Genomic DNA, 72,089 nt, shown 5'->3' on the forward strand with positions numbered 1-72,089 from the left:
ATTGCAAAAGTTTCAAGAATAATTTAAAGATTTTTGTGCAACATAGAAAGTGCAAGTTGTCTGCAGAAACTAATTCAACAATAGTTTAATAGTGGTAATAAAAGTGCTTAGGTAAAGAGACATTTCTCCAGTTCCTGTAGGCTTAAAGAGGAGGGAAAACCCTCAGGCAAAAGACCTTCTCACATCTGACAGTAACATCCTGGATGGCCTGGAAGCTCAGACAAGCACTTGGCGGGAAAAGAATAAATACAGAGCAAAATCTCACAATCTGTTTCTGTTTAGTTTATAAACTGCGACCGAGTCTGGCAGCTTTCGTGCCTTGTGGGACTTGAAGTCCAGAGGGGAGAAGCAATCAGGGTAGTTGAAGCTTCGAAGCCGGCGGCCTCTGCAGGTCTGAACAGTAAGGACTACAATTCCCGACACACACCGCGAGGCCGCGCCGTAATTACCGGCAACCAACCGGACCGGAGCAGGATTAGCTCCATCCCCCGGCTCGGGAGGACTGCCTCCACCAATGGCAGAGCTCTCAGTGCTGAGCCTGCGGGTTAGGTTGTGAGGCTCCGGCGGGGGCGGGGAGGAGCCGAGGGGGTTCTGAACGAGCTCGGCGGCTGGGTGGGTCGGGGCGTTCGGCGCGCCCTTCATTGAAGCGGCGGTGGCCGGGCTGGGCGCCGGGAGTGGGAAGCGACGGCGCGGCTGGAAAATGCCAGTCCATTCCCGAGGGGATAAGAAGGAGACGAACCATCACGATGAGATGGAGGTGGACTACGCCGAAAACGAGGGGAGCAGCTCCGAGGACGAAGACACCGAGAGCTCGTCGGTCTCTGAGGATGGAGATAGCTCAGGTACGAGACCCAGCGGGCTGGGACCCCGAGTCCTCGCGCCAGGATAGCGAAAGGCCGCTCTCCACACGCCGGCAGCTGCGTCCTGCTGGGAGAGCGGGGCGGGGAGAGAGGGAAGGGGCGGAGACTGGCTCCCGGCCCTCCGTGGCACCCAAACTGTTCGCGGGGCGCTGCCCAGCTCCTGGCCGGTCCCAGTTGGCGGGGCGGAGCGGAGCAGGGCGCGGGCCTGGACTCGTCCAGCTCACGGACGCTGCTCGGTTCTGTTCTCGATCCGCCCCGCCCTTGGGACCTCTGGGTAGTGCCTCGGGCTATCCGGAGAGGAAAATGTCCCGCATCTTATCTGGGAGACGCTGGAAATGCCTCCTCTCCCCACATGCCGACTTCTTATATTGCACCTTTGCAGCCCTTCTCAGCGTGTGTGGGTTGTCAGGAGCCGAGGGTACTCGCTCTTGGCTGGTTTAGAATTTATTAATGTCAGCTTCCAAGTCAGCGTGTCAGTCAGTAGTTGACATTCGTCCTCTTTCGGGGGACTGACGTGGGAGCTGGGTCATCTGCATCATTTCTGTGAACTTTTCAAGACTGAGAAGAAGAGCCCAACATCAGGATTGATTGGAGATCTTCATATGCTTATAAATAACTAGCTGATTTTTGGCAGCTTTGAAGTTCTCCAAATCTTTTCTTCCCTGCAGTCTTTTCTAACTTTGTGCTGTTTCAGATTTTTTTGTTTATTTGTTTTTGTTTTCTGTTTTGAAGGGAGTGGCATGGGGTAGAGTGGAGGGGGGCAGGTTAACACCATACATCAATTTTTGCAAAATTTTAGGAACGGTTATTTTAAAAAGAAATGAAATTCATGATTACATGGGTTCTTTTCCTTCTATCTATACGACGAAGACGAGACTTATTCTTTGCTTTGGCCTGATTTTGGCCATGTGAAGCAAGGATTGATGACAGGTTAACGACAGCCTATCATCACCGTGACACTCTCCTTTTTTAGGCTTCCCTTTCAAAGAAAAGTCCATGGAAGTATGTAATTTCAGTCAATAAATCAGCCACCCCGAATAAGTGTTTCTGAGTGACTTCCTTTTGCAGTATTGGGTTCTACTCAGTGGACGGTATAAATAGTTATGATCTGACCACAATTAAAGAGCTGTCATAGGTCACCACTTGAATCAATTGCCAAATGAACGCTTCTTTATAAACAATACTGTAGAAATTCAGAGGTAGAGGAAATCTTTTCAGTACAGGGTGGTCAGCAAAAGCTAGTGGGATTACCTAAATTATCTTGAAGAATGGGCGGAATTTGGATTGGAGTGGTAACGTTCAGGTGTTTCTGTAGAAGAAGGAATATAAGAAAAAGTGCAAGGCCAGAGCTTAAGCCTTATTTAAGAGTGAGAAAACCAGTTTGGTTGGGAGAAGGATTTGAGCTAGAAAAGGAAAAGATATAGGTGTGAAAGACTTCAGAAAAAGCAGAAAGTGGGATTGATGACTACAAGTTTAGGAGTCAATGTAAGAAGAAAAATCCAAATACAAGGAGAATGGTGGTAGTTTGAATAGAAATAGAAAAAAAAAAAAAAGATTGAGATGAAGATAGAAGATAAAGTATTACAGACATGTTGTTTTTGAGGTCCTGATGGTATATTTGAGTCAGAGTGCCCAACTGACAGGTGGTAATGTGGCATTGGAACCTGCCTGGGATGGGAAGCATAATTTGGAACTCATCTGCTTAGTCATGAAAATAGGTGAGATTTCAAAAGTGAAGAATACAGAGAACATCTCTACTATATGTGAGTACGTTTTCTGCATCTGTAAAACATTTTATCTTCACATGTTCTTTGTTTTTGTTTTTATGGGAGTCAGGATCTCTCAAAATGACATCTATTTACTAAAATTCTGCCTCTCTAATTTTTATGTTGATTCTTGTGGGCTTTTGTTTTTTAACTGTTTTTTGTTCTATCCCCCCAAATAATGGACACATTAATTTATGGAGAATATGATAATAATTTGAAGCACAAGTCAGATTTTTTAAGTACAAAGAAATTAATTTTCCAGTTGCATGTTGTTTTTCATCTCTTTTCTACCATTTATCTTGCATGTTTAACTCCCACAGGTTTATTCCTCTCCAACCTTGGTACTGGGCCAGTCTTAAGGCTACAGAAAAACTCCATCCAGAGATATTGGGGAGTGAGTCATCTTGAGGGACCACATTTTAAAGAGTCAAGGAATAAGCTCTTAAGAGCCAGAAATAATTTTAATCTGTTTCAGAAAAAAAAAAAAAAATCATACTCTCTTGCTGTAGAAAGTAACTGAACATAATTTAATTTTTTCTCATAGTTTGACTTTTATTTGATGATGATCAATACGAATATCATTTTGTGCTTAAGTTATTCTGATGTTGTCAACTATATGTGATGTATTGATAAAAACAGACAATGTGAAATATAGGAGAGAGCTGGTAGCTATCAGTTGTTTTCCTTGAAAAGTTTGCTTGTTTTCCTCTTTCCTCTTTCTCACTGACTGACAGAAATTTGGGGAGAGGGAACAGTGGTAGCCTAGGAGTAGGAAACCAAGATACTCTGTGGTAAACATAATGAGATTAATTTTCTTTTTTTATTTGACTTGCAAATTATCTATGTGAGCATTCCATAAGTGGAATTCCATAAGTGGAATTCCATAAGTATTCTTGAGCAATATTAACCTTTAAAGGACATAATCATTTTGGTGCTTAAGTTCTGGTGAGTTGGTGGAAAACAAGTTGAAAGTGGATTAATTACTTTATAGTCATAGTTTAAGGTCAACCTTTCTCTTTTTGGCTGTGCTACAGCATGTGGGAACTTAGTTTCTTGATCAGTGATCGAACCTGTGCCCCTTACAAGTGGGGGCACAGTCTTAACCACTGGACCACTGCCCATCAGCCCTTTAATAAAATGATTTAAGAGTGAATAAAGAGGTTTCCTTGGTGGCTCAGTGATAAAGAATCTGCCTGCCAATGCAGGAGACACGTTTGATCCCTGATCTGGGAAGATCCCACATGCTATGAAGCAACTGAGCCTACCTACGCACCACAACTATCGAGACTGTGCTCTAGAGCCCAGGAACCGTAACTACGTAGCTGTAGCCTGAGTGCTGCACCTCTTGAAGGGCGGGCGCCATGGAGCCTGTGCTCTGAAACAAGAGAAGCTGCCACAATAAAAAGCCCATGTGCCTCAACTAGAGAGTAGCCTCCAGTCATTGCAACTAGAGAAAGGCCCACACAGCAACAAAGACCCAGCACAGCCAAAATAAATAAATAAAATTATTTTAAAAAACAGATAAAATTAAGAAGGTCCAGCGATTGTTTTACTGATGTTTTCATCAGTAAATGGCTGTTTACTGATGACTCAGTCGGTAAAGAATCTGCCTGCAGTGCAGGTAGACCCGGATTGGATCCCTGTGTTCGATAGATCCCCTGGAGAAGGAAATGGTAACCCACTCCAGTATCCTTGCCTGGAGAATCCCATGGACATAGGGGCCTGGTGGGCTGCAGTCCATGGGGTCTCAAAGAGTCGGGCACAACTGAGCGACTAACACTACACTATTACACTAGCGACTGTTTTAACCTTTATCTGTATTTTACATTAAATCTACAGTGGAAATTATTTTTGATAAATATTTAAGTCCTAATGTAGTTTTTCTGTGTGTTTTTTTTTTTTTCTTTAACCATTTGAATTAGCGTTCAGATGTATTTGGAACATAACATTAGTTTTATCTTTGATATTTGCATTTTATTAACAGAAATGGATGATGAAGACTGTGAAAGAAGAAGAATGGAATGTTTAGATGAAATGTCCAATCTTGAAAAACAGTTTACCGATCTCAAGGATCAGTAAGTAGTAACTTCTGAAGGTCACTGTCACTGGATCTCAACCTTGTCACATGTATACTAGCATGAGAGAAATTATATTCATTCTATTTTCCTTTTTGTTTTTTATGGGACTGACAGCCCTGAAAAAGGCTTCAACTATTGTTTTCCTGTTGAAGGCCTCATTAACTAATCAAGGGTTTTGAGGCTGGTTTTGGGGGGGATTTAATAAGATTTTTATGTGGGTATTGGTTATGAAAGTGTTTTCCTTGGATTGCTGCACCCTTGGTTCTAATATGCTTCATTCATTCCTTTGTTAAATAACTGGATAAAGATAACATTTTTAAAAAAATTTGAGAATAAGAGTTATTTCCCATAGATGGCATGGTGATTTTTATTTATATCTTAACATTGGATAATGTATACATTGCATGTTTTCACATGCATTGTTTAGTTTGCTTCTCTATAAGGTTGGAAGATAGTTTTCTCTCTCATTTACTCTTGAGAAGATTGATGCTCACAGAGGTTTAGTGATTTGTTCATAGTTTATCAGAAGGTGATAAATTAAGCTAGGCTTTGCCTCTTAGGTGCTATCATGTTCCTTCCACTAAGGCACATTACTTTGGAGGAATCATAGTGGAATCACAGGCCCTGAATCCAGGCTTTCTTGACAGATTTTAAAAATATAATAATAGATTCTTTATTATCTACTGTAAAGATTGAATGAGCAGTATATAAAATTCTCAGCCATTTGTCTGGCATGTAGTTGTGTGTTTATAGATACTGTTTTTTCCCCCTCTTTATAATGCCAGAACTCTTATGTAAAGTTGGTAATGCACGAAGGGGCTCCAGTGACTGGAGAGAATAGAATAGATGCAGATTTTAAAGACATCTTAAAGGTGAACATTCAGTTTGGAACTTGCCGGCAAGGTCATGGGGCATACTTTAGGAAACGTAGATGAAAGGGAGAAACCTTTGAGACCATAGATAGCTTAACTTATTCAGAAGCTGCCTCTTCAGTTTATGGATTCTTTGTGATTTTGCTGCTTATTCTCTTTTTCCTACTTCTTCCCTAGAGAGGCCCAAAGAAGAGATGAAAGCCCATTTAATATCTGGAATTGCCAGCCTGAAATAAGACAGATTTCGTTACCAGACGAATCCTGCTGTTTATGCCATTTCTGGTGTTAACTTTCATTGGTATTAGTGATGAATATATAGATAATGTTCTATGCTAGTGTGACAAATTGATATAAGCAATCCAAAATAATCCATAGTATAAAATTTTACCTTTAAAAAGCATGATACTTTCTAATGCTAAAGATTTACATTATTAATTTGAAGTTAAAATTAGTTTGGATTCCCAGGAATCCATTATTTGGGCAACACAGAGACTTCATTCAGTTCATTTGGGGTCATTCTGGCAAAGAGGAAGCAAATTTGTATTTTAGCATAAGAAATCCATGAACGAGTGATTCTTAAACAGTTATTGAGCTTTTATAGAGCCTTTTTTGGTTATCCAAGAAATTAAAATTGTTGTAAAGCTCTAGTATAATATATTACATAGGAGAAGTTTGCATCTAGTGAGTCATTTGGTCTAATCTTGTTCCCCTTGGGGCAGGCAGTTGCCTTGGTTTTTGCTTTCTCATGGCTCACCATGATCACCAGCCAGTTCCCCCTATCAGCATTATTCATTTCTGAAAGTATTAAAAGTAGACTCATTAACACTATTTAATAGGATTCTTTCTCAAGGAATTGGTATCTGTAAATGTTTTTGAAAAAAAGATCTCGGCACAAGGTTTATAATTATTTTTTTGTCTTGCCCTGTTGTTTTGTTTTTTATTTTTGTCTTCTCATACTGTGTATCTCTTTAAGCTGTCTCAAATCCTCTTTGGAAGAGGTGAGAGATATATTAATAATAATAATGAATATCCTGCTTTTGCCTGTTCTAGCACTATAGGGCACATATAGCACTCCTTTCCTAAGGCAGAAAATCCACAATTTGCAGTTTGTAAAGTGGTGGAAGGTGAGTTCTTCCACCTTCTTAAAAAGAAAGAGGGACTTGTCCCACCCAAGTGTCCATTCATTGCAGTGTTCAGCATCCAACAAACATTAATTAGCTTCTATTCTGTGAATAGTATTGTGGTTGCTGCTGCCGGACTCATGATCCTTGCCTTTGATGAGTTTATACTTGATTCCAAGGTTGTAGAAATTATACTGATTTTGAGGAACCTATTCTTTTAAAAGTGAGTTAATTGAATACTGTTAATTCATATATCCTCTTCATTCAGGATGTTCACCTATACAGGATACCTTATTATCCATATTTTGTATGAGTTTGATGTTTTTCAGGTGCAGTCATGTTTTGTATTAGTTTTTTAGCATTTTGTCTGAAGTTGTATTTATAATTTCAAAAACTATTAGTATCGTGTTATACTTTTTGGATTTCATACATTGTATGTTGAGTTTTAGAAAAATTTAACTCAGACATGATAATGTATTATTTTGGAAGTTGATTCAAATAATTTTTCCTTTCTGGTTTAAAAAAAAGAATATTAACTAGTATGAACACTCAAACTTGCTTTATTCCTTTAAAATCATTATATAAATTGCTATGCTAAATATAATGATCAATAATAGACAATATTAGTTGTCTTAGTTGGTATTTTCAAGAGGAAAGAGTGGAATATTACATGAACGCCAAGTATCATCATGTTTTCAATAGTCAACTGCTATTTATACAAACAACTATAAGCATAATCAGTGGTTTCTTCTGGGAGTTACTATATGCCATCCTTGTGATGTATTGTGACATAGTCACTTATGATGCAGTAATAAATGGCAAAAATTTTTTTTACATAATGATCTTAAATTGTTAATCTGCTTTGAAATTTTAGGATACCTTTGAAATGCTACAAAACCAGGGTTAGAAGTGCTTCTCACAAAGAATGACAGTTTCAACATTTTCTTGTTAAAAAAAACGTTCTATCCTGAAGGACTATTGGTAAAAATAAACATTGAGTTGCCTCATATACCATCTTTGATAATCAAGCTGAAGGTATTGATGTGACAGCTGTTACATTAGGCCTGTTTGCATGTAGACTCGTAAAAAGAGCAACGGGGATTCTTTGCCCCGCTTTTCACTTCCCCATCTGCCAAGCAACTCATGTTGTTACAGCTTCTTCATTCGCAGTCTAGATGAGCTGAATATGCCAGGTCTTAAGTTCCCTAGCCTTTGGTTTTACTCTGCTGCTGCTTTGTTCTCTTCAAAATTAGTAGGCTGAATATTGTTATACTGACTTCTTTTCAGGAGATTTGGAGAGGAGACAGGGAATTATTTATTTTTGACAGCTAGTAATGCCTGTATCTAAATTAGTCAAAATGATTTGTTCCTTTTAAACTCAGTGTTTATTTGACCTTTTCTCTTAGAATTGATTTATTCTGCAGTTAAAAACATCTGCAGTGTCCAGAGGTAGTTATTTTGGTTGTATTTTTTTGATTTGTAAATTCACCATTAAAAAGTGATATATCTAAAAAATAGAAAAACATTTCTTTGTGATGATTTGCATTTAAGTCAAATGATGTAACTGTGTTCTTGTCACCTGAGATCAAGGAAAAAATACATTTGGTAGGCTATCAGAATATGAATGATATTAAGAGATAATGTATAGAAATGATAAATTGTTAGCCTTTGCTGGGCTTTTAAAATTAATATATTAATTTTTGCTTTGTTAAGACTTTATAAAGAACGATTAAGTCAGGTGGATGCAAAACTACAAGAAGTCATAGCTGGAAAAGCACCAGAATATTTGGAACCACTGGCAACTTTACAAGAAAATATGCAAATTCGTACAAAGGTAGCAGGTAGGAAAGTGAAACATCTTTTCCATATAGTAGAATATGAATTCTTCAATAGATTTAAAAGGTGTTTGTCAAATGAGTGGTTGTTGTTAATAGAAGTACAAATGTATTTCATTGAACAGAACATTATACTATCAATCAGCCCACAGTTATTTTAATTTATTAAATGCCTCCTGCTTTTCTCTGCTGCTGTGGAGGGTTAAAAAAAAAAAGCCCTCAAATTGGTCACAGTGTTGTTGAAAAGGTATTTCCACATGTGAAACAATTAGAAACCAGGATATTTTCATTAAGAGATACTGTTACTACCATAGTTTATTTTTCTATTAATGTTCAATTTAAGTCCTCTTAGTATTTTTCATCTTTAAGAGTGATAAAGAGTTCTTATTTATAAAAACATTAAAAAAAATTTGATCAGGATGTTACAGAACAGGAAATTAACCTTCAAACCTGTAGTTCAGTTATAAGTTTTTATTTTGAAAAGTTTGATGATGCATTTGTGATTATGAATAAATGGACACGTATTTTATTTGTATGGTTAAATTTCAGTCTTCTGTTTGTAACTGGGATCTGGCCTCAGAATTGTGTCCTACCATGCCTAACAAAGGATATATCTATTTGAAGATCATTTAATGATTTTTCATAGTCAAACTGAAAACTGAAATTTACTGGAGATGCTGATTGTTTTCTTTTTGGGGAACAATAATTGATCCTCATACACCTGTTATATCTTAATAATACCTACGGCATTGTTGATAATAGGTTCTTCTTATACTGAATCCTCCTTAAACCAAATTTTAGTCTTGAGTGCTTAAGTATATAGATAATGTGATGCTTAATCTGCTATCTTTGCATATTGACTTAGCACATCCTTAAAAGTAAACATGTCCTTACTTTTCTTTGACATTTGAAAAGAACTAAGTGGACTTCCTAATGTTTTGAAAATATTACTTGAGTCAGTTATTCACTTTGCTACTAGGTGGCCTTCTGTACTTTTTGATTGTACAAAGAGTAGTGCGTGTGATTGTGTTGCTGACGGCATAGTTCCAGATATCTGTTCCTTGCCTTTATTGTACAAGAAAGAGTATTGCAGTTCTAGAGGCAGCTATGGCATAGAGTTAAGTATGTACATCTAGACCTCTTTGCCATTTTTGTGATGGCGTATTTGCATGGCCTATTTTATGTGGTTGTCTCGGTACCTCTAAGTTAAACTCTCTTGAACATCTATTCTCTAGGTAAAGCTCTGTCAGGAGCACTCAAACATGGTGTTAATTTATAAATTTCATTATATTAGTTTATACATTTAGTCTTCTTGGAAGCTTCGGACTCTGAATATAAGTAATAGTTAAAAAATAGTGGTTTCCATGGTTATGGTATCCAGTTGTTAGTTTGAGTATATATGATTGAGAAACCAGAGTTTTTTGACTCTATTTCCCTTATGAATCCTTAGACATTGTTTTTCATAGGTGAAGAGTTTTATTTTTGTTTTAATCATTCTCTAACAAGCATTTAGAAATATTTTTTAGAAAAATGGGTAAGAACTAAAATTTGCAGTGTAGTTTCTCTCTAGCTCTTAGTTTTGTAGTCTTCTTTGACATATATTTTGACTGAGCCTTGTTATTTCTAGTTTTTAAAGGTAAAGTTAGACCCTCCAATTTCTTCTTGATTTATTTTATAAAATAGGACAGAATTCTTACAGGGAAGTGATAATGAAACTCCTTATTGCTAACATAATCAGAGTAATTGTGTTTGGTTGCAGGAATCTATAGAGAGCTCTGCTTAGAATCTGTAAAGAACAAATATGAATGTGAAATTCAAGCTTCTCGCCAGCATTGTGAGGTACTGTTATTTTGCTTAATTTTTAAGCTGATTTCAGTTCTTCAAGTCTTCTTCTGAGTGCAGCAGTTAAAAAAGTAAAATAAATGAAACAAAATTGAATAGTACTTTAGTTCAGCCCACTTATGCAATTTTTTTTTAATACAGTTTGACTGGAAGCTATATTGGAAATAGGACACAAAGAAAGAATCATACAAAAGAACTAAGTGATATAATTTTAGAAGTTTTGCAGCTGTCGCCTTAAAAAGACTTTGAAAAAAAAAAAAAAAAAAAAGACTTTGTAATGATTATGTCATCTGGCATCACCAAAAGTAGTATAATTAGGATAATGTTAAAGAGGCAAAAAATGTATAACCGGTAGTTGTATTAATTTCTCAATTTTTTGATCTGTCTCCACATCTTAGGGCAAAATTCTCTATGGGGGAAAAATGGATTCTCTAGCACTGGAAAACATAGTGTTGATTTTGCAGATTACTTTTCATAAGACCTAGACAAGATCATAAATAACTAGTGAAAATAAGAATAAGTTCTATGATGATTCTTATCTTAATGTACCATATCTTTATAAACCATTAAAGTACTGGGAGTAGATAGATATAAAAATGATGGAGCTTGTGTCATTTTCTTGGTTATAACTGAGATGAAACATCTTTTGATGTTTACTGGCTGTTTGGGTTTTCTTTTCTAAGAAGTACCTATACATATCTTTTACCTTTATGTTGAGCTTTTAGTCTTTTCCTCATTGACTGTAGAGAGTCTTCATATATTCTGGATACAAATGCACTGCTGGTTATAAGCTTTGCAAATATTTTTACCCAGGCAATGGGGAATCTTTTTCACTCTTTTTAATGACCTTTTAAACAAAATTTCACATTTTAATGTGGTTGAATTTATCATCTTTCCTTTATAATACTGTATATGTTTCTTGTGTTTTCCCCACTTTGAGTAAAACGATATGTTTTCTTTTAAAATTTGAAATTTTGCTTTTTGTTGCTAAACTATCTTTAATTCATTTTTGTGTGATTAAAGTATGGATCTAATTTTACTTCTTTGCTTATGGATAAGTGATCTCACTGTTTATTACATACTTCATTGTTTCCCCACTAATCAGCAATTCCATCTCTTTTTTATACCAAATATCCATGTGTGTGCTGGCTTGTTTTTAGCGTTTTTTCCATCTATTCCTGTGGTGTGTTTAGCTCCTCTTGCATCAGTATCACAATTTCTCTTTTTGCAGCTTTCATTCTAGTAAGTTGATGACTCAATAGCCTAATAATTTTACCTTGCTCTTTTCCTTCTTACAGTTGTTATTATTATTAATTTTACTTGTTGTTTAGTAACAGCTTTTTTAAAATTACCTTTTTTACTTTTTATTTTCTGCTGCTGCATAAAAAAGTGAGTTTTATATATTGATACTATATCCAACCATGTTACCCTTTCTTAATTTAGAGTGTGAATAATATAAATAAATCATCATATAAGTAATAATGTGATTTGTGAGTAATGCTGCAGTGAAAGTGATGTATATATTCTTTGCACCCTTGGTGAAATTTAGTTGACCATACATGCATGGGTTTATTTTCAAGGCTCTCTATTTCTATTCCATTGGTCTAAGTTTTATTCTGGTACCATATTGTTATAATTACTGTAGTTTTATAATATGTTTTAAAATTAGGATGTGTGAGGCCTCCTCACATTTGTTCTTCTTCCTCAAAATTGTTTTGGCTACTTGGGGTCCTTTGTATTTCCATATGAATTTTAGGATTGTTTTTTTATTGCTGTTAAAAAGTCATTGGAATTTTGATAGAGGTTACATTGATTTTTTTTAATTGCTTTGGGTAGTATGGACATATTAACAATAATAAGTCTTCCAACCCATGAACATGGGCTTTCTTTCCACTTATTTTTGTGTTTTCCTTAATTTCTTTCATCAGTGTTTTATATTGTCAGTATACAAATCTTTCACTTTAGTTTATTCCTAAGTATTTTATTATTTTAGATACTCTTGTAAATGAGATATTTAATTTCCAATATCTCCTTAATTCTATCAGTTTTTACTTTATATATGTGTGTGTATATATATATATAGAGAGAGAGAGGACTTCCCTGGTGGCTCAGACAGTAAAGCGTCTGTCTACAATGCAGGAGACCCGAGTTCGAGCCTGGGGTTGGGAAGATCCCCTGGAGCAGGAAAAGGCAATCCACTCCAGTACTATTGCCTGAAAAATCCCATGGACAGAGGAGCCTGGTAGGCTACAGTCTATGGGGTCACAAAGAGTCGAACATGACTGAGAGACAGAGAGGGAGAGGGAGAGAAAGAGAGTCTGTATTAGCACACACATATTAAAATTTTTGTATTATTAATGAGTGTAACATTTTATCCTTTTTTTACACCCTTTTGTCTCTGTAACAGTGATTTTTGCCTTAAAGTCTATTTTGTCTTGACAGTTAAAGCAGGTACCCTAGTTTTATTTGGCTTGGCATCTGCCTGATAAGAGGTTTTTTCATTCTTTATTTTTTTTCATCTCTTCACTTTTTTCTGGCCTTGTATTTTAGGTGTATTACTTATAAATAACATATACCTTGATTTAAAATAAAACTATTCTAACAATTTTTGTCTTTTAACTGATAAATTTAGTCCAATTATTTTGGTATTTAAGTCCAACCTATTCTGTGTTTTTAATTTGTTCTTCTCTATCCTTTTTTAAAATTCTCTCCTGACCTTTTTTTGGTAAGTATGTGTGATTTATTGAGTTTTAAAATTACATCAGAAATTTATATCCTCTATTTCTATTTTATTGATTACCTCCACATTTTCCATTTCTATATTTTAAAGATTATCTTAAATTTTCAGTATATATACCTCCATTAGTAGAATCTAAATACCAATCAATAGCTCTGTTCTCCTCGATAAAATTCCTATATAAAGGACCTTAGAACTCTAACTGCAGTTACTCCCTCCCAAATTACAAGTTATAGTTCACAATTTCTCACCTTTCATACTTTAGATGAGATGTTACTTTGATCTCATAGATTTAGTTGTGTTTAAGTTTATACATATTTTATTAATACTAGTTACTTGTTCACTGTTTTTTAATTATTAAATTAATTAATTTGTCTGTATCAGATCTTAGTTGTGGCATGCGGAATCTTCACTGCTGCATGAAGGATCTTTGTGGTGCGCAGGCACTAGAGAGCGTAGGATCAGTAGTTGCCACATGCAGGCTTAGTTGCCTGGAGGCACATGGGATCTTAGTTTCCCAACCAGGGATTGAACCCGTATCCCCTGCATTGGAAGGTGGATTCTTAACCATTGGACCACCAGTGCAGCCCCTTGTTCATTATTTTTGAGTTGCAACCCTTCCCTGCAGGTTTATGTTTTGCTTTTTGAAGAATATCCTAGGCACTCCTTCCCTGAAAGTCTTTTAGTTCAGTTTTTATTTGTTCAAAATAGCTTTATTTGTAAACGTTGTGGAATAACAGTTTAGGGGGTTATAACACTCTAGGATGACAGTTATTTCCTGTTAATATTTTTAGGACCTTGCTTTCCACAGTCTGTGCTAGAAGCCTACAGTCATTTGTAGATATTTTTTCCCTTTCCCTCACTGGCTGCAAAGGCTCTTCTCTTTGTTCTTCAATTTCTGTACCGTGTGTCTCCACAGGATTATTTTTCTCTCTTGACTTGGATTTGTTGTGACTTTTGCATCTCAGAATTTGTTTTCCATTAATTCTCTTTATGTTTTTTTTTTTTTTGTTTGGCCACGAGGCATGTGGGATCTTAGCTCCCTGACCAGGGATCAAACCTGCACCGCCTGCATTGCCAGGCGAAGTCTTAACCACTGGACCGGCAGGGAAGTCCCTCCATTAATTCCAAAAATTTCTCAGCTGTTAACTTTTCTGGTATTGCCTCTCTTCCATTGTCTTTACTTCTGTCTTCTGGAACTCTAATAAGTCATATGTAAGTCCTCATTCTGTCTTTCATACTGCTTAATAGTTAATTCATATTTTTATTCAGTAAGTCATTATCAGACATTCTTCAAAGCCTAATTCTGCTGTTTCTTATTTCTGCCAAACCTCACAGTTTGTTTGCTTATTTCATGATTCTGGAGGCTTTATTGGTAGGAATTCTGTGAGCCTTGGACAGAAGACGTGGCTCTTCAGGTTGTGTGTATGTGTGTGTGTGTGCATATGCTCAGTCACGTCTGACTCTTTGCAACCCTGTGGACAGTAGCCCTCCAGGCTGCTCTGTCCAGGATTCTCCAGGCAAGAATACTGGAGTGGGTTGCCATTTCCTCCTCCAGGGGATCTTCCCAACCCAGGGATCGAACCCTGTCTCTTGCATCTTCTGCATTGGCAGGCAGGTTCTTTACCACAGTGCCGCCTGGGAAGCCCCCTTTAAATAGTATCTGCTTTTTTTTCTGCTGAATTTTTTTAGCCAGGTATCCTTATCTGCCACCAGCACATGACTGCTTTAGTTTTTTGGCTTGGGATTTTCTGTGTTTAAATCTCAGATATGTAGAAATCAGACCTGAGATGATATATGTTTAGGGAAAACTTTTTTCTCCGCTTATGCTCTGTGCTGAATTTTCCTCAGGTGGATCGTTTTAAGTCAGCCTTTTCATAAAATGTAGTAACCCTTCAGAACCATACAGGGATCTCAGCTACCTCCAAGACCTTTCTCTTTTAACCAAACAGTCACTAAAAACCATGCCTCCTCTGTTCAGTAACCAACAAATACCCTCAAGGAAACCACAGTTTCAGTATCAGGTTAGCGTGCTGGTTTCTAGCTCCTTGTTTATGTTTGGTCCTTGGGGATATATCTTATTTTCTTGAGAGATTAGCTATATTTTTAAAAAGATTTTGTGGTATTCTATCTAGAATGTCTAGATGTGTTGGGAGTTTTATTTAGTTTTGTTTTTTGTGAATATCTAGTGCACTACATTGCCATAGATAAAAGTCAACAAGATACATTTAAGTAATGTTTTTTCTTAGGCAATTGTAGTGATATTCTCTCTCTTCCATCGTGTTTCAGCTTTAGAAAGTCCTCACTTCTTCACAGAGATGCTGAATAGTTACCTCAATTTCTTCTGGTTTAGTTATGGTTTGATATTTTAAATGTTTAATATATAATTACTATTATAATTAATCTGTTTAATTATATAACTAATTTGAAAATACTCGTCAGTAGTTCAGGGACATTTTTAGATAGGAAATAGAAGGTGAATAGGAGCTTTAAATATTTAGAGTGTTATGTGTTTTGTATTCACTTTCATTTTAATGCTTACAACAATTTTATAGAATAGGAATTGTCTTGATTGTTATGAATGGGTTAACAAAGACTCAGAGAGGTTAAATAATTTGCTTGGGAGTCACACAGTTAATAAGCAGCAGAACAAGGATTGAAACCCTTGTTTTTCTAGTTATTTATGTGGTTTAGTGTTAAATCTGAACTTTCTCATACAAGGCTTTGTATCTGCTTATTCCTTAGTTCTTCATTTGACTTATTTATTAATAATGGAAACAACCCCTGGGACGAGGGAAGTGGGAAGAAGGAAGACACACTGCTAGTTGTCAGAATAAAAGATTGATTATCAGCAGATAGAAAAGAGGGGCCAGGGCCAGAGACTAGACAGGTTCACGCAGGTATGCACACAGAGAGTATTCCAAAAACCACAGAGGCAATCAAGGCAGCAGATGGTTTGTGTCAAATTAAGGAAGAAAATCATATTTATAGAATACTGTAATGTGCCTGAAACACTAAGATGGGTAGAGATGCTTTATTTAGGTTATCTCATTTAAGCCTCCCCATAGAGCTGAAAATGAGTTTTAAGATGTGATGGCAGGTGGTAGCAAGGTTTCAGCCAGGCCCTTAGGGTTCAGGGTTAGCATTCCTATTTTTAAAAATTGGTGAGAGCTCTTTAGAGCTCTGATTTTTTTTGGTTTTCAATTCATTTGATTATTTTCTTTCTGATTATAACATTAATAAGTGTTTGATGAGAAAACTTGAGAAATAAGTCTAAAGAAGAGAATAAAAGCAACCATAAATTACTAAGCAGAAGTAATTACTGTTAATAAGTGTGCATGCATTCTCAGTTGCTCAGTCATATCCAACTTTTTGTGACCCCATGAACTGTAGCCCACCAGGTTCCTCTGTCCATGGGATTTCCCAGGCAAGAATACTGGAGTGGGTTGTCATTTCCTTCTTCAGGGGATCTTCCCAACCCAGGGATTAAACCTGAATCTCCTGCATACAGGCAGATTCTTTATCACTGAGCCACCTGGGAAGCCCTAATTGTGCGTATGTTTGTATAATTGTTTTTCACATAGATGGCGTGACTCTATGTATACTATTTGTATTCTAACTTTTTTATAAGCAGCATTTCATAAGCATATCTTTATTGCTCTAAATACTTTTTTTTTTAAAGGGTCATTTTGTGTTTTTTGTTTATTTTTAAAAATTAGAAGATGGTTCTTATAAGGCGCTAGCCTGCCATCTTCTTGATCAGCTGGCCCCCCCCAAAAAGGTCTCTTTCTTGCCTCAGCCCCTTATCTCTCAGATTCATTGGCCTGTTGTGCAGTGAGCAGATCAAGCATGGACTCAGTATCAATTTGGCTTAGCCAGCCAGGATCCTGCTGCTTGTGGCTAGCTGATCCTAATCAAGGAATATTGGGGCAAGACCCTAGCAGCTGCTGGGACCATTTGTCCAGAGGTTCTTTCCTTCAAGATTCCCTGCAGTGGCCTGGCTGCCCCCAGTGCTTGGCAGTTGAGAAAAGGAACAGACAAACTTCTACTAGTTGACAGACTGGGATTTTGTTTGTAGGGTTTCATTAACGACAAACCCAGCCCTGCGTGAGATAGGTCTATAATCTCTTCAGAAACTTGACATCTTCCAACTCAGTTCAAAATTGAGTGAGCATCCAGGAAACCACTGGCTCATTCACTGCTCTGATGAACCCGGAACCCAGAACAATACAGAGTTATGCACTTAAAGCTCAGAAAAGGATGCAGAACAGTACGTGTAAGATCAGGCCACGCTCCTTAGCACTTTAAGAGTTCAAGCCATGAGCCTTTGGAGTGGGAGCACTGGCTCCAAGACCCTAGGCTACTAGAGACCTAACCCTAGGTGGAATCAAATAGAACTCACACAAAGGAAACCTCTGGAATACAAGACCCTGCATCACCCAACCACCAGTAGCACCCTGTGCAGGACACCTCATCTAAACAACAAACAAAACAAAAAATACAAACCAAATCATCAGCAGACAGGAGTACTGCCTCATCTAGCCTTGCCCATCCGAGGAAAAACAAACAAATAAACACACAGCACAAATCTCACCCTGTATGAAGCTTACACAAACCACTGGGACCAACCTTAGGTGGGCAGAAACCAAAAGGAAGGAAGAATTCAACCTTGAAGCCTGGAAAAAGAAGACCTCAAGCACAGTAAGTTAAAAAAGAAAAAATGAAAAGGCAGAGAAATACCACACAAACGAAGGAACAAACTAGAAACAAAGAAGTCCAAATAAATGAAGAGGAAATAGGCAAACTACCTGAAAAAGAGTTCAGAATAATGATAGTAAAGATGATCAAAAACCTTGAAAACAAGATGGAGAAAATGCAAGAATCAATTAACAAAGACCTAGAAGAATTAAAGAATAAACATGCAGAGACAAACAACAAAATTACTGAAATTAAAAATACTCTATAAGAAATTCAGTTCAGTTCAGTTCAGTCGCTCAGTCGTGTCCGACTCTTTGTGACCCCATGAATCACAGCACGCCAGGCCTCCCTGTCCATAACCGTCTCCTGGAATTCACTCAAATGCAATGTCCGTCGAGTTGGTGATGCCATCCAGCCATCTCATCCTCTGTCGTCCCCTTCTCCTCCTGCCCCCAATCCCTCCCAGCATCAGAGTCTTTTCCAATGAGTCAACTCTTCGCATGAGGTGGCAAAAGTACTGGAGTTTGAGCTTTAACATCATTCCTTCCAAAGAAATCCCAGGGCTGATCTCCTTCAGAATGGACTGGTTGGATCTCCTTGCAGTCCAAGGGACTCTCGAGAGTCTTCTCCAACACCACAGTTCAAAAGCATCAATTCTTCGGCACTCAGCTTTCTTCATAGTCCAACTCTCACATCCATACATGACCACTGGAAAAGCTATAGCCTTGACTAGACAAACCTTTGTTGGCAAAGTAATGTCTCTGCTTTTCAATGTGCTGTCTAGGTTGGTCATAACTTTTCTTCAAAGAATTAGTAGCAGAATATCTGAAGCAGAAGAACGAATCAGTGAGCTGGAAGATAAAATGGTGGAAATAACTTCAGAAGAGCAGAATAAAGTAAAAAGAATGAAAAGAACTGAGGATAGTCTCAGAGACCTCTGGGACCATATCAAATGCACCAACATTTGAATTATAGAGGTCCCAGAAGAAGAAGACAAAAAGAAAGGGTATGAGAAAATTTTTGAACAGATTACAGTTGAAAATTTCCCCAACATGGAAAAGGAAATAGTCAATCAAGTTTAAGAGGCACAAAGAGTCCCATACAGGATAAACCCAAGGAGAAACACGCTAAGACACATACTGATCAAACCAACAAAGACTAAACACAAAGAAAGAATATTGAAAGCAGCAAGGGAGAAGCAACAAGTAACATACAAGGGAAACCCTATATGCTTAACAGCTGATCTTTCAGCAGAAACTCTGTAGGCCAGAAGGGAATGGCAAGATATATTTAAAGTACTGAAAGGGAAAAATCTACAACCAAGATTACTGTACCCAACAAGGATCTCATTCAGAATTGATGGAGGAATAAAATGCTTTTCAGACAAGAAAAAGTTAAGGGAATTCAGTACCACCAAACCAGCTTTACAACAAATATTAAAGGGACTTATATAGTCAAGAAATACAAGAGAAGAAAAATGACCTACAAAATCAACCCCAAACAATTAAGAAAATGGCAATAGGAACATTTATATCAATAATTACTTTAAATGTAAATGAATTAAATGCTCCAACCAAAACACACAGACTGGCTGAATGGATACAAAAACAAGACTGGTATATATGCTGTCTACAAGAAACCCACTTCAGATCTCAAGACACATATAGACTGAAAGTGAGAGGATGAAAAAGTATATTACATGCAAATGGAAAGCAAAGCTGGATTAGCAATCCTCATGTCAGACAAAATAGACCTTAGAATAAAGAAGACTACAAGAGTTAAGGAAGGACACTACATAATGATCAAAGAATCAATTCAAGAGAAAGATATAACAATTATAAATATCTATGCACCCAACATAGGAGCACCACAATGCTATGACGCTAAATATCAGTTACAAGAAAAAAACTGTAAGAAACACAAACACATGGAGATTAAACAACATGTTTCTAAATAAACAACAGATTACTGAAGAAATCAAAAGGGAAATCAAAAAATTTCTAGAAACAAATGACAAAACACAACTCAAAACCTATGGGATGCAGCAAAAGCCATTCTAAGAGGGAAGTTTATAGCAATACAATCCTACCTTAATAAACAAGAAGAACATTGAATAGACAATCTAACTTTACACCTAAAACAACTGGAAAAAGAAGTACAAACCCCAAATTAGTAGAAGCAAAGAAATCATAAAGATCCAAGCAGAAATAAATGAAAAAGAAATGAAAGAAACAGTAGTAAAGATTAATAAAACTAAAAGCTGGTTCTTTGAGAAGATAAACAAAATTGACAAACCTTTAGCCAGACTAATCAAGAAAAAAAGAAGAATCAAATCAACAAAATTAAAAATGAAAAAGGAAACATTACAACAAACAGTAGAGAAATACAAAGGATTATAAGAGAGTATTATGAGCAACTATATGGCACTAAAATGGATAACCTGGAAGAAATGGATGGATTCTTAAAAAAATTCAATTTTCCAAGACTGAACCAGAAAGAAATTATGAACAACCCAATTACAAGCACTGAAATTGAAACTGTGATCAAAAATCTCCCAAAAAACAAAAGCCCAGGACCAGATGGCTTCATGGGAGAATTCTGTCAAACATTTAGAGAAGAACTAATGCCTATCCTTCTAAAATTCTTTAAAAAAATTGCAGAGGAAAGAACACTTCCGAACTCATTCTACAAGGCCACCATCACCTGATACCAAAACCAGACAAAGACAACACGAAAAAAAGAAAACTACAGGCCAATATCACTGATGAACATAGATGCAAAAATCCTCAACAAAATTTTAGCAAACAGAATTCAGCAACACATCAAAAAGCTTATATACTATGATCAAGTTGGGTTTATTCCAGGGATGCAAGAATTCTTCAATATATGAAAATCAATCAATATGATACACCATATAAACAATTTGAAAGATAAAAACCATATGATCATCTCAATAGATGCAGAAAAAGCCTTTGACAAAACTCAGCACCCATTTATGATTAAAACTCTTCAGAGTGGGCACAGAAGGAACCTACCTCAACATAGTAAAAGCCATATATGATAAGCCTACAGCAAACATTATTCTCAATGGTGAAAAACTGAAAGCATTCCCCCTGAGATCAGGAACAAGATAAGGGTGTCCACTTTCTCAACTATTATTCAACATAGTTCTGGAAGTCCTAGCTACAGAAATCAGAGAAGAAAATATGGGGAGGGAGGAGGGTTCAGGATGGGGAACACATGTATACCTGTGGCGGATTCGTTTTGATGTACGGCAAAACCAATACAATATTGTAAAGTTAAAAAATAAAATAAAAAAAATAAAGAAGTAAACCTCTGACTGTTTGGAGATGACATGATACTGTACATAGATAGCCCTAAAGATAGTATCAGAAAATTACTAGAGCTAATCAGTGAATTTCTCAGAGTTGCAGGATACAAAATCAATATGCCAAAATCACTGGCATTTCTGTATACTAGCAATGAAAATCAGAGAAATTAAAGAATCAATCCCATTCACCATTGCAACAAAAAGAATTAAATATCTAGGAATAAACTTACTTAAGGAGACAAAAGAACTGTACACAGATAATTATAAGACACTAATGAAAGAAATCAAAGATGACATAAACAGATGGAGAGATATTCCATGTTCCTGCATAGGAAGAATCAATATTATCAAAGTGACTATACTACCAAATGCAATCTACAGATTCAGTGTGGATCCCTATCAAATTACCAGTAGCATTTTTCACAGAACTAGAACAAAAAATTTCACAATTCAAATGGAAACACAACAGACCCTGAATAGCCAAAGCAGTCTTGAGAAAGAAGAATGGAGCTGGACGAATCAACCTTTCTGACTTCAGATTATACTACAAAGCTCCAGTCATCAAGATAGTATGGTACTGGCACAAAAACAGAAATATAGACCAATGGAACAAGATAGAAAACCCAGAAAAAAACCCATGAACCTATGGGTACCTTATTTTTGACAAAGGAGGCAAGAATATACAATGGGGCAAAGACAGCCTCTTTGATAAATGGTGCTGGGAAAACTGGATAGCTGCATGCAAAAGAGTGAAATTAGAACACTTCTTAACACCATATACAAAGATAAACTCAAAATGGATTAAAGACCTAAATGTAAGACAAGAAACTATAAAACTTTTAGAAGAAAACATAGGTAGAAAACTCTACATAAAGCAAGATCCTCTATGACCCACCTCCTAGAGTAATGGAAATAAAACAAAAGTAAACAAGTGGGACCTAATTAAACTTAAAAGCTTTTGCATAGCAAAGGAAATTATAAGCAAGGTGAAAAGACAACCCTCAGAATGGGAGAAAATAATAGCAAATGAAACAACGGACAAAGGATTAATTTCCAAAATATACAAGCAGCTTGTACAACTCAATGCCAGAAAAACAAACAACCCAATCATGAAGTGGGAAAAAGGCCTAAACAGTCATTTCTCCAAAGAAGACATACAGACACATGAAAAGATGCTCAACATCGCTTATTATTCAGTTCAGTTCAGTTCAGTTCAGTTGCTCAGTCGTGTCCGACTCTTTGCAACCCCATGAATCGCAGCACGCCAGGCCTCCCTGTCCATCACCAACTCCCGGAGTTCACTCAGACTCACGTCCATCGAGTCAGTGATACCATTCAGCCATCTCATCCTCTGTCGTCCTCTTCTCCTCCTGCCCCCAGTCCCTCCCAGCATCAGAGTCTTTTCCAATGAGTCAGCTCTTCGCATGAGGTGGCCAAAGTACTGGAGTTTCAGCTTTAGCATCATTCCTTCCAAAGAAATCCCAGGGCTGATCTCCTTCAGAATGGACTGGTTGGATCTCCTTGCAGTCCAAGGGACTCTCAAGAGTCTTCTCCACCACCACAGTTCAAAAGCATCAATTCTCTGGTGCTCAGCTTTCTTCACAGTCCAACTCTCGCATCCATACATGACCACTGAAAAAGCTATAGCCTTGACTAGACGGACCTTTGTTGGCAAAGTAATGTCTCTTCTTTTGAATATGCTATGTAGGTTGGTCATAACTTTTCTTCCAAGGAGTAAGCATCTTTTAATTTCATGGCTGCAGTCACCATCTGCAGTGATTTTGGAGCCCCCCAAAATAAAGTCTGACACTGTTTCCACTGTTTCCCCATCTATTTCCCATGAAGTGATGGGACCAGATGCCATGATCTTCGTTTTCTGAATGTTGAGCTTTAAGCCAACTTTTTCACTCTCCTTTTTCACCTTCATCAAGAGGCTTTTGAGTTCCTCTTCACTTTCTGCCATAAGGGTGGTGTCATCTGCATATCTGAGGCTATTGATATTTCTCCTGGCAATCTTGATACCAGCTTGTGCTTCTTCCAGCCCAGCATTTCTCATGATGTACTCTGCATATAAGTTAAATAAGCAGGGTGACAATATACAGCCTTGACGTACTCCTTTTCCTATTTGGAACCAGTCTGTTGTTCCATGTCCAGTTCTAAGTGTTGCTTCCTGACCTGCATACAAATTTCTCAAGAGGCAGATCAGGTGTTCTGGCATTCCCATCTCTTTCAGAATTTTCCACAGTTTCTTGTGATCCACACAGTCAAAGGCTTATTATTAGAGAAATGCAAATCAAAACTGCAATGAGGTACTACCTCACACTGGTCAGAATGGCTGCTATCAAATAGTCTACAAACAATAAATGCTGGAGAGGGTGTGGAGAAAAGGGAATGCTCTTGCACTGTTGGTGGGAATGTAGATTGATGCAGCCACTATGGAAGACGGTATGGACATTCCTTAAAAAACTAGGAATAAAATCAGAATAAAACCAACATATGACCCAGCAATCCCACTCCTAGGCATATCCAAAACTGAAATAGACACATGTATGCCATTGTTTATAGCAGTACATTTGTAATAGGTAGAACATGGAAGCAACCAAGATGTCCATTGACAGATGAATGGAAAAAGAAGTCGTGGTACATACACACAATGGAATATTACTAAGCCATAAAAAGGAATGCATGTGAGTCACTTCTGATGAGGTGGATGAACCAAGAACCTATTATATAGAGTGAAGTGAGTCAGAGAGAGGAAGATAAATATTGTATTCTAATGCATATATGGAATCTAGAAAAATAGTACTGAAGAATTTATTTACAGAGCAGCAGTGGAGAAACAGAGAATGGACTTATGGACATTGGGAGAGGGCAGGAGAGGGTGAGATGTATGAAGAGAGTAACATGGAAACTTACATTACTATATGTAAAATAGTTAGCCAACAGGATTTTGCTGTATGGCTCAGGAAACTCAAACAGTGGCTCTGTATTAACCTAGAGGGATGGGGTGGGGAGGGAGATGGGAGGGAGGTTCAAAAGGGAGGGGATATATGTATACCTGTGGCTGACTCATGTTGAGGTTTGACAGAAAATAGTAAAATTCTGTAAAGCAATTATCCATCAATAAAAAAATTTTTTTTTTCTTCTAGTTTTATGAAGATGTAATTGACGTATAGCACTGTGTAAGTTTAAAGTGTGCATCATAGTGATTTAATTTATAAGCATCATGATATCATAAGTTTAATGGGCAGCCATCATCTCATATAGATACAAAATTAAAAAATAGAAAAATAAATTTTTCCTTGTGATGAAAACTTTTAGGATTTACTCTTAACAACTTTTGTATATAACACACAGTGGTGTTAATTAATCATGTTGTACTTGTTTATTTTATAACTGGAAGTTTGTATCTTTGGATGGCCTTCAACCAGATTCCCCCTCCCTAAATACTTTTAAAAATCTGCTTTTACTGGGTAATGTGTGTACATATTTCTGAAAGCACAGGCTTGTAATGCAAAACAGCGGTCTCACTCCCATCTCTGTGTTCTACATGCAAGCAGCAATTGTCTATGTAAATCTTTTATCTACTGCTTCTGGAGTTTAGCCTCATTTCTAAATAATACCAGTTTTGGATAGTACCTTTTGAAAGCTGAGGATTCCATAATAGTTCCCCTTATCTCATTCTTCTGATATTGTTATGTCATAATTTTTGTTTTTGTCGTAACAATAATTATTTTTTACTGATCCCAGAGTTATGCTTTGCTTAAACGTCCCTTCTTGTACAACTGTGTTTTTTTAACCTTGGAATTAATTGCTTCATTTATTGTTTGTTAGTTTTCTCTTGTTTATCAGTTCTCCCCAGAGACTCGAGCAGATTTATGAAAACCCCCAGTGCCATTTTCCACATGGTCAGATGCATCAGGTAATCCGTGAGACCCATTTCCTTCCGGAGTTCTTCATCCTGGGAGCAAGTCTTCCATCCCTGGACCCCGTTCCTTTCTGCTCCATCTTTCAGATACTTTCTATGCCAGCTGCATCTCTGTCTTCATGGGTATCTCTTCACAAGTAAAGTAATTCCCTTTACTTCTTTCCCTGCTAGTCTTGCTTTCTTTTTTCAGTTTTGTTGAGTAGCTTCTTGGGAAAAAGTGTATAGAAGTTAGTTGTTTGAGACTTCTTGTATTGGTTATCTATTGCTTTATAATAAATTACTCCAAAATTTAGTCACTTGAAACAGTAATAAGCATTTTATTTTTCAGTCTTTATGGTCAGGAACTTGGGAGCAAATTAGCTGGGTGGTTCTGGCTCAGGGAATCACATGAAATTGCAGTGAAGAGGTCAGCCAGGGAAGCAGCTATTTGAAGGCTTGACTGGGACTGCAGGAACTGCTTCTACGGTGACTGACTTAAAGACTGGCAGGTTGTTGCTGGTTGTTAGTTGGAAGCCTTATTCCCATAGGCCTCTCCACAGGCTTACTGAGGGCCCCCATGACCTTGTGACTAGCTTCTCTGGGAGTGAATGGTTTACAAGAGCAAGATAGAAGTGACAGTGTTTTTAATAACCTAGATTTCTGCCACATTCTGTTCCTTACAGATGAGTCATTAAGTCCTGCCCACTTTCAGGGAGACAGGAATTAGGGTCCAGCTTTTGAAGGGAGGCATGTCAAAGATTTATTGGACATGTTTTAAAACCCTTAACATCTTTCATGTCCAGAACCATCTTTTAACTCACCCTTCAGAGTATGGAATTCTAGATGTAAGTAATGATGTTTCCTCAGAATTTTGAAGGCATTTTTCCATTGTCTTCTAGCCTCTAGTATTGCTTTGAGAAGCCTGTTACCATTGTGAATCTTGATCCTCTGTACATGACCTGTTTTCTTCCTGAATAGCTGTAAGATGTTTTCTTTATCCTTGATGCTATGGAACAGCAAGGTGATATGTGCTTCTCTTTTCATTCATGTGAATACTCAGAGGAACATTTATATCAGGAAACATATCTTTTGCTCTGAGAAGTTTCTTACATTGTTTCTTCTCCATTATTTTCTGTTTTCTCATTTTGGAACTCTTCCTGGTTAGCTGCTGAACCCCCAAGATTGATCTTTGAATTTTTTTATATTTCATATATATATTATATTATTACATAGTATTTAGATCTTATATATTATATTTTTATTGTAGTTCCCTCCACCTTTTCCCTTCATTCTTATTTTATTCTTTTTAAGAGTGTATTCAACTTTCTTTTCCAATCCTTTTACTAAATATTTTATTTCCATTCTGTATTTAATTTCCAAAAGCCCTTATGTCCTCTGATTACCCATTTTTTATACTTTTTCCAACTCCTATTCTCCTACACTCATGGGTGTAATCTCATCCTTTTATGGGTATTAAATGCAGTTGTTTTAAACTTTTTTTTTCCGTATCTTGACTTGTTCCTGTTTGTTTATACTTCTTTTTTGTTCATTTGTCTCTCTGTGTTTCATTTTGATGCTTTTCACAAATAACTAGCCACCTTTGGCCATCATTCATATCTAGGAGTGAGTCAATATAATCTGCCTGGGTGCAGAGCTTGTCAGCTGCTGAGCTCTAGAAGTTTTCTTCTCACTGGTGAGCCTTTCTCTCTTTAGGGCTTCCCATGTATTTTCCCCTATCCAGACCCTTCTTCATTTCTTTGTAGATTTGGAAGTATGACTCAGACTTTTCGAATATTCGCCCCTCTCAACTTCTTTCTTTACAGAGTGCCTGTGTGTGTATAGTGTACATAATGCAGATCTTAGGGTTCTGTCTCAGTTTAGTTATGTTCGGAGGTTATGGCATGGCATTGTGCTCCTTCCTTTGTTTGATAACTGTAAGTGTTTGTTGATTTATTTTGTACTTGTTTTCTGTTTACTTCATTATGTCTTTGGGAAGAGAGAGTTTATGATCTGGATTCATTTGTAATTTTACTGTAGCTTTTTGAATTTTCCCCTACTTTTTGAATTCTGAATGTTTGTTATCTGCAGAGTAGTAGTATGGATGTACAATAATTTCTGTAGCCAATACTCTGTTATTGGATTTTACTTTGTTCCTGGTTTTATGCATTACAAGTATTGCTGTTGTGGACATCCTTTTCCATGGAACATTGGCCAAGGTTGTTATTTCTTTAGAATGGAATCCTCAGCGTAATTACTAGATCAAAGGATGTAGTCAGTGAAGTCCTTAAAACTTATTTGTAAGTTACTTTCTAAATTGTTGAGTTGGTTTATAGTCTCTGTATCAGTTGGCATTGTATATTTATTTTAAATTAATTTATTAATTTTAATTGGAGGCTAATTACTTTACAGTATTGTGGTGGTTTTGCCATACATTGACATGAATCAGCTATGGGTATACCTGTGTCCCCCATCCTGAATCCCCCACCCACCTCCCTCCCCATCCCATCCCTCTGGGTTGTCCCAGTGCACCGGCTTTGAGTGCCCTGTTTCATGCATTGAACTTGGACTTGTGGTCTGTTTCACATATGGTAATATACATGTTTCAGTGCTATTCTCTCAAATCATCCCACCCTCATCTTCTCCCACAGAGTCCAAAAGTCTGTTCTGTGTATCTGTGTCTCTTTTTCTGTCTCACATATAGGGTTATTGTTACTATCTTTCTAAATTCCATATATATGTGTTAATATACTGTATTGGTGTTTTTCTTTCTGACTTACTTCACTCTGTATAATTGGCTCCAGTTTCATCCACCTCATTAGAACTGATTCAAATGCGTTGATTTTAATAGCTGAGTAATATTCCATTGTGTATATGTACCACACCTTTCTTATCCATTCATGTGCTGAGGGACATCTAGGTTGCTTCCATGTCCTGGCTATTATAAACAGTGCTGTGATGAACATTGGGGTACACGTGTCTCTTTCAGTTCTGGTGTCCTCAGTGTGTATGCCCAGCAGTGGGATTGCTGAGTCATATGGCAGTTCTATTTTCAGTTTTTTAAGGAATCTCCACACTGTTCTCCATAGTGGCTGTATTAGTTTGCATTCCCACCAACAGTGTAAGAGGGTTCCCTTTTCCATACACCCTCTCCAGCATTTATTGTTTGTAGACATTTTGATAGCAGCCATTCTGACCGACGTGAGATGTTACCTCATTGTGGTTTTGATTTGCATTTCTCTGATAACGAGTGATGTTGAGCATCTTTTCATGTGTTTGTTAGCCATCTGTATGTCTTCTTTAGAGAAATGTCTGTTTAGTTCTTTGGCCCATTTTTTGATTGGGTCATTTATTTTTCTGGTAGGCATTGTTTATTATAATTGAAAAGAATAAAACAACTTTGCCAAGTGAAGAATAGTATTACATACTGTACATTTTAATTTGTACTTGTATTTGTCTCTCTGTCTCTTCTTTTGGCTGTTTTTGGTAGTGAGTATAGACAGTATTTCAGAGAAGGCGATGGCACCCCACTCCAGTACTCTTGCCTGGAAAATCCCATGGATGGAGGAGCCTGGTAGGCTGTGGTCCATGGGGTTGCTAAGAGTCGGACACGACTGAGCGACTTCCCTTTCACTTTTCACTTTCATGCACTGGAGAAGGAAATGGCAACCCACTCCAGTGTTCTTGCCTGGAGAATCCCAGGGATGGGGGAGCCTGGTGGGCTGCCGTCTATGGGGTCGCAGAGTCAGACATGACTGAAGGGACTTAGCAGTAGCAGCAGCATGGACAGTATTTAGATTTTTCTTACTGATTTATCCATGCTTGTTTAATTTCATCTGATGGTTTTAAGGCTTTGTCATGTTGCAGATATTTTTTATTGCTTTCTTCTTACCTTTGTTTGCTTTTTAATGTATCTTTAATTTCTGTGTTCACAAATAGTTTTTCAAAACATAACTTGTCCTTTGGATTTTTATGCTTTGAAAAGCTTTCTTCATCCCAATATCATTCACTATCTTTCCTTACTTTCTTTAAGTTTCATTTTGTAAATTTAACTGTTTAGTCCATTAATTGTTTTGTATAACTTAAGGCAAAGAACCTCATGTTATAGAATTTTTTCTCTGTATCAGTTCAGTTCAGTCACTCAGTTGTGTCCGACTCTTTGTGACTCCATGGACTGCAGCGTGCCAGGCTTCCCTGTCCCTCACCAACTCCCAGTGCTTGCTCAAACTCATGTCCATCGAGTTGGTGATGCCATCCAACCATCTCATCCTCTATTGTCCCCTTCTCCTGCCTTCAATCTTGCCCAGCATCAGGGTCTTTTCCAGTGAGTCAGCTCTTTGCATCAGGTGGCCAAAATATTGGAGTTTCAGCTTCAACATCAGTCCTTCCTGAAAATCCTGAAAATATTCAGGACTGATTTCCTTTAGGATGGACTGGTTGGATCTCCAAGGGACTCTCAAGAGTCTTCTCCAACACCACAGTTCAAAAACATCAATTCTTCGGTGCTCACTTTTCTTATGGTCCAGCTCTCACATCCATACATGACTACTGGAAAAACTATAGCTTTGACTATATGGACCTTTGTTGGCAAAGTAATGTCTCTGCTTTTTAATAAGCTGTCTAGGTTGGTCATAACTTTTCTTCCAAGGAGCAAGCGTCCTTTAATTTTATGGCTGCAGTCACCAGCAGTGATTTTTGAGCCCTGAAAAGTAAAGTCTCTCACTGTTTCGTTGTTTTACCATCTATTTGCCATGAAGTGATGGGGCTGGATGCCATGATCTTAGTTTTCTGAATGTTGAGTTTTAAGCCAACTTTTTTTCTCTGTACAGTTAAACTCATTTTTCTCTTGTCATTTATTGTCATCTGGTTTTCAAATAATTTGAAGTCACCTTTTTTGTAACATTTCCCACAACCGGAGTCTGTTTCTTGGCTTTTAAATCCTATTCTGCTTATCTTTTTATTCCAATGCAGCATACTTAAAAAAAAAAAAAAGACTGTAGCCTTTTAATATGTTTTGTTCTTTCTCTGGTAATGCTAGTCCTTGAAAATCTCCCAAGACGCTATCCAGGTCCAAAACTGTGAGATGCCTTAATCAGGGAACTGCCAACAGGCAGTTGATTCTGAACCCAGGCCAGAGGGAGACCAGTGCAAACGTGGAACCTTGGAGCCACTTTGCTGGCATTCCCTAACACGTCCCTGATGAGAAGGAATATGGTCTCAGTTGGTGAAAGGGGTCAGTGAGCAGGTTCGCTAAGTATACGTGTGAAGATTGGAGGGGTGTGGGATTTTGAAGTCAAATATGTAGTTATAATTAATAATACTTTAAAAAAGCTAAATTACCTATTGAGTATAGAAGCCTCTACAGGCACCAAAGCAAGGGAGTTTGAATGTCTCTTTCTTTTCCGATGTCTTTTTACCTGCTTCATTTATGACTTTCTTTCCTTATGGAAGGCTGTTGAGGGGCTGGGGATAAGGGAGAGAAGAACAAGGAATAATGAGGACAGAGTCAAGGCAATTCTATTTGTGTAATTTAAAGTATACCTGTAATATTTTTTAGAGATGCCTTCAAAACTTCAAACATTTCAGTCCCATTGTACCTTTTTTTTTCAATTGTAAACAATGACTGGTAGGTTTATTTCAGAATTTCTGCTTGGCCTAGGGCAAATATATCAATGGAATACAAAGAGAATTCACCAGTTAAAAGTCCATATTCTTTTTTTAATGGTAATTTTTACAAAACATTTTTTCATTGAAATATTTTTAAAAGCAAAGGCTTTATTACTCCTGCTTAGCTTTCAGAGTCCTCTTTGGTTGGAGAATCTGGCTCTATTCTTAGCCATCACACGATCTTGACTGTAGCTGTAGCCTGTTCTCCCTTCTTATCTGCTATGTAACAGTTCCCAGTTCTTGTAGTACAATGTAGATAATGCTAGACTATTCCATAAAATTTTACCAAAAGTGGAGGAGAAAGTAAAAGGAAGTAAGCATAGAGAGTAATATGTAATGAGATAATTTTTCAAAGGGGATCTAGTTTTAGCTTTCTTCAGCTCTGCTTTCTCTCTACCTCCAGGATTGCTTCAAATTTACAAAAACCATCTTTTCTCTACCACTTGGGAGAACCTTCAAGCATATGTAGACTCTAAATTTCAAACCCAAAAGAGAAGACTTCATGATTGACACTGGGAATGCTGAAAATGGGCATGGCTTATGCCTTCCACAAGAAATCATAACTAACTGTATTCTAGTAGCTACTATCCCACTCCACTACTCTTGCCTGGAAAATCTCATGGCTGGAGGAGCCTGGTAGGCTGCAGTCCATGGGGTCGCTAAGAGTCGGACACGACTGAGCAACTTCACTTTCACTTTTCACTTTCATGCTTTGGAGAAGGAAATGGCAACCCGCCGCAGTGTTCTTCCCTGGAGAATCCCAGGGACGGCGGAGCCTGATGGGCTGCCGTCTATGGGGTCGCACAGAGTCGGACACGACTGAAGCGACTTAGCAGCAGCAGCAGCAGTAGCTACTATGAGACAGTTATATCTAGCTATATCCCAATAGGCTATTGTCTTTACTAGAGATACACATGTGGTAGGTGGGTGGCAATCTGTCACAGCCTTTTATATGATAAGTCTATGTGATTTTATTTGTCATATAAAATTATAGTGGGAAATGGCAACCCACTCCAGTATTCTTGCCTAGAATATTCCATGAACAGAGGAGCCTGATGGACTACAGTCCATGGGGTCGCAAAGAGTTGGACACTACTGAGTGCACATGTGCACATGTGCGCGCACGCACACATACACACACACACACACGCATGCACACACACACATTGCTCATTCTCACACTGATGCTCATCCTCTGGCTTTTAAAATAAAGGATACAGTATTTTATAATAAAAACTATGGGATAGAACAAATGGACCCAGATTCTAGTCTGATTTACTAGTAAATTGTCTTGTCTCTTAGCCAGTGGCTCAGTCTTTCTATATAATTGGGATATAATTATATATCCCAAGATTGGGATATAATTAGTCTGTAATATTATGATTTTATCTTTAATTGAATTGTTTGAAATAATTATAAAATTTATACTTGAATTTTTCTCTTGATGATATATTAGTCTCTTTTAATATGATTGACGTATTAGTGAGGAATTGTTCTGATACGAGAAAAAATAGTTTGTTTTACAATGATACATTTTACAGGACAGGCTCTCCATTGTGCTGACAGGGGACCTGCCTGTATTTAAAAGGGGCTACAGGAGCTCACTATGAGTTTTTTATGAAGTAAATATTTGCCTCTTTATCACATACAGATTTAGATATTCTTAAACAATTTAATTGTATGTAGTTCTCTGTATACTTAGATTCCGTAGTTTCTAGTTTTAGTTCATTCATATATTTGACATTTCATCATTAAAACTTTTAAGTTGAATTTAAACAAAAGCACCATATGTTAAAATACTTCTAACAGTGAGTTATTTGGTACTGTTAGTTAAATATGGAACAGTTTTTTCCTTCCTACTTATGTGTGATCTATTTTTTTTTTCAGAGTGAAAAGCTTTTGTTATACGATACAGTACAGAGTGAGTTAGAGGAGAAGATACGAAGGCTTGAAGAGGACCGGCACAGCATTGATATTACCTCAGGTGAGGGGAATGCTGTGATGTCATGTTTAAGTGACACTAAGCCTTTGGTTTACTGAGGTGTCTCCTCACATCTAGTCTCCTATACAGATGGTACATAAATGAAGCGTAGATCTTCACGACCCAGGTAATCACGATGATGTGATCACTCATCTAGAGCCAGACATCCTGGAATGTGAAGTCAAGTGGGTCTTAGAAAGCATCACTACAAACAAAGCTAGAGGAGGTGATGGAATTCCAGTTGAGCTCTTTCAAATCCTGAAAGATGATGCTGTGAAAGTGCTGCACTCAATATGCCAGCAAGTTTGGAAAACTCAGCAGTGGCCACAGGACTGGAAAAGGTCCATTTTCATTCCAATCCCAAAGAAAGGAAATGCCAAAGAATGCTCAAACTACAGCACAATTGCACTCATCTCACATGCTAATAAAGTAATGCTCAAAATTCTCCAAGCCAGGCTTCAGCAATACGTGAACCGTGAACTTCCTGATGTTCAAGCTGGTTTTAGAAAAGGCAGAGGAACCAGAGATCAAATTGCCAACATCTGCTGGATCATGGAAAAAGCAAGAGAGTTCCAGAAAAACATCTATTTCTGCTTTATTGACTATGACAAAGCCTTTGACTGTGTGGATCACAATAAACTGTGGAAAATTCTGAAAGAGATGGGAATACCAGACCACCTGACCTGCCTCTTGAGAAATCTGTATGCAGGTCAGGAAGCAACACTTAGAACTGGACATGGAACAACAGACTGGTTCCAAATAGGAAAAGGAGTACGTCAAGGCTGTATATTGTCACCCTGCTTATTTAACTTATATGCAGAGTACATCATGAGAAACGCTGGACTGGAAGAAACACTAGCTGGAATCAAGAGTGCCAGGAGAAATATCAATAACCTCAGATATGCAGATGACACCACCCTTATGGCAGAAAGTGAAGAGGAACTCAAAAGCCTCTTGATGAAAGTGAAAGTGGAGAGTGAAAAAGTTGGCTTAAAGCTCAACATTCAGAAAACGAAGATCATGGCATCTGGTCCCATCACTTCATGGGAAATAGATGGGGAAACAGTGGAAACAGTGTCAGACTTTATTTTTCTGGGCTCCAAAATCACTGCAGATGGTGACTGCAGCCATGAAATTAAAAGACGCTTACTCCTTGGAAGGAAAGCTACGACCAACCTAGATAGCATATTCAAAAGCAGAGACATTACTTTGTCAACAAAGGTCCATCTAGTCAAGGCTATGATTTTTCCTGTGGTCACATATAGATGTGAGATTTGGACTGTGAAGAAGGCTGAATGCCGAAGAATTGATGCTTTTGAACTGTGGTGGTGGAGAACACTCTTGAGAGTCCCTTGGACTGCAAGGAGATCCAACCAGTCCATTTTGAAGGAGATCAGCCCTGGGATTTCTTTGGAAGGAATGATGCTAAAGCTGAAACTCCAGTACTTTGGCCACCTCATGCGAAGAGCTGACTCATTGGAAAAGACTCTGATTCTGGGAGGGACTGGGGGCAGGAGGAGAAGGGGACGATGGAGGATGAGATGGCTGGATGGCATCACTGACTCGATGGACATGAGTCTGAGTGAACTCCGGGAGTTGGTGATGGACAGGGAGGCCTGGCGTGCTGCGATTTATGGGCTCGCAAAGAGTCGGACATGACTGAGCGACTGAACGGAACTGAACTGAACGAGAGGGCAAGGAGGAAGACTGCTAAAGAATTTGCTGTGATTGTTGCTTTAATTTGGACTCGTACTTCAGAAAGATATAGAAAATGAAGCACATGAAAAGGAATAAAATAGAAGTGTGACTGGAACAACAGGCATAAGAATAATGTACTGTAAGAATAGTTAAGCATATTATTACAACATAAGAGTAGTATTGGAAGACAGCTACAGTATATATTCTTTGCTCTAAGTCTTGAAAGATTGTCATGTGGAAGAAGGAGTAGAAGTCTTTTCTCTTGGTTGTGCACAAACTAGGACACAAAGATGGATATTATAAGGAGGCAGGTTTTTGTCTCAAAAAAAGGAAATACTTATTAATAATTAGATTAGGCCAAAGTGAAATTGGCTTTTTCAGGGAAGGTCTTTCTACACCTTGCAAGATTTACTGGGTTATCCTATGGTTCTTGAACGTGTATTGTGTTACTTGTTATAAATTCTGTTTCTCCAGTATAGAATAGGTAGAGCAGACGAGCTGAGCTCTCCTGCCATTGTTCGACTCGTCGGCTGACCATGGGTGACAGTTTTAGCTTTTCTAAGTCAGTCTCTTTGTATAATTGAAGTCATGAGACTGTCTGCCTGAGAGGTAGCTTCAAAGATTAGTTGAGACCATTCACGTGATGAATATTTAAGTGCCTGACATATATGTTCATCAGTTACTAGGCATTAAGTGCCAAATTGAATTTTGCTCTAATGAAAGAAGAGGAAAATTCATAAATATATAGCTGCTCATTAAATTATATATAGTCATATATATTACAGTATATACCCATATTTATAGCATATAAACATAGCCACCAATGCAGTTTTGCTACTATGAAATTAGTCTTTTTTTTCCTTTGATCTCAAGAAATCAGATAATACTTAATTTTTATTTACTTGCCAGAGCTGTGGAACGATGAGCTTCAGTCAAGAAAAAAGAGGAAGGATCCTTTCAGTCCTGACAAAAAGAAGCCAGTTGTTGTGTCAGATATCCTTTTTCAAATTTTCTGGGTTTTTAAATTTTTTTTTTAGTTGTTTTAATGTACGTTTTTGCACTGTGCATATCTTTGTAGTTTTTATTAGTATGCTTTATCTTTATTTGCATGATCCTGTAATAAGAACAGATGATTTTTTAAAAATGATTGAAAGCAGAAGGGTATAGTTTAGATTAAGGGAGGTAGAGTGGATAAGAAATTTAGCCATGATCTCAACACTGAAAATTAATATGGGTTTGTAGATCACAAGGGCTTTGAAATGAAGCAGCTGTTTATTATATAGCATGATTGCTAAATTCTCAATTGTACTTTTTGACATTTTTAATGTCTCTGAAACTGGTATGTTTTTAAATTAAATTAATATATACATTCAATCTTGGCATTCCCGATGGTACCCTCCCTTGGCTCCTGCTTTCCCCCTCGCCCACCTCAAAACAATGATTAGGTTGTTGGTGTATCTTACTGTCAGAGACACCATAGGATTAAGAGAATATGGTTATAACATCTGAAGTACTAGAACATACTTATGCTGGTACTAAGTTTTTTGAAAAACAATTTGGAGTCAGAATTCAGCATGCTGATGGTTTCTGTCTGAAGTCATTGTTCCAGTTTCTGAAAAACAGAAATTTGGAAGTATAGTTTAAAATTGAAATTCTTACAGCTAAACTGACCTTGACTTTTCAACGTCCGTATATAGTTTATATGTTACAAGATCTTGATATTCTTGAAGACTGGACAACAATAAGGAAGGTATGTTTAAAGAGCAATGGAATTCAAGTATATTTTTTGTAGTCTACTTTTTAAGAGTATATATTTTTCACTAATACATCAAAATATTATTGTAAATATGCTTTACTTTGCAACAGTCTCTCTAGGCAGTCATTACTAATACAGATAACTGTGGATTGCAAGAGTATTTTATGAGAGGCATGTTAGCAGTTTGATTGTATTTTTTCCTGTGATAATGTAATTAACAGTTTATGCAAAAGTATGCAAAAGTATTTAGGTTGCCCCAAAATAGTAATGGATTACCATTCTGTGCCTAGTTCTTAGCCTGGTACTGGCTCACAGAAGGCATTCAGGTGTATTTGTTGAATGAATGAGAGTGAGTGAATATTTGAACCTTTATTGTACATTTTTGCATTTTGTCATTAAACATTGAAATGTTAGAAGATTTTCTGTGCTTGTTTGAAAGTGGAGACTTGTTTTCCTATTAAAATTTTCCATTCTCAAAAGCTTCTTAGTTGAGAATTTAGAGTAGGTATTGATAACACCTCTAGAAGAAATTTTTATTCTTTTTATATTCCCATGGTTTTAGACATTACCAACTTATTGAAGCAGATGATATTTCACTGTTTGTTATTAAGCTTGTAAGTATTGTATATTAAATGGATATTGAAATATACTTTGATTTTGAACTCAGACATCTTTCTTCTTCTTCTTTTAATTAAGGCAATGGCTACACTTGGTCCACATAGAGTGAAAACAGAACGTAAGTCATTTTGTCTGAGTTCAAATCTTCTCTTTGGAGACTTTTTAAGTCATCTACACACTAAACCACTCCCCCCTCACTGGTTTCATTTCATCAGTGAACACTATATGCAGAACTGTGAAAAATTCTTCTGGAGTCTTTGCCTCATGTAAAAGTTTCAAGATTTATGAATGGAATGTATTTCTTTAGTGCTTCAACTGCATTACAATTGCTAATTATGGATCAGTAATCTTAAAAGTATTTATTTAGTGTTTTTTAATGGGCTCAATAATTCTATAGGGGAGGTGTCTGGAGTCCGTGGATGGCCTTCAGAGAGCCTGTGAATAGGAATTGTGGAATTTCAATTCCACAAGCCTCTAGAATTGTGCGCAAAATTACTTCTGTACCTATATTTTCTATGAGAGAGATTAGAATGCTGGCAGTAGGGTTCGTCAAAAATCCTGAAATCACTGCTGAAGTAGTGATGGACATTACTGTCTAGAATAATTTCTCTGTTTCTACGTTCTTTCACTGTATAGATTTGAGCCATGGATTCCTTTAAGAGTCTGGCTACACTGTTGAGTGGGTCTCCTCCCCAGCCCCTGTTATCTTTAGCATGTGTATTCTTTGTTTTCTTCATGGCACTTACCACAATTTGTAATTTTTTGATTGTTTACATGTTTACCTGTCTCCTGAGAGAATCGTAAGCTCCACAAAGGTCAGAAATCTGTCTGTTTCAGTCACAGTGCTCAGAAAACATTTGTTGAATGAATGAATGAGTGAATACTTACTGAAAACCTTTTACATACCAGGTACTTTTTGAGGTCAGTGAATGCAGTGGTGCAAGAGTTGAATCTCCTGGAACTTCCTTGAGGGAGGCAGAATGATAATGTATATGTAAATAGATAACTAACTAGATAATGACAAATTGTAATAATTGCTATGAAGGAAATATAAAGCTGTGGTGAAGATTAACTGAGGAGTGGGTAGAGTAGTTGGGGAAGACCTTTCTGAGGTGGTGACATTTGAATGATGCAGAGGAGTATATTTCTATTCCATGGTGTGCTTTTGACAGTGTGCTTCCATAAAGAATGGTTTGTTTTTTTTTTTCTGCATGAGTTTATCTGATGAATCTCAAACCATTTCTAGAATTTCAAAATGAAAATTCTACTGAGTACATTTGCTTTTTAGAATCAAAGGCCTGGAAAATTCTTGGAATATATGTTAAACTTTGCTTTTTTGAAATGTCAGTTGAGACAATAAAAAGTGTCAGGCGAGACAATATGAAAAAATATAATTTTCAGTGGAAATATGATAACTCAGATTTTAAATCTTATTTAAAATTGGCACTAGTAAAGCAAAATGCATCTTTTCTCCTAACACTTGTCTAGTTATTGATTTATTATATATTGTTAGTGTGTGTGTTAGTCATTCAATTGTGTCTGACTCTTTGCACCCCATGGACTGTAGCCCTCCAGGCTCCTCTTTCCATTAAATTTCTCCAGGCAAGAATACTGGGTTGCTATTCCCTTCTCCAGGGAATCTTCCCCACCCAGGGATTGAACCTGAGTCTCCCGCTTTGCAGACAGATTCTTTACCGTCTGAGCCATCAGGGAATTTTCAGTGGAAATATGACAACTCAGATTTTAAATCTTACTTAAAATTGGCATTAATAGTGGATAATATATCTGCTCTCTTGCACTTGTCTAGTTAATTAATTTATTATATATTTTTTAGCTCTATTAAAAACAGTGAATTATGTAAAAAATGTAGGAAATGAAATTCTCTTTGTTTTTATTAGATATAGGTTTCTTATCTAAAAAAATATTTTTAGTGTATTTTCACATATATGGGTGGATTGGTATTAATGCTTAAGTGTTCTGCACTTTTGTTCTTCTGACAATGTCTTATTAATATAACAGTTTTTGAACTGATCCCTTTAGCACCTGTGAAACTGGAAAAACACCTGCACAGTGCTAGATCCGAAGAGGGAAGGTTATACTATGACGGTGAATGGTATATACGTGGACAGACAATATGTATTGACAAAAAAGATGAATGTCCTACAAGGTAAAAAGCCTTTATTGTTTCACTGCTGCTCAGTATGAGAGTGTACTGCGTGGTTGTCAGTAAATTTTTGCTGCTTGTATGGTGCATTCATAATACCTTAATAATTGCGATGGATTTCTTTCTTTTCTTGACATATGATTTGATTAGCATGTTTGAACACCAGTGTTAATGTTAACTTTTGGGGGTATATTTTAGTATTTTGTATAAAAAAAATTGCATCAATCAGAATGGGAAAGGAATTGAAAATTAATGAAAATTTAGAGTGATGGTAATTAAAGTATAACTTGAAAACTGAAAATTGCCTTTTAAAGGATTCAACCCTGTCTGAGCTTAAATAAAGTTTGTATAATTATTTATAGAGCCTTCTAAGTTTTCTTTGGTGTGGCCTTTGGAAAATATTAATGTGCATCACTTCTTTAGTTCCTTTATAGTTTATTATTTAATCCTCAGAGTTTTTTTATCCTCTACAGTAAAAAAATAACTTTTTCTAGGTAGTAATAGTAAATAAGGTGTTTGCATTTAATATTGAATACTCATTTCAGGAGCAAACTTTTCTCATAAAAGTCCATTGAGCTAATTAATTACTAGGTTATATATATAATACTCCTGGATTTTTTGCTTTATCTTATTGCTTTTGAGTCATATAACTACTACTACTTAGAATCTTTGTGTATGCATGCTAGTTGCTTCAGTTGTGTCGGATTCTTTGTGATCCCATGAACTGTAGCCTGCCAGGCTCCTCTGTCCATGGGATTCTCCAGGCAAAATACTGAGAGTAGGTTGCCATGCCCTCCTCCAGGGGATTTTCCTGACCCAAGGATTGAATCCATGTCTCTTAGATATCCAATATTGGCAGGTGGGTTTTTTTTACCACTAACACCACCTGGGAAGCATACATATATATATATATATATATATATATATATGCTTAGGGTGTGTATATATATATACACACACACATATATGTATGCTTATATATATATAAAGTACCCCTAGCTTCTTTGCCTTATCTTATTGCTTTTGAGACATATAACTACTACTGTGTAGCATAAATATGGTTAAAAAGGAAATGCTTGTGCTCAGTCACAAAGTTGTGTCTGACTCTTTGCGACCCCATGGACTGTAGCTGGCCAGACTCCTCTTCTCCATGGGACTTCCCAGGCAAGAATACTGGAGTGAGTTGCCCTTTCATTCTCCAGGGGAAGGCTCCAGGGGATCTTCCTGCACCATAGATCAAACTTGTGTCTCCTGTATTAGCAGGTGGATTCTTTACTATTGAGTCACCAGGATAGCACTAAAAAGAAGATAAAATAGCATAAAAGAGGATTAAACACAAACATAGTTTTAGAAAGACTTCTGTTAGGTTGGTGCAAACGTAATTGTGGTTTTGGACTGTGGATTTTAAATCACTGTTACTAGGTTCAAACACATCTTTATTAATCAAAATAGGAACCATTACAATCAACACATTTTTGCCAACGAGAAATGAGTTTATTTCTGAAGCATAAAAATCTATGCTTCGAGATGTGATGAACTATTTCTTGGAAAACATTTTCTGCACCCTGCTGGTTGTAGAAGCATTTTCCCTGCAAGAAGTTGTCAAGATGCATGAAGAAGTGGTTGTCAGTTGGCATGAAGTTAGGTGAATATGGCAGATGAGGCAAAACTTTGTATCCCAATTTGTTCAACTTTGAAACGGTGGTGGTGCAACGTGTGTTTGGGGATTTTCGTGGAGAAGAATTGGACCCTTTCTGTTGACCCATGCTGGATTCAGGCATTGCAGTTTTCAATGCATCTCATCAATTTCCTGAGCATACTTCTTAGATCTAATGGTTTTGTCAGGATTCAGAAAGCTATAGTGGATCAGATGGGCAGCAGACCACCAAACAGTGACCGGGACCTTTTTTTGGTGTAAATTTGGCCTTGGGAAGTGCTTTGAAGCTTCTTCTTGGTCCAGCCACTGAGCTGGTCATCACCAGTTGTCGTATAAAATCCACTTTCTGTTGCATGTCACAATCCAATTGAGAAATGGTTCATTGTTGCATAGAGTAAGAGAAGAAGACATCACTTCAAAACAACGAGTGTTTTGATTTTCAGTCAGCTTGTGAGGCACTCACTTACTGAGCTTTTTCACCTTTCCAGTTTGCTTCAAATGCCAAATGACCATCAGTTCAGTTCAGTTCAGTTGCTCAGTCATGTCCAACTCCTTGCAACCTCATGGACAGCAGCATGCCAGGCCTCCGTGTCCATCACCAACTCCCGGAGTTCACTCAAACTCATGTCCGTTGAGTCACTGATGCCATCCAACCATCTTATCCTCTGTTGTCCCCTTCTCCCCCTGCCCTCAGTCTTTCCCAGCATCAGGGTCTTTTCAAATGAGTCAGCTCTTCGCATCAGGTGGCCTAAGTATTAGAGTCTCAGCTTCAACATCAGTCCTTCCAATGAACACCCAGGACTGATCTCCTTTAGGATGGACTGGTTGGATCTCCTTGCAGTCCAAGGGGCTTTCAAGAGTCTTATCCAACACCACAGTTCAAAAGCATCAATTCTTCGGTGCTCAGCTTTCTTTATAGTCCAACTCTCACATCCATACATGACCACTGGAAAAACCATAGCCTTGACTAGATGGACCTTTGTTGGCAAAGTACTGTCTCTGCTTTTTAATGTGCTGTCTAGATTGGTCATAACTTTCCTTCCAAGGAGTAAGCAGCTTTTAATTTCATGGCTGCAATCACCATGTGCAGTGATTTTGGAGCCCCCAAAAATAAAGTCTGACACTGTTTCCTTTGTTTCCCCATCTACTTGCCATGAAGTGATGGGACCGGATGCCATGATCTTAGTTTTCTGAATGTTGAGCTTGAAGCCAACTTTTTCACTCTCCACTTTCACTTTCATCAAGAAGCTCTTTAGTTCTTCACTTTCTGCCATAAGGGTGGTGTCATCTGCATATCTGAGGTTATTGATATTTCTCCCAGCAATCTTAATTCCAGCTTATGCTTCCTCCAGCCCAGCGTTTCTCATGATGTACTCTGCATAGAAGTTAAATAAGCACGGTGACAATATACAGCCTTGACATACTCCATTTCCTATTTGGAACCAGTCTGTTGTTCCATGTCCAGTTCTAACTGTTGCTTCCTGACCTGCATCCAGGTTTCTTGAGAGGCAGGTCAGGTGGTCTGGTATTCCCATCTCTTTCAGAATTTTCCACAGTTTATTGTGATCCACACAGTCAAAGGCTTGGCATAGTCAATAAAGCAGAAATAGATGTTTTTCTGGAACTCTCTTGCTTTTTCGATGATCCAGCAGATGTTGGCAATTTGAACTAAATGATCAATGTTGAGTTCTTCAACAACTTCTCATGTAGTTGTAATAGGATCAGCTTCGATGATGGCTTTCAATTTCATTGTCAACTTCTGATGACTGGCCACTGCATTCCTCATCTTTAAGCTCTCAGCTCCTTTGCAAAACATCTTGAGCCACTACTGCACTGTAGGTTCGTTAGCAGTTCCTGGGTCAGGTGCATTGATGTTGTGAGTTATCTGTGCTGCTTTATGTCCCATTTTGAACTTGAATAACAAAAATTACCCAAATCTGCTTTTTGTCTAACATCATTTCCCTTGTCTAAAATAAATACAAAATACACAGCAAGTAATAAGTCATTAGCAAAAAAGCATAAAGTGAGAAATGTACGTTAAAAAATGATGTATAACATAACTGCATTTAAGAATGTATTCCAATATCAAATGGCAAAGTTCAACAATGCAAAACTGCAATTACCTTTGCACCAACCTAATATATAAAGATTAATACTGTTAAAAAAAATATGTATGAGTACTAAAAATGCTTGACACTGGGAATTAAGATTTGTATTTAGAACATATCCTACAACCATATTCATATGAGTTGGACCTGTAATACCATATAAGGAGTGGTTTTAGCTCCATTTTTTTGTCTTTTGGAGGTGGGTTGGAAATGGACAATGTGCTTTTAATAGTTCCAAGAGTAAATTTTACCGACTCTATTAAGAAAAGAAAGATAATTGTGTTGCTGAATGTGGTATTTTTGGCAGCATGCCCTGCTAGTAGCATTCTGATAAATGACAGTTACATACCTGAGTCTACCCTTACAGTCCAGCTATTTTGGTTTTATAGCTAGTGCTCTAAAATGAGTAGGGGAGGCATATTGTCATTCATTCATTCATATTTTTTTTTTTCTTTTTAGTGCTGTAATTACAACAATTAACCATGATGAAGTTTGGTTTAAGAGGCCTGATGGAAGCAAATCTAAGCTTTACATTTCACAGCTACAGAAAGGAAAATACTCAATTAAACATTCGTAATCATGATTTAAGTGTTATCTAAATCTACCTTATTAGTGTTACCAAGTATGATGTGCCATGGGAATAAAAAAATGTATTCAATAACTTAATATTCTCATTGAATCATGAGAGACTGTATTTATAGGTAGTACTCTAAGTAAACCTCATGTTGATATGTTATTAAAAGAGACAGTAATAAAAGTTTAGTCATGATCATTACATTTATTTGCCTTTTTGATCCAATGACCAATAGGTGTATATGGTAGGGGTTTCTTACTAAACTTTTTCCTTTGGTTTTTATGTAAATCTGTCTTACCTTTAGTGAACTGTGTTAGCAATGGCTACATTTATCTGCAGTTTTTTTGATTTTCAAGATCTTTTCTCTGATCATATATTTGTAAATAAGCCTGATAAAATGTTTCCTATAAATGGTTTGTAATAGCACATTCATGTTAAATCAGAACTGAAATTTAAACATATATACGTGAGTATGTATAGATGGCTTCATCAGCTTATTTATAACTGATGGCCTTACTTTACAATCTTATTTTACCCCAAATTAAGCTATTGGGCTTGAAAGCGAAAAGGAGCACTTTTGTAGACTAGCAGCTTTCCTTCTCCTCTTCCTTGATTATATGGTGGTGACCTATTTTTACAGATCATACTTTATGTTGATTAGCAAAATTAGTGTCAAGTAATAACATGCTTCTTCCTGTGTTTCTTGTGAATCTTTGGAGGGCAGGTATTGATGCCTGGTATTTATGATACAGTATGTAAGTGGGTGGACAGTAACTGACAGTATTGTGGTACTTGCTGTACATGTCTGATCTTTTGAAACAGATTTTTAGTAAGCATTTTCCAGAGGTAAAACTAGGTTCATATCCTAATTTTATTTCTAGGGCAAAATAGACAGGGATGATCTCCTTGAATCTATTCCCAAATTAATATTTTTATCTTTGGTGTTTCTACACTTTAAGGCCACTTTGTGCAATTTAAAAAGTATTGGCCTCTCTTCCCCTAGTCACCTTCAAAATTAACTTCTAAAACCTCAGGAACAGTACAGAGATCGAAGCCCTCAGTATGGCAGCACAATTGGCTGTAGTATGTATTAGGGTACAACTGAATCAGGTATTCCTGGTGGTCTTATGCACTTTAATTTCTGTTATATTGAGACTTAAGAGGATGAAGAAGAGATCTACTTAATAACACTTAGGGCAGGAATATCTGCATTTTTCCGTTTGTTTTCTCACTGTTTTACCTCTGCAGACATCTTCCTGTGCAGATCACTACTTCAAAGTTGCCAAATGTTAATTAAAATATTGACTTCTGAAATTCATTATCAGCAAAGTTATGAATGTTGTTCTGTTTCTAATTAACCTTAGCAAGTGTACATAATGTCATAATCTGATAGTATTTGACAGTACTTATGTATACGATGTTTCATAAGCATTTTTAATAAGATTTGTATTTTTAAATTTAGTATATAATAAAAAGATGTGTTTGAGTGTCATTCGTAGTGTCTTGAATGACTTGTGCATGAGTTCTTTTATTATTTATAACCTGTCTACTTCTGAGAAGGATTTGAGCCAATTTACATTAATAGATACGGAGTGTTGAACAAATGCTACTGCTTCTCTGTTTCAACCTCTGTTGCAGATATTTAAGACAGCTAAGAAGAGTTGACTCATTGGAAAAGACTCTGATGCTGGGAGGCATTGGGGGCAGGAGGAAAAGGGGACGACAGAGGATGAGATGGCTGGATGGCATCACTAACTCGATGGATGTGAGTTTGAGTGAACTCCAGGAGTTGGTGATGGACAGGGAGGCCTGGCGTGCTGCGATTCATGGGGTCACAAAGAGTCGGACATGACTGAGCGACTGAACTGAACTGAAGTTATACTTAATTTAAATATATGTGCATATGTTCTACTTTAATAAAAATATATTGTATAAGTTCTGAAATTTTAAGTAAAAGTCTTTATTTTAAAAACCATGATTTAGCACATTTACTTTCAGAACTTCAATGTTTATATCAAATAAAACAAATTCATAATATTGATACAGATTCAGGTAAGCATATGCTTGTCTGTGATTGAAGTACTATAAAATAGATTTCATTGTTGTCAGTTTGCCATTTGACTTCTGGTCAAATAGTTTAGGGGAACTGTTCAGTTCAGTTCAGTTGCTCAGTCATGTCCGACTCTTTGTGACCCCGTGGACCACAGCACGCCAGGCCTCCCTGTTCATCACCAACTCCCGGAGTTTACTCAAACTCATGTCCATTGAGTCGGTGATGCCATCCAGCCATCTCATCCTCTTTTGTACCCTTCTCCTCCTTCCTTCAATCTTTTCCAGCATCAGGGTCTTTTCAAATGAGTCAGTTCTTCACATCAGGTGGCCAAAGTTTTGGAGTTTCAGCTTCAGCATCAGTCCTTCCAATGAATATTCAGGACTGATTTCCTTTAGGATGGACTGATTGGATCTCCTTGCAGTCCAAGGGACTCTCAAGTCTTCTTCAACTCCACAGTTCAAAAGCATCAATTCTTCGGTGCTCAGTTTTCTTTATAGTCCAACTTTCACATCCATACATGACCACTGAAAAAACATAACCTTGACTAGACAGATCTTTGTTGGCAAAGTAATGTTTCTGCTTTTTAATATGCTGTCTAGGGGAATTGTTAGAATCTGCAAAATGTGATGTAGCAGCTGCTGGTAACCTTACAATCAGCCTCTGTCTTAGGATCAGTATGTGGACTTTTCCTGTCTCAACCTTCAGGATTTCATGTTTAGTATCCCTCCCCAGCATTTCCAATTAAAAGAATCTAATCATTACTAATCTGGTTCATCACTAAAATTAATTGGCGAATGGTAAATGCACACTCCTTTCTGTCCCTTCTTCTCACTGGCCACTGAGTACTTTTCATTGCAAACTTTCACATAAAAGTCATTTTGATATATGTATTGTTACTCAGTACTCAGACACCCCTGGACAGAAACATATACAATCTTAAATAATTGATAATTATTTTAAAAGAACAACAAGAATGTTGTCTGTTATTTCTGATTTTGATTTTGGATCCACTAAGTCCAGTACACTAAAACTGAATTAAAATGAATTTATAAGATAAGGAAAACGGATGTAGGATGAATGAATACACTAGTTAGGATTTATGTAGTTTCTTGCCAAGTTGGAATATAAACTGTTTTAATTGCTAAAGATGAGGAAATCTGAAGTATTTTTAAAAGAACATGCAAGCTCAGAATGGAGTTAGGGAAAACGCATGTTCCTTACATTGTCTTCATGGATGAGCTGCCAGAAGTATGCCTGATAGATCAGGTGGGATTAATTGAGGCATTTCAGTCATTGGTCACTGTGGCTCAGAGTCTTGTCCTTTACCTTCATAGGCCCCAGACTTAAACTTTATCCATATGCCCTTTTGTTGGCTGAATTGTGTCTGCTCCTCCCCCTAAATTCATAATTAAAGCCATCATACCCGTTACCTCAGGACGTGACTGTATTTGGAGATGGGGCCTTTGAACAGGTGATTAAGTTAAAAAGGGTGTTTACATTAGGCCCTCATCCAGTCTGACCAATGTCCTTATATTTTTTATTTTCAAAATTTCTTTTGAGGAAATTTGGACACAGAAAAATTTGGATAGCAGATGTGTGCATGCAGAGGAAAGACCACATGAAGACAGGAGTCCACCACCTGCAAGCCAAGGAGAGAGGCTTCAGGAGAAACCAAACGTGCTGACACTTTGATCTCGGACTTCTAACCTCTAGAACTGTGAGAAAACGCATTTCTGTTGTCTAAGCCACCCAGTCCGGTATTTGTTATGGCAAGTCTGTCAAACTAGTAACACGCCCTGAGTTGACCACTCTGGGAAAGTTAAACCAACTCACTCATGGTGGATTGAAGTGACAGCTGGGTGTCAATTTAATAATTTACATTGGGAAATATAACTGAGAAGGAGACCTGACTCAAGTCAACTACTTGGCATATTGTTTCCTTCTAGGAAAATCTGTGTGAAATCAAACTTGGAATCCAAAGATTGTTTTGTTGAAACCTTAGGGAGGCCACCCGTCCTCTCATTATGCTGGACACATTGTTATAATCTGATTTTTAAAAAATTCTATTGAAGTATAATTGACTTACAATGTTATGTTAATTTCTGTTCTACAGCAAAGTGATTCTAGTACACATATATATTCTAATTCATATTCTTTTCCATTATGATTTATCAAAGGATATTGAATATAGTTCCCTGAGCTATACATTAGGATCTTGTCATTTATCCATCTTGTATAGTTTGTATCTGCTAGTCGCAAACTTCGAATCCATGTTTCCCCAACGCTGCTTCCCCCTTAGCAACTGCAAATCTGTTTCCTATGCCTGGAAATCTATTTCTGTTTTATATATATGTTCATTTATGCTTTATTTTAGATTCCACATATAAGTGATATGATACGGTATTTGTTTTTCTCTTTCTTACTTCGCTTAGTACGTTAATATCTATGCCCATTCATGTTGCTGGAAATGGCATTATTTCACTCTTTTTATGGTTAGTATCCATTGTATACATACACCACATTTTTTTTTTTATGTGTATTTTTACTTACTTGGCTGTACTGGGTCTTAGTTGCAGCATGTGAACTCATGTTGAGACATATGTGATCTTCGTTCCCCCACCAGAGATTGAACCCAGGCCCTGTGCATTGGGAGTGCAGAGTCTCAGCCACTGCATCACCATGAAAGTCCCAACACCACATCTTCTTTTTCCATTCATTTATTGATGAATATGTGGGTTGTTTTTATGCCTTCAGTTCAATTCAGTCGCTCAGTCATGTCTGACTCTTTGTGATCCCATGAACTGCAGCATGCCAGGCCTCCCTGTCCATCACCAACTCACAGAGTCCACCCAAACCCATGTCCATCGAGTCGGTGATACCATCCAACCATCTCATTCTCTGTCTTCCTCCTCTTCTCCTGCCCTCAATCTTTGCCAGCATCAGGGTCTTTTCAAATGAGTCAGCTCTTCGCATCAGGTGGCCAAAGGATTGGAGTTTCAGCTTCAACATCATTCCTTCCAATGAACACCCAGGACTGATCTCCTTTAGGATGGACTGGTTGGATCTCCTTGCAGTCCAAGGGACTCTTAAGAGTCTTATCCAACACCACAGTTCAAAAGCAACAATTCTTTGGCACTCAGCTTTCTTCACAGTCCAACTCTCATATCCATACATGACCACTGGAAAAGCCATAGCCTTGACTAGATGGACCTTTGTTGGCAAAGTAATGTCTCTGCTTTTTAATATGCTATCTAGGTTGGTCAAAACTTTCCTTCCAAGGAGTAAGCATCTTTTAATTTCATGGCTGCAATCACCATGTGCAGTGATTTTGGAGCCCAAAAAAATAAAGTCTGACACTGTTTCCACTGTTTCCCCATCTATTTGCCATGAAGTGATGGGACCAGATGCCATGATCTTCGTTTTCTGAATGTTGAGCTTTAAGCCAACTTTTTCACTGTCTTCTTTCACTTTCATCAAGAGGCTCTTTAGTTATTCTTCACTTTCTGCCATAAAGGTGGTGTCATCTGCATATCTGAGGTTATTGATATTTCTCCCTGCAATCTTGATTCCAGTTTGTGTTTCTTCCAGTCCAGCGTTTCTCATGATGTACTCTGCATATAAGTTAAATAAGCAGGGTGACAATATACAGCCTTGACGTACTCCTTTTCCTATTTGGAACCAGTCTGTTGTTCCATGTCCAGTTCTAACTGTTACTTCCTGACCTGCATACAGTTCTTTTTTGTACAGTTCTTCTGGGTATTCTTGCCACCTCTTCTTAATATCTTCTGCTTCTCTTAGCTCCCTACCATTTCTGTCCTTTATTGAGCCCATCTTTGCATGAAATGTCCCCTTGGTATCTCTAATTTTCTTGAAGAGATCTCTGGTCTTTCCCATTCGATTGTTTTCCTCTATTTCTTTGCATTGATGGCTGAGGAAGGTTTTCTTATCTCTTCTTGCTATTCTTTGGAACTCTGCATTCAAGTGGGTTTATCTTTCCTTTTCTCCTTTGCTTTTTGCTTCCCTTCTTTTCATAGCTATTTGTAAGGCCTCCTCAGACAGCCATTTTGCTTTTTTGCATTTCTTTTTCTTGGGCATGGTCTTGATTCCTGTTTCCTGTACAGTGTCTTTTTATGTCTTAGCTATTGTAAAATACTGCTGCTATAAATATAACATAGAGGTGCATGTATCTTTTTTAATTATAATTTTGTCTGGATATATGCCCAAGAGTGGGGTTTCTGAATCATGGCAACTCCATTTTTAGCTTTTGGTTTGTTTTTTCCTGGTGCACTGCTGACTGGGATCTCACTGTGAAGGCCAGGTGCACAGCCCCCCTCCAAGTTCTTTCTATACTGTGTACTTTGCCACTCTGCCCTGTTTATTGGCCCAGTGTGATCCCTGGCTCATGACAGCCAACAATAATAATGCTTGTAATTTGAATGCCTGCCATGTGCTGGGAACTTTTTTTAAAATTAATTTATTTTTTATTGAAGGATAATTACTTTACAGAATTTTGCTGTTTTCTGTCAAAGCTCAACATGAATCAGCCATAGGTATACATATATCCCCTCCCTTTTGACCCTCCCTCCCACCTCCCTCCCCACCCCACCCCTCTAGGTTGATATAGAGCCTGTTTGAGTTTCCTGAGCCATACAGCAATTCCCGTTGGCTCTCTATTTTACATATGGTAATGTAAGTTTCCACGTTACTCTTTCCATACATCTCACCCTCTTCCCAGGTCCATATGTCTATTCTCTACGTCTGTTTCTCCACTGTTGCCCTGTAAATAAATTCTTCGGTACCATTTTTCTAATTCCATATATGTGCGTTAGAATACATTATATGTGCGTTATCTATCTCTTTCTGACTCACTTTACTCTGTATATTAGGTTCTAGGTTCATCCCCTCATTAGAGCTGCCTCAAATGCATTCCTTTTTATGGCTGAGTAATATTCCATTGTGTATATGTACCACAACTTCTTTTTCCATTCATCTGTCAATGGACATCTAGGTTGTTCCATGTTCTACCTATTGTAAATAGTTCTGCATTGAACAGTGGGATACATGTGTCTGTTTCAATTTTGGTTTCCTCAGGGTATATGCCTAGGAGTGGGATTGCTGGCTCATATGTTGGTTTTATTCTGGTTTTACTCCTAGTTTTTTAAGGAATCTCCATACTGTCTTCATAGTGGCTATATCAATTTACATTCCCACAACAGTGCAAGAGTGTTCCCTTTTCTCCACACCCTCTCCAGCATTTATTATTTGTAGCCTTTTTGATGAGGGCCATTCTGACCCATGTAAAGTAATATCTCATTGTGGTTTTGATTTGCATTTCTCTAATAATGAGCTATGTTGAGCATCTTTTCATGTGTCTGTTAGACATCTGTATGTCTTCTTTGGAAAAATGTCTGTTTAGGTCTTTTCCCACTTTGTGATTAGGTTGTTTGTTTTTGTGGTATTGAGTTGTATGAGCTGCTTGTATATTTTGGAAATTAATCCTTTGTCTGTTATTTCATTTGCTATTATTTTCTCCCATTCTGAGGGTTGTCTTTTCACCTTGCTTATAGTTTCATTTGCTGTGCAAAAGCTTTTAAGTTTAATTAGGTCCCACTTGTTTACTTTTGTTTTTATTTCTGTTACTCTAGGAGGTGGGTCATAGAGGATCTTGCTTTGATTTATGTCTTCAAGTGTTCTGCCTGTGTTTTTCTCTAAAAGTTTTATAGTTTCTCATCTTACATTTAGGTCTTTAATCCATTTTGAGTTTACCTTTGTATATGGTGTTAGGAAGTGTTCTAATTTCACTCTTTTGCATGTAGCTGTCCAGTTTTCCCAGCACCATTTATTGAAGCAGCTGTCTTTGCCCCATTGTATATTCTTGCCTCCTTTGTCAAAAATAAGGTACCCATAGGTGCATGGGTTTCTTTCTGGGTTTTCTATCTTGTTCCATTGGTCTATTTTTGTTTTTGTGCCAGTACCATACTATCTTGATGACTGTAGCTTTGTAGTATAATCTCAAGTCAGGAATGTTGATTCCTCCAGCTCCATTCTTCTTTCTCAAGACTGCTTTGTCTATTTGGGATCTTTTGTGTTTCATATGAATTGTGAATTTTTTTGTTCTAGTTCTGTGAAAAATGCTACTGGTAATTTGATACAGATCACATTAAATCTGTAGATTGCATTTGGTAGTATAGTCATTTTCACAGTGTTGACTCTTCCTACCCAAGAACATGGAATATCTCTCCATCTGTTTATGTCATCTTTGATTTCTTTCATTAGTGGCTTATAATTTTCTGTGTACAGTTCGTCTCCTTAGGTAAGTTTATTCCTAGATATTTAATTTTTTTGTTGTAATGGTGAATGAGGGTGATTCCTTAATTTCTATTTTTGATTTTTCATTGTTAGTATATAGAAATGCAAGTGATTTCTGTGTATTGATTTTGTATCCTGCAACTTTGCTAAATTCACTGATTAGCTTTAGTAGTTTTCTGATACTATCTTTAGGGTTTTCTGTGTCCAGCATCTTGTCATCTGCAAACAGTGAGAGCTTTACTTCTTCTTTTCTAATCTGGATTCCTTTTATTTCTTTTTATTCTCTGATTGCTGTAGCTAGGACTTCTAGAACTATGTTGAATAATAGTGGTGAAAGTGGGCACCCTTGTCTTGTTCCTGATCTCAGGGGGAATGCTTTCAGTTTTTCACCATTGAGAATAAAGTTTGCTGTAGGCTTATCATATATTTTACTCTGTTGAGGTAGGTTCCTTCTATGCCCATTTTTGAAGAGTTTTAATCATAGTTGATGCTTTTGAACTGTGGTGTTGAAGAAGATTCTTGAGAGTCCCTTGGACTGCAAGGAGATCCATCCAGTCCATCCTAAAGGAGATCAGTCCTAAATATTCATTGGAAGGACTGATGTTGAAGCTGAAACTGCAATACTTTGGCCACCTGATGCGAAGAACTGACTCATTTGAAAATACCCTGATTCTGGGAAAGATTGAAGGTAGGAGGAGAAGGGGATGACAGAGGATGAGATGGTTGGATGGCATCACCAACTCAATGGACATGAATTTGAGTAGGCTCCAGGAGTTGGTGATGCACAGAGAGGCCTGGTGTGCTGCAGTCCATGGGGTTGCAAAGAGTTGGACACAATCAAGCAACTGAACTGAGCTGACTGAATCATAAATGGGTGCTGAGTTTTATCAAAGGTTTTTTTGCATCTGTTGAGATTATCATATGGTTTTTATCTTTCAATTTGTTAATATGATGTATCACATTGATTTTTGTATATTGAAGAATCCTTGCATCCCTGGAATAAACCCAACTTGATCATGATGTGTGAGCTTTTTGATGTATTGCTGAATTCTGTTTGCTAAAATTCTGTTGAGGATTTTTGCATCTGTGTTCATCAGTGATATTGGCCTGTAGTTTTCTTTTTTTCGTGTTGTCTTTGTCTGATTTTCGTATGAGGATGATGGTGGCCTCGCAGAATAAGTTTGGAAGTGTTCCTTCCTCTGTAATTTTTTGAAAGAATTTTAGAAGGATAGGCATTAGCTCTTCTCTAAATGTTTGATAGAATTTTCCTGTGAAGCCATCTGGTTCTGGGCTTTTGTTTTTTTGGGAGATTTTTGATCACAGCTTCAATTTCAGTGCTTGTAATGGGTTGTTCATAATTTGTATTTCTTCCTGGTTCAGTCTTGAAAGATTGAACTTTTCTAAGAATCTGTCCATTTCTTCCAGGTTATCCATTTTATTGCCATATAATTGTTCATAATAGTCTGTTATAATCCTTTGTATTTCTGCATTGTCTGTTGTAACCACTCCTTTTTCATTTCTAATTTTGTTGATTTGATTCTTCTCTTTTTTTCTTGATGAGTCTGGCTAAAGGTTTGTCAATTTTGTTTATCTTCTCATAGAACCTTCTCATAAAAGCTTTTAGTTTTATTAATCTTTGCTATTTTTTCTTTCATTTCTTTTTCATTTATTTCTGCTTGGATCTTTATGATTTCTTTGCTTCTACTAATTTTGGGGGTTTTTTGTTCTTCTTTTTCCAGTTGTTTTATGTGTAAACTTAGGTCATCTATTCGATGTTTTTCTTGTTTCTTAAGGTAGGATTGTACTGCTGTAAACTTCCTTCTTAAAACAGCTTTTGCTGCATTCCATAGGTTTTGAGTTGTCGTGTTTTCATTATCATTTGTTTCGAGAAATTTTTTGATTTCCCTTTTGATTTCTTCCGTAATCTTGGTTATTTAGAAATGTGTTGTTTAATCTCCATGTGTTTGTGTTTCTTACAGTTTTTTTCTTGTAATTGATATCTAGTCTCATTGTGGGCAGAGAAGATGCTTGCTATGATTTCGGTTTTCTTAAATTTACTGATGTTAGATTTGTGACCCAAGATGTGGTCTATCCTCGAGAATGTTCCATGTGCCCTTGAGAAGAAGTTCATTTCAGTTCTGTCACTCAGTCATGTCCAACTCTTTGCGACCCCATGGACTACAGCACGCCAGGCTTCCCTGTCCATCACCAGCTCCTGGAGCCTCCTCAAACTCATGTCCATCACATCGGTGATGCCATCCAACCATCTCATCTTCTGTTGTCCCCTTCTCCCACCTTCAATCTTTCCCAGCATCAGGGTCTTTTCCAGTGAATCAGTTCTTCGCATCAGGTGGCCTAATTACTGGAGTTTCAGCTTCAGTATCAGTCCTTCCAGTGACTATTAAGGACTGATTTTCTTCAAGATCGTCTGGTTGGATCTCCTTGCAGACCAAGGGACTCTCAAGAGTCTTCTTCAACACCACAGTTCAAAAACATCAATTCTTCAGCTTTGTTTATAGTCCAACTCTAACAACCATACATGACTACTGGAAAAACCGTAGCTTTGACTAGATGGACGTTTGTTGGTAATTCTTCTGCATTTGGATGTAATGTCCTGAAGATATCAATGAGATCCATCTCATCTAATGTATCATTTAAGACTTGTGTTTCTTTATTAATTTTCTATTTTGATGATCTGTCCATTGGTGTGAGTGGGGAGTTAAAAGTCTCCTACTATCATTGTGTTACTGTTGGTTTCTCCTTTTATGTCTGTTAGTGTTTGTCTTACGCTTTGAGGTGCTTCTCTGTTGGGTGCATAGATATTTACAATTGGTATGTCTTCCTTTTGGATTGATCCCTTGATCATTATGTAGTGTCTTTCCTTATCTCTTGTAATCTTCTTCATTTTAAGGTCTATTTTGTCTGATGTGAGCATTGCTACTCCAGGTTTCTTTTGCTTCCCATTTGCTTGGAATATATTTTTCCATCCTCTCACTTTCAGTCTATGTGTGTCTTGAGGTCTGAAGTGGGTTTCTTGTAGACAGCATATATACGGGTCTTGTTTTTGTATCCATTCAGTCAGTCTGTGTGTTTTGGTTGGAGCATTTAATCCATTTGCATTTAAAGTAATTATTGATATAAATGTTCCTATTGCCATTCTTAATTGTTTGGGGTTGATTTTGTACATCTGTTTTTCTTCTCTTGTATTTCTTGACTGTATAAGTCCCTTTAACATTTGTTGTAAAACTGGTTTGGTGGTACTGAATTCTCTTAACTTTTGCTTATCTGAGAAGCTTTTTATTTCTCCATCAATTTTGAATGAGATCCTTGTTGGGTACAGTAATCTTGGTTGTAGATTTCCCTTTCAGTACTTTAAATATATCCTGTTATTCCCTTGCCTGCAGATTTCTGCTGAAAGATCAGCTGTTAAACATATGTGGTTTCCCTTGTTTGTTACTTGTTGCTTCTCCCTTGCTGCTTTTAATATTCTTTCTTTGTGTTTAGTCTTTGTTAGTTTGATCAGTATGTGTCTTGGCATGTTTCTCTTTGAGTTTATCCTGTATTTGACTTTTTGTGCCCTTTGGGCTTGATTGACTATTTCCTTTTCCATGTTGGGGAAATTCTCAACTGTAATCTCTTGAAAATTTTCTCATACCCTTTCTTTTGTCTTCTTCTGGGACCTCAATAATTTGAATGTTGGTGCATCTGATATGGTTCCAGAAGTCTCTGAGACTCTCCTCAGCTCTTTTCTATCTTTTTACTTTATTCTGCTCTTCAGAAGTTATTTTCACCATTTTACTTCCAGCTCACTGATACATTCTTCTGCTTCAGATATTCTGCTATTGGTTCCTTCTAGAGCATTTTAATTTTAGTAATTGTGTTGTTTGTCTCTGTATGTTTATTCTTTAATTCCTCTTCAGTTCAGTTCAGTCGCTCAGTCGTGTCCAACTCTTTGCGACCCCATGAATTGCAGCACGTCAGGCCTCCCTGTCCATCACCAACTCCCAGAGTTCACTCAGACTCATGTCCATTGAGTCGGTGATGCCATCCAGCCATCTCATCCTCTGTTGTCCCCTTCTCCTCCTGCCCCCAATCCCTCCCAGCATCAGAGTCTTTTCCAATGAGTCAACTCTTCGCATGAGGTAGCCAAAGTACTGGAGTTTCAGCATTAGCATCATTCCTTCCAAAGAAATCCCAGGGCTGATCTCCTTCAGAATGGACTGGTTGGATCTCCTTGCAGTCCAAGGGACTCTCAAGAGTCTTCTCCAACACCACAGTTCAAAAGCATCAATTCTGTGCTCAGCTTTCTTCACAGTCCAACTCTCACATCCATACATGACCACTGGAAAAACCATAGCCTTGACTAGACGGACCTTTGTTGGCAAAGTAATGTCTCTGCTTTTCAATATGCTATCTAGGTTGGTCATAACTTTCCTTCTAAGGAGTAAGTGTCTCTTAATTTCATTGCTGCAGTCACCATCTGCAGTGATTTTGGAGCCCAAAACAGTCAGCCACTGTTTCCACTGTTGCCCCATCCATTTGCCATGAAGTGATGGGACCAGATGCCATGATCTTCGTTTTCTGAATGTTAAGCTTTAAGCCAACTTTTTCACTCTCCTCTATCACTTTCATCAAGAGGCTTTTTAATTCCTCTTCACTTTCTGCCATAAGGGTGGTGTCATCTGCATATCTGAGGTTATTGATATTTCTCCTAGCACTCTTGATTCCAGCTTGTACTTCCTCCAGCCCAGCGTTTCTCATAATGTACTCTGCATATAAGTTAAATAAGCAGGGTGACAATATACAGCCTTGACGTACTCCTTTTCCTGTTTGGAACCAGTCTGTTGTTCCATGTCCAGTTCTAATTGTTGCTTCCTGACCTGCATCCAGGTTTCTCAAGAGGCAGATCAGGTGGTCTGGTATTCCCATCTCTTTCAGAATTTTCCACAGTTTATTGTGATCCACACAAGTCAAAGACTTTGGCATAGTCAGTAAAGCAGAAATAAATGTTTTTCTGGAACTCTCTTACTTTTTCGATGATCCAGCGCATGTTGGCAAGTTGATCTCTGGTTCCTCTGCCTTTTCTAAAACCAGCTTGAACATCTGGAAGTTCAAATTCATGTACTGCTGAAGCCTGGCTTGGAGAATTTTGAGCATTACTTTACTAGCATGTGTGATGAGTGCAATTGTGCGGTAGTTTGAGCATTCTTTTGCATTTCCTTTCTTTGGGATTGGAATGAAAACTGACGTTTTCCAATCCTGTGGCCACTGCTGAGTTTTCCAAATTTGTTGGCATATTGAGAGCAGCAGTTTCACAGCATCATCTTTCAGGATTTGAAATAGCTCAACTGGAATTCCATCACCTCCACCAACTTTGTTCGTAGTGATGCTTTCTAAGGCCCACTTGACTTCACATTCCTCTAGGTCTTTGTTAATTGATTCTTGCATGTTCTCCATTTTGTTTTAAAGATTTTTGATCATCTTTACTATCATTATTCTGAATTCTTTTTCAGGTAGTTTGCCTATTTCCCCTTCATTTGCACTTCTGGTTTTCTAGTTTGTTCCTTCATTTGTGCAGCATTTCTCTGCCTTTTCATTATTATTATTTTTTTAAGTTATTGTGTTTGAGGTCTGTGTTCCCAGGCTTCAAGGAAGGTTGAATTCTTTCCTTGAAGAAAGTAAAATTCTTTCTTCCTTTTGGTTTGTGCCCTCCTCTAAGATTCATCCAGTGGTTTGTGTGAGCTTTGTTTAGGGTGAGATTTGTGCTGAGTTTTTGTTTGTTTGTTTTTCCTCTGATGAGCAAGGCTGAGTGAGTTGGTAATCCCATCTGCTTATGGATGGATTTGTATTTTTATTTTATTTGTTGTTTACATGAGGTGTCCTGCACAGGGTACTATTGGTGGTTGGGTGATGCAGGGTCTTGTATTCAAGTGGTTTCCTTTGTGTGAGTTCTCACTATCTGATACTCTCTAGGATTAGTTCTCTGGTAGCCTAGGGTCTTGGAGTCAGTGCTGTACTCCAAAAACTCAGGGCTTGATCTCTGGTCAGGAACAAAGATTCCACAAATGGTTTGTTATGGCATTATATGAGAAAAAAACAAATATCCAAAAATGAGAAACCAAAGATGAACCCCAGACAAATGGCAGTTACAAAATCAGGGAAATAATAATTAAAATAATGGAATATACACATATACACCCACGAGCAATGTGAAACAGTCCAACAAAAATAAAGTACAATAGATTGACCTGGCGAACAAAGGACATCAAAAATTATATTTATCAGTTAGGAACAAAACTAACTTAAGCACAAACTGGAAAGCAAAACTCAAGCAAGGTGCCAAGTGGGGAATAAAGCAATGAAAACAAAACTGACAGATATGTTGAGAGTAAAGGAAAGAAAAAAAGTCTAGATATGCAAAGTTAATTTGAGGTTGATTAAGAAGATTTACATACGTTAAAAATTAACTGCAAGGGGAAAAGGACAGTAGGAAAGGCAAACAAAGGAATAAATGTATAAAAAATATAATAGGTTTAAAAAAGAAAAAAGAGAAAAAAAAATGGAAGAAGAAAGAAAAAAGGAAAAGGAAACCTCCACTGAACTGCAAAAGCCCGACGTAAAGCCAGAGGTTTATAACAACAATAGAATGTGTGAATGAATATACACATATACATATACACAGTCAGAATCAAAACAGTCCAACCAAAATAAAGTACAATAGATTGACCCGGCAAACAAAGGAAACCAAAAATTATATCTACCAGAACAAAACTAATTAAAGCACAAACTGGGAAACAAAACTAAAGCAAGCTGCCAATTGGGGAATAAAGCAATGAAAATAAAAGTAACAAATATGTTGAGATGAAAGAAGAGAAAGGAAAGAAAGAATAGATATGCAAAGTTAAATAGAGGTAGATAAGGAAGATTTATATACATTAACGATTAACTGCAAGGGGAAAAGAACAGTAGGAAAAGCAAAGGAATAAATGTGGAAAAAATAATAATAGGTTTAAAAAGTTAAAAAAGAGAAAAGAAAGAAAAGAGGAAAATGCCACTGCAAAAGCCCAACATAGAGGCAGAGATTTATGACAACAAAAAATGTGACTGAGGAAAAAAAAGAAGCTGGAAAGCTTAATTGGATTTTAGTGCCAATACATTTGACAATTACAACAGAGGGGGTGGGAAAAAAAAGAAAACCCAAAGAATCTACATAACAAGTCAAAAAATAAGAATAATAAATGTTTTTCTTGAGTCACTGCTGTCAGAGTCCTTTCCCTCGCTGGGAGTCACAGTCCACCTTACCTCCGTAGGAAGACCTCCAACACTGTGCTGATCTCTGGACCTGCTGTGGGTGTAGCTTAGATTCTAATCTGGTCCTACGCCTCTGTGTTCTTGTCTCCAATGTCAATAGCTATCAGAGCTGGTGTGTTTTCTTTTGTGGGAGCTCTCAGTGGCCTTTTATATATTCCGTTGACAGAGTCTGCTTAGTTGATCGTGTGGATTTAATCTGCAGCTTGTACAGCTGATGGGAAGGTTTTGGGTCTTCTTCCTTAGTCACACTGCCCCTGGGTTTCAATTGTGGTTTTATTTCCACCTCTGCACGAGTCATCCATTGGAGTTTGCTCCTGCAGCTGCCCTGGAGGACTTGAGCCTACCCCAGTGAGGGCCAGGTGTGGAGGTGGTGCAGCTGCTTGGGTCACAGGGGTTCTGGCAGCTCCAGGTATTCAGGGGGTTTGTCGGCTAGGGCAGCAGGAAATATAGTGTTCTAGCAGGGTATGGCAACCAGTATTGGCTAATACCCTCCAGTATTCTTGCCTGGAGAACCGCCTCTCTGACAGAGAAGCCTGGCAGGCCACAGTCTATGTGGTTGCGAAGTGTCGGACACAACCAAAGTGACCCTGCATGCATAGATGCAAGACTTTTTTTTTGCTGGGGGCAGCTCTGTCCCAGTGAGAGTTGAGTGTGAAGGTGGTGCAGCTGCTTGGCTTGCAGGGACATGGACTGCCTCAAGCGCAGGTGTTATGGCCCTATCAGGGTCTTTTTTTGAGCCTTTCTAGCTGGTGATCAGAAGGCCTCTTTGGCCAGTCTTTCTCCATAGCTCCGTCCCGTTCAGGCACTTAGAGGGTTCCCTTGCCTGGGGTCCTTCTCTGTTGTTTGGTGCATCAGGCACATAGAGAGGGACCCCTGGTTGGGGTCCTACTCTCTAGATCAGCACATCAGCCACTTAAAAGGGACATCCTGGTGGGGTCCTACTGTGTAGTTCATTGGTCAGGTGTTTTGTGGGCCAGCCTCTCTATTATTCAGCTGCGGATGCTGGTGTGTGGGAAGAGAGAGGCTATGGTGATAGCTCTACCCCCTATGCGTGACTCAGCAGTATCGCCTTGCTTCCATGGCTGCCTAGCTTTTCTCCACTGGCATTTCCCACCATGATCCCCTCTTTCACATCCCCTCAATCCGTCTCTCCGCAGTCAACAGCAGCCCTTGCCCTGGGATTGCTCCACAATCCCTAAACTCCACCTCCTAGCCTCTGCCCCTTCCCGGAGACCAGGGTTCCTATCTGGGGGATATATGACTGTGGCAAGGATGCCACAGGTCTGCTGTTTCACTCTCAGCCTTAAATGTTTCTCCTCTGACTCAGACAGCTGCCCCGCTGTGGGGATCAGACCCCTGCTTCAGTTCCCCACCCACCGAGGGCAGGTCCAGTCCTACTAACATTCCTGTTTTCCCCCCTAGTTCCTTCCTCCTGCCAAGTTTTGCGTGGTTCTATATATTCCTTTCCACTGGTCAGGTCCTCCTGTCCCCTCTAAGCTGGTGTTCTGCATGCAGTTCTGTGTCTGAAGGTGTATTCCTGATGTATCCGTGGAGAGAGATGTACCCCACGTCCACCTACTCCTCCGCCCTCTTGTTCTCAAGGAGTGATTTCTGGAACTATGTTTAGTATATAAGTAGAAATTCCCCAGTGGCTCAGACAGTAAAGAATCTGCTTGCAATGCAAGAGACCTGGGTTCTATCCCTGGGTCTGGAAGATCCCTTGGAGGAGGGAATGACTACCCACTCCAGTATTCTTGCCTGGAGAATTCCATGGACAGAGGAGCCTGGCAGGCTGCATACAGTCCATGGGGTTGCAAAAAGTTGGATACAACTGAGTGACTAACATTTTCACTTCATTTTTCATTTCAGAAAGTCATTTGATATTTTTCATGTTTAAAATAAAATGAACCTAAATGTTGGAATTCTGATATGCTTTCTTTATAAAATTACTATTTAATAGGAAATTTCTGGTAACTTTTTCTCAAGGTATGGGAGGCAAAAGATTGTGGCAGAACTTACATTTTGAATGTTTTTAAACTTAGTTGATTATTTCAAGTTTCTAATCTTTCTGAAAAATGTGTATTTGATACATACATTATCTGTTAATCTGTTTATAACTAGGAAGCAAGTATAAGCCTAAGATTTCTTTTCTCCTAAACTTATAGTTAATATATACTCTTTCAAAGACACAATTTATTAAATGAAAGTCAAGGGGAAAAGGTATGTAGTAACTGTCTTTAGAGTTCACCTTTCCTTTCCTTTTCCATTTTTCTGTATCTAATAGAAGTCTGAAGTGGGTGAACTTGGCCAGGACACGTTGCATACTCTTGAAGAGAAAATGCCATAATTCTAGTCCAGAAGCAGGTCATCTCTTCTAGGAAAGATTACAATTTATATTAAACTGCTTAGAAAACCAAATCCTTAGGCAGAAGCTAAATGATATCTGCTGTTAGTGGGATGGTGAAAGAAATGTATTTTGCTTATTATTGAACAAATATAGAAATGGTATTGCTAATGGCAAAGATAGTGAAGTGCTTACGTTTTTGAAGATAAATTTATGGTTTCAGTATATTATGTTTTAAGTACATTTATGGATAATTGTACTTATTAAGGAAGATGATTTGAAAAAAAAAAGACTTCAGGCACTGTTTAAATTATTCATTGGCTAAGGCCATTTTTGATTTGAAGCTTACACTCCACGGTGTTAACCTATACATATTTTATCAACATACTTATGTTTGTGTAAATAATAACAGTACCCACTACTCCAGGGCAAACTTGGTTTGGGCCTTTCCTACACAGCCTTGAGCTGTCCCTCCTCACTCTCTCCCTCATGCACAGGAGTATCTGTTGGGGGTCTCAGGCTTCTCATAGTCAGGGGAGCTCAAGGGTTTTGTCCACTCGTTCCCCTTCCTCTCCGGTACAGCTCTCTTCTCCCTCCCCCTTGTGTGGCTGCTCAAGGGAGTTCTGAGCACGGGTCATGGTCATGGCCCAAGTCCACTCTCTACGAGGCTACCAAGGTGGGAGGAGATCTAAGATGGAGAGGATGCTGGTCTGTCCACTGCCTGCAAGACCTCCCACGTCCTCTCCTGATTCTCTGGACTTTCTCTTTTTCTCCTTGCATTTTAAGCTTTAAAAGACTGTTTACAATTCTGTGACTTATAGTGGTTGTTTTTCTGCCAGGTAGATAGAATAGGACGTAGCAGGACCCATTATTGACGCTAAAGGAATATCGTGTGTACTCCTCTGTGCCTTTTTTTAAATGTCAGAACTGATTAATTGCCTTTAAAATGTTTTAAATAAAAAATATTTTTTTTTCAGATTCTTTTCCATTATAAGATATTGAGCATAGTTCTCTGGGCTTATACAGTAGGTCCTTTTTGGTTATCTATTTTATATATAGTAGTGTATATCTGTTAATCCCAAACTCCTAATTTATCTCTCTCCACACCCTTTCCCCTTTGGTAACCATAAGTTTGTTTTCTATGTCTATGAGTGTATTTCTGTTTTGTAAATAAGTTCATTAGTATATATATATATATATTTTAGATATCACATGTAAATGATATATTTGTCTTTCTTTGACTTACTTCACTGAGTATGATAATTTCTAGGTCTTTTTATGTTGCTGCAAATGGCATTGTTTCATTCTTTTTTATGGTTGAGTAATCCAGTGTGTGTGTGTGTGTGTGTACACGCACACTGCATCTTCTTTATCCAGTCATCTGTTGATGGGCCTTTAGGTTGCTTCCATGCCCTGACAGTTGTAAAGAGTACTGCCTATAGCAGGTGTTTTGTTTCTAAAACCCAAAACTGATTTTCTTCCACTCTTGGCTGAACTTCAGTACCTTTGCCCAGCACTTCAGTTCTACTTTTTCGGGAAAATACTTCTTCCCCAGCCATGTGGTTGCAGTGGAGCAGCCATCTCTCTCATGTTCTGCCAGTCACGGTCATAGTTGTTTAGATTAGGTGGGTCTGTAACTCAGGCTGCCCCAGTTGGAACCCTTCCCTAGGAGCTTGCAGATTTTATCTGTGGAAAACTTATATTTTTATAAATACATAAAATTTATATATATTTATATTGTAAATATAAATTTTATATTGTAACTGGGAAGACAAGCAGCAGGCAGTTAAGTTTCCTGTGATGTGGAGAAAGATCCTATAGAGAGCTGAAGAGCTGAGAGATGGACAGGTCATTCTTGGCTCTTAACTTCCTGCTTCCAGCTGACTCTCAGTCCACCTGCACCCTTGTCTTCCTCATGTTACAGGAATCTTCAAGTTAATACCCCCTTTCCTAATTTTTTTTAGTTGATTTCCTGACACTTAACATTTATCATGAACCCTAGGGCTTCAAATTCTATTGAATGCTGTCTTAAAAAACATAATAAACTTCTTTAATTTCACCACAAATTCAAGGAATAAAACTAAAGGTATTGGTAGAGTTGTTCACGTGAGAAGGAAAAGCAGTCCCTGACAACTGGGAACTGTCTGGTGCTTATTTTGGTAATCTGTTGAACATCAACAATTGCATAAAACATCATCACTAAACAAGGCCACTCTGTGTCCATGATGAAGTGAGATAAAATACCAAGACCCCGCTCCCCCTCATAATCTTGTATAAGTAGAGAAAACCAGGGTCAGCCTGCCAACCGCAAAAATCCAAAGCCTTCCCCTGTCCTGCATAATAGGAACAGCTGCTGCTGTCCTATCGGTGATGGCTTTGGCCTTGTTTCATTCCTCCTGCCTTATTAATAAGACTTATGAAGATTCCTGATCACAGAAGTGCTGCACTTCCTGACAGTATCCTATTCAGAGCAAAGCCCCACTTCTGTGAATCCAACCCCAAATCTCCTCCTGCAGGCCCACGTCTTTCACGTCCTTCCTCGCACCTTCTTTCCCAGATGCCCGCAGTTCCCGTGCTGTGTTGTGCTCCCTGGTGCAGTGAGCAGAAAACGCAACTTGGTGAACTACAGGTGTGTTTGTCATGAGTGGTCTTTGGCTGGAGGGTGTTAACACATGGAACCTTTAAACCTGTTTTGCTGGAAGAGTTCTTGTTAGATTTAAAGATACTTAGGTGTATTCTTGGAGAAGGCAATGGCACCCCACTCCAGTACTCTTGCCTGGAAAATCCCATGGATGGAGGAGCCTGGTAGGCTGCAGTCCATGGGGTTGCGAAGAGTCGGACACGACTGAGCGACTTCACTTTCACTTTTCCCTTTCATGCATTGGAGAAGGAAATGGCAACCCACTCCAGTGTTCTTGCCTGGAGAATCCCACGGACGGGGGAGCCTGGTGGGCCACCGTCTATGGGGTCGCACAGAGTCGGACACAACTGAAGCAACTTAGCAGCAGCAGGTGTATTCTAGACAGTGTTCTGTCTAGAGCTCCCATTGTGTGATTATAGTTAAATGATAAAATATGGTAACCTTTGATTTTTCAGTTACATTGTAGAAGAATAATAAAAGACAAGGTGAAAGGGCATTTCATGAAAGACACTTGTACTGCAATCTGACTTATATCGCACTTTGCTTCCCCCACCAGAAAATAATGTTAATATTTTAACTCCTTTAACCAGGGACTGTCTCCTGGAAATGTAAAAGTTGTATTACTACTGCATTTTGATTAAAACCTGAAGGTGGCAGTAAATTCCTACAAGTCTTAGGTGCTTAGTTTGGAATTTGTAATTTTTCATCTAATCATTCAAAATTGTACAGTGAGTCCACAGTCGCATTTAATTCTGTTTCCTACTATTTAAGGGGTGTTCAGGAAGAAGACAAGCATTATACTGTTATTACTTTTTACTGATTAAAAAGAATTTACCAGGTGAAAGGCTTAGGAACATTGCAACAGATTATATGCTTTAGAATTACTACAGAAACAAAGTATGGAATAAAATGAAACATTAGAACTTTTCATACAGATCAAAGTGCTTTGAAGGGATGTGGTAGTAAACAGTTTAATTTGTCTATTAAATTAATATCCCTGTTGTGAGCTTTTGTTCTCCACTTCCCTGGTTTTATCCTCAACATTCTTTAAATAGTTTTGTATGATTGTGTTTTACCCAATGATCTACCTATAATCAATAGGATTTCTAGACCATTATTAATCAGGAATAGCCTAACTGACAATTTCATAAAGGACATTTATAAATGGCAAGTTTATAAATATTAATTCATATCGGAAAATGAATTAATTACAGATCTTTAACATAAAAATCTAAAACAAGACCATTTCATAGTTCTTTCTCATAGTCATTCTCTTCATTGTCATTGTTATATTATCTCTCACTGTCATTGGTACATTGATTTATACCCAAATTTAGAGTTATGTTTTTAGTGATCCTAGTATATAGACACACAATTATTTGAGCTTTGAAAATTGGGAAACAGGATTTCTGTAACCTTACTAGATTAAAGTTAAAATAAATAGGTACTGTATGTACTGGGGCTTCCCAGGTGGCTCAGTGGCAAAGAATCTGCCTGCCAGTGTAGGAGATGCAGGAGACCCATATTCAGTCCCTGGGTTGGGAAGATATACTGGAGAAGGGAATGGCAACCATTAATTATCAGTTTCAGTTCAGTTCACTTCAGTTCAGTTGCTCAGTCGTGTCCGACTCTTTGCGTCCCCATGAATCGCAGCACGCAAGGCCTCCCTGTCCATCACCAACTCCCGGAGTTCACTCAGACTCACGTCCATCAAGTCAGTGATACCATTCAGCCATCTCATCCTCTGTCGTCCTCTTCTCCTCCTGCCCCCAGTCCCTCCCAGCATCAGAGTCTTTTCCAATGAGTCAACTCTTCGCATGAGGTGGCCAAAGTACTGGAGTTTCAGCTTTAGCATCATTCCTTCCAAAGAACACCCAGGGCTGATCTCCTTTAGAATGGACTGGTTGGATCTCCTTGCAGTCCAGGGGACTCTCAAGAGTCTTCTCCAACACCACAGTTCAAAAGCATCAATTCTTCAGCGCTCAGCTTTCTTCACAGTCCAACTCTCACATCCATACATGACCACTGGAAAAACCTTAGCCTTGACTAGACGGACCTTTGTTGGCAAAGTAATGTCTCTGCTTTTCAATATACTATCTAGGTTGGTCACAATTTTCCTTCCAAGGAGTAAGCGTCTTTTAATTTCATGGCTGTTATCAGTTTAGAAATTATTAAAATATGGATGGTCTGAAATTTTAAGATATTATTTTATCTCTTCACTTTATTTTATTAACTCAATTTTAAACTATTTAACTCTATTCTTAAGGTTATAGTATAGTAATAAATGACTTTGTTAACCACAGTAAATAAAACTTTAATTTTCATAATTCATATGATTTATTTTTATTATTTTTTATGGTAGTTTCTCTTAGGCAGTCATAAATTTTACATGAAGAGTGAAAGAGGTTAGTCACGAGTTTGTTTATTTTTGACCAGGGAAAAATATAAAGTTAGAAGCAAGTACATCCTGGGATTTCCCTGGGGGTCCAGTGGTTAGGACTCTGTGCTTCCAATGCAGGGGACGTAGGTTTGACCCCTGGTCGGGAACTAAGATCCCACATGCCACAGGGTGAGCCCAAAAGTGTATATAAATAAAGAAGCATAGATATCTGACATGTGTATTTATTCCTGAAATATTAATAAATCGTCATAGTATAAAATTTCCAAAATAGTCATTTTTAATATGGCAGTTATTCTCAATAGTTATACATAACTAGTTTATTTCATTTTCAAATAGTGTTTTGATTTATTTGTAATACTTGAAAAAATAGTAAAAAAAGTCTTTTTTAATATTTTCATTATAGAATATATCTAACTTAGTGAGACACCTATAACATTATCCCTCACAGAGAGCCACTAATTATGCTCTGTGTGTGTGTGTGTGTGTGTATTGTTTTTAAGGACATTATTTTTAAAGATCTATCAGTGTCATTCAAAAAGAAAGTCTTTTAACTGTAGATTCAGTGTAAGTTAGAGCTATTTTTAGCTTATGTGCTTGAATTCCATTTTTCAGATGGAGAGCATAATAGTAAATATAAATATGACTCCCTATTTGTGATCCCCAGCTTAAAATGTAGTTATTACAAAGTAAGTCTCCATCAGTAATTATTTGTAATTATTGACTCTAGTGGAGAAGGCAATGGCAACCCCCTCCAGTACTGTTGCCTGGAAAATCCCATGGATGGAGGAGCCTTGGTAGGCTGCAGTCTGTGGGGTCGCTAAGAGTCAGGCACGACTGAGTGACTTCACTTTCACTTTTCACTTTCATGCATTGGAGAAGGAAATGGCAACCCACTGCAGTATTCTTGCCTGGAGAATCCCAGGGACAGAGGAGCCTAGTGGGCTGCTGTCTATGGGGTCGCACAGAGTCAGACAGGACTGAAGCGACTTAGCAGTAGCAGCAGCAGTGGTGATTAATACTGGCTGCCAGCAGAGGGCGCTTTGAGGTTTTCCCTAGTAGAATCCCAAGACACTGGCAGCCTGAGTCTAGACTGTTTGCACATTGTCTTCGTAAGAGTAAAGACATTTGTAACATTTCTTCATTTTCTGTCTCAATTTAAAAACTCCCAGACTGTCTGGCAAGGGATAAGAAGAGCTTCAAAAAAAAAAAAGCCAGCTGCAGTCCCAGCTGATAGCACAAACAGGTGCGTGATGGTCCTGTGTGGTGAAATCTGATGGGTGTGGAAACTCCCTGAATTCTTTCTCCCAGCCCCTTTCAAACTCTGTCATCACTGTCAGTAGCTCTTCCGTAAAGATCAAAATAGCAGCCAGAAATGAAAGCCTGTGGTTCTAAAACAGTCTAATTTAGTCCGTAAGAAAGTAAACACCGAATGGAAAAGGGGAAGCCTGAGGGGGAACCAGTGCCTAGGTAACCTTCTGGATGACCTAGGGCAGTGGCTTCCTTTCTGACAGGGACACTTGTCCTAACACACATGTATGCGCACATACCTACCACTCACACACACCTAAAACAAGAGTATCTTGAAACAACATTTACTCTTATAATGTATGAAGGAGGGATCTACATTTCTAAATACTAAGGTGAAATATAGGGGAAAAACAGGATTTTTTTCAAGGAACCTGACACACTTGACTTGAAAGTGTGTTTGGCAGAAACAAAAGGCCAATAAGCACCTCAAACACTTCCAAGGAAGAATAAAAAGGGGATATGGTCTTACCAGATACTAGAATTTTAATAAAGATTTTGTAGTTAAACACTGAGGTATCATTGCAAGACTGGATGCTGAGATCAGTGGAAGAGAACAGAGGAGGAGGAGCACACTCGGCCCACTGGATGTCTGTGGATGCTTGATACACAAGAGAGGGGGAACTTCAGAGCCGTGGGCAAAGAGTGGACTTTCCATACTGGTTGTGGAAAAATAGTTACCCCTATAGGAAAATATGGAAGCTGGACTTCTACCTTAATACAAAAATTTCAGATGGAGAATTCTGGAGAGAGGGTGATGACAGCAGCATGGTTTTTCAGTCTCTTTTATTTTTCACATAAAAGCAGTCCGAGAAACCAGATAGCAGAACCCAAAGTTCATGGATTCCATTTATGGAATGGAGAAGTTTTCCTACAGACCCTGAACTATAGGTGGATGGGGCTAACCCACCATGAGCCACAAAACACAAACAGCATCTGTGTAGGAGGAAGAGGGAAGCAACAGGGAAGAGGAGACCCGTAAAGTAGCCGACAGGCGTTCACTGGAAAGCAACATGGGCTACTTAGAGAAGAGCGGCTGACACTTGCAGAGGCTTTGCTGTCTCCACTAGCAAGGGCCTTGAAGGAAGATGGACTGACGGTGTGGAGAAACCCAGCCCCATGAACCTTCCAAATGGTCAGGGATCCACACTGAGGAGAAACTTCTGGGAATATAATCAAAGTTGACCAAGATAGAGACAATAGAGACTAAAGAGAGAGAGAAGGTACAGACTGAAGTTGTGTGTGGTAACAGAAACAAAAAGAGCTCAGAAGATAAGCCACCATATTTTTAAGCATCACATAGAAACAACTCAAGAGGAAACTCTAATATTGGAGAAGGTGTCCTGTGCCTTGCTTACTCTAGCTGCCCAGGAAAACCATTTTCATATTAAAAGAAAGTATCAAATTCAAATCCCATACAAACTTGGTATAAGAAAAAGTAAGAAGTAGAATAACATCCCTATGCTGGAAAGACATGTCTACAAGTCAGATCAGAACAGTGATCTACTATTACAAAACCACTCACAGATAATTAAAAGAACGTTACGAGACGCAAAAGAACAAAATATTTCACAATTAGAAAAACTCAGAAATGAGGTGACAGAACTCAGCAAACAGTAAAAAATAAAAAAAAATCATTTCAAAAGGGAAAAAGAAACTAAAAGGAGCACAAGAGTGAAGAAACCCAATACATATTCCTTAAAAGAAACAGAAGGTGAAAAGAGGAAAATTAAAAAGTCAACAAAGTAGGAGTTGAAAGGGATTCAAGAAGAAATGACAAATATTGAAGACAAAGAAGATTGATTACATGGATTATGATATCCCAGAAGAAGAAAGCCAAAGTGAAAGCATAGTTCAGTTCAGTTCAGTCACTCAGTCGTGTCCGACTCTTTGTGACCCCATGAATCACAGCACGCCAGACCTCCCTGTCCATCACCATCCCCCGGAGTTCACTCAGACTCACGTCCATCAAGTCAGTGATGCCATCCAGCCATCTCATCCTCTGTTGTCCCCTTCTCCTCCTGCCCCCAATCCCTCCCAGCATCAGAGTCTTTTCCAGTGAGTCAACTCTTCGCGTGAGGTGGCCAAACTACTGGAGTTTCAGCTTTAGCATCATTCCTTCCAAAGAAATCTCAGGGCTGATCTCCTTCAGAATGGACTGGTTGGATCTCCTTGCAGTCCAAGGGACTCTCAAGAGTCTTCTCCACCACCACAGTTCAAAAGCATCAATTCTTCGGTGCTCAGCCTTCTTCACAGTCCAACTCTCACATCCATACATGACCACAGGAAAAACCATAGCCTTGACTAGACGGACCTTTGTTGGCAAAGTAATGTCTCTGCTTTTGAATATGCTATCTAGATTGGTCATAACTTTCCTTCCAAGGAGTAAGCGTCTTTTGATTTCATGGCTGCAGTCACCATCTGCAGTGATTTTGAAGCCCAAAAAATAAAGTCTGACACTGTTTCCACTGTTTCCCCATCTATTTCCCATGAAGTGATGGGACCAGATGCCATGATCTTAGTTTTCTGAATGTTGAGCTTGAAGCCAACTTTTTCACTCTCCTCTATCACTTTCATCAAGAGGCTTTTTAGTTCTTCTTCACTTTCTGCCATAAGGGTGGTGTCATCTGCATATCTGAGGTTATTGATATTTCTCCCGGCAATCTTGATTCCAGCTTGTGCTTCTTGCAGCCCAGGGTTTCTCATGATGTACTCTGCGTATAAGTTAAATAAGCAGGGTGACAATATACAGGCTTGACGTACTCCTTTTCCTATTTGGAACCAGTCTGTTGTTCCATGTCCAGTTCTAACTGTTGCTTCCTGACCTGCATCCAGGTTTCTCAAGAGGCAGGTCAGGTGGTCTGGTATTCCCATCTCTTTCAGAATTTTCCACAGTTTATTGTGATCCACACAGTCAAAGGCTTTGGCATAGTCAATAAAGCAGAAATAGATGTTTTTCTGGAACTCTCTTGCTTTTTCGATGATCCAGCAGATGTTGGCAATTTGATCTCTGGTTCCTCTGCCTTTTCTAAAACCAGCTTGAACATCTGGAAGTTCACGGTTCACGTATTGCTGAAGCCTGGCTTGGAGAATTTTGAGCATTACTTTTCTAGTGTGTGAGATGAGTGCTGTTATGCAGTAGTTTGAGCATTCTTTGGGATTGCCTTCTTTTGGGATTGGAATGAAAACTGACCTTTTCCAGTCCTGTGGCCGCTGCTAACTTTTCCAAATTTGCTGGCATATTGAGTGCAGCACTTTCACAGCATCATCTTTCAGGATTTGAAATAGCTCCACTGGAATTCCATCACCTCCACTAGCTTTGTTTGTAGTGATGCTTTCTAAGGCCCACTTGACTTCACATTCCAGTATATCTGGCTCTAGATGTGATGACACTATCGTGATTATCTTGGTCGTGAAGATCTTTTTTGCACAGTATAGAGCAACTTTAAAAATGTAATTACAAAAAACTTTTCTGAGATGAAAAAAGGATTTGAATTTTATGTTGAAAGTATAACTGAGAATATTGAATCAGAAGAAACAGTAATGGCATATTCTAGTAAAATTGCTAAATTTTGAGGAAAAATATTTGGAGGTTATCTAAAAAGAATGCATATGACAAATAGAAAACTTGATTATCGATATAACACTAGGAACTGGGGTGGCTTTTCATGCGGGTTCATTTGATTTTTCACAACATGCCTGTTCAGGAGGTGGGGAAGGCTTGTATTTAAGGCCGTCAGCTTGTTGGAAGAAGTCGTCACTCCCCGGAAGGACCTGCCTCCCTTACTTCTCAAGCTAAACGAGAGGCCTAAAAAAAAAAAAAAAAAAGAAAACTTGATTATCACTGGATTTTTCAGTGGAATGCTTTATCCCAGAAGAGAATTGAGAAACATATTTAAGATACTCAGGGAAAGAAAGTGTGAGGCAGAGATTTTATATTCAGCACACTTGACTTTAAGAAATAAAAGGCGCAAATTGTCAGCAAACAAGCACTCAGGGAACAATACCGATGTACTTGGAGGTACTGCAGGCCTGGTTCCAGACCAATGCAATAAAGCAAATATAACAATAAAGTGACGGCATAAATTTTTTGGTTTCCCGGTGTGTATAAAAGTTATATTTTCACTATACTTTAGTCTATTAAGTGTACACTAGCATTATGTCTAAAAGAACAATGTACTTACCTTAAATAAAATAATGCTGTTGGGAAAATGGTGCCAGTAGAATTGCTTGAAGGGGGTTTGCTGCAAACTCAATTTTTTTGGCCCTACTGCATGGCTTATGGGATCTCAGGTCTCTGACTAGGGATCGAACCCAGGCCATGGCAGTGAAAACACCAAAAGTTAACTACTACCACCAGGGAAGTCACCCATCAATATTTTAAAAACTCAATATCTACAAAGTGCAGTAAAGTGAAGTGCGATAAAATGAGGTATGCCTGTATTCCAGTGAATGCTG

General features: G+C 38.1%; 1 protein-coding gene across 2 annotated transcripts; it reads left to right on the forward strand.

The window, feature by feature from the left end:
- The first annotated feature begins 563 nt into the window (after window positions 1-563).
- BRMS1L (BRMS1 like transcriptional repressor) lies at window positions 564-43,468 on the forward strand. Of its 2 annotated transcripts, none has more exons than XM_070358745.1 (10): window positions 564-842; window positions 4,611-4,701; window positions 8,411-8,538; window positions 10,292-10,371; window positions 32,599-32,695; window positions 35,300-35,383; window positions 36,076-36,140; window positions 36,843-36,882; window positions 38,784-38,931; window positions 43,153-43,468. In XM_070358745.1, exons 1-10 carry the CDS (start codon window positions 701-703, stop codon window positions 43,268-43,270), a joined length of 993 nt encoding a protein of 330 aa, XP_070214846.1. In that variant the 5' UTR covers window positions 564-700; the 3' UTR covers window positions 43,271-43,468. The 2 variants fall into 2 exon arrangements, with proteins under 2 accessions (XP_070214846.1, XP_005891858.1); XM_005891796.3 differs by having other exon boundaries at window positions 38,805-38,931.
- Window positions 43,469-72,089: the final 28,621 nt, after the last annotated feature.

This window comes from Bos mutus, chromosome 21 (genome assembly GCF_027580195.1).
Source record: "Bos mutus isolate GX-2022 chromosome 21, NWIPB_WYAK_1.1, whole genome shotgun sequence".
Classification (NCBI taxonomy): domain Eukaryota; kingdom Metazoa; phylum Chordata; class Mammalia; order Artiodactyla; family Bovidae; genus Bos; species Bos mutus.

What these genes read in the sequence shown, in the direction of transcription:
- BRMS1L (XM_070358745.1), top strand. Translation starts at nt 701, where the DNA reads ATGCCAGTCCATTCCCGAGGGGATAAGAAGGAGACGAACCATCACGAT. An exon ending in ACATAGAGTGAAAACAGAAC is followed by an intron (nt 36,883 to 38,783) that starts GTAAGTCATTTT and finishes TTAATATAACAG; the next exon opens with TTTTTGAACTGATCCCTTTA. An exon ending in AAAGATGAATGTCCTACAAG is followed by an intron (nt 38,932 to 43,152) that starts GTAAAAAGCCTT and finishes TTTTCTTTTTAG; the next exon opens with TGCTGTAATTACAACAATTA.